This window comes from Schistocerca nitens, chromosome 5 (assembly GCF_023898315.1).
Source record: "Schistocerca nitens isolate TAMUIC-IGC-003100 chromosome 5, iqSchNite1.1, whole genome shotgun sequence".
Taxonomy (NCBI): Eukaryota; Metazoa; Arthropoda; class Insecta; order Orthoptera; family Acrididae; genus Schistocerca; species Schistocerca nitens.
Window position 1 is genome coordinate 383315049 of NC_064618.1, and position 72089 is coordinate 383387137.

The 72089-nt window shown below is 39.3% G+C and overlaps 1 protein-coding gene across 1 annotated transcript; it reads right to left on the minus strand.

Annotated features, from left to right (window-relative positions):
* Positions 1-11808: 11808 nt before the first annotated feature.
* LOC126259764 (uncharacterized) lies at positions 11809-24887 on the minus strand. Its single transcript, XM_049956765.1, has 3 exons — positions 24735-24887; positions 19762-19974; positions 11809-12072 (listed from the first exon to the last, which is right to left on the minus strand). Exons 2-3 carry the CDS (start codon positions 19949-19951, stop codon positions 11915-11917), a joined length of 348 nt encoding a protein of 115 aa, XP_049812722.1. The 5' UTR covers positions 19952-19974; positions 24735-24887; the 3' UTR covers positions 11809-11914.
* Positions 24888-72089: the final 47202 nt, after the last annotated feature.

Below are 72089 nucleotides of genomic sequence, written 5' to 3' on the forward strand. Positions count from 1 at the left end.
GCTGTTTAAATTGCTTAAACCAATGGCTAATACTTTTGTGAGTTGGTGGTTGAATAACGAATTTGGTACGAAATGTCCTCTGCACTGCAATTTGCGACTCACTTTTCGCAAGCTCAAGAATGCAGAAAACTTTGTGCTCCACAGTCGCCATCCCACAACAGACAGTGAAACAGAATGACAGCCTTATTGCCATGCGAACTCTACTGGCTGCCTCTGAAACCATCACTGCCCGCCTGCCGAAAACTTTGAAACTTCCTCTTTTCATTGGTACAAAGCTTGTTCATTCTGGATTCGAACTTGAATACATATTAATTTTTGAAAATGGGTCCATTATTTACACTACTGGCCATTAAAATTGCTACACCAAGAAGAAATGCAGATGATAAATGGGTATTCATTGGACAAATATATTATACTAGAACTGACATATGAATACATTTTCACGCAATTTGGGCGCATAGATCCTGAGAAATCAGTTCCCAGAACAACCACCTCTGGCCGTAATAACGGCCTTGATACGCCTGGGCACTGAGTCAAACAGAGCTTGGATGGTGTGTACAGGTACAGTTGCCCACGCAGCTTCAACACGACACCGCAGTTCGTAAAGAGTAGTGACTGGCATATTGTGGCGAGCCAGTTGCTCGGCCACCATTGACCAGACATTTTCAATTGGTGAGAGATTTGTAGAATGTGCTGACCAGGGCAGCAGTCAAACATTTTCTGTATCCAGAAAGGCCTGTACAGGACCTGCAACACGCGGTCATGAATTATCCTGCTGAAATGTAGGGTTTTGCAGGGACTGAATGAAGGGTAGAGCCATGGGTCGTAACACATCTGAAATGTAACGTCCACTGTTCAAAGTGCCGTCAATGCGAACAAGAGTTGACTGAGACGTGTAACGAATGACACCCCATACCATAACGCCAGATGATATGCCAGTATGGCAATGGCGAATACATGCTTCCAATGTGTGTTCACTGCAATGTCGCCAAACATGGATGCGACCATCATGATGCTGTAAACAGAACCTGGATTCATCCAAAAAAATGACGTTTTGCCATTCGTGCACCCAGGTTCGTCGTTGAGTACGCCATCGCAGGCACTCCTGTCAGTGATGTAGCATCAAGGGTAACCGCAGCCATGGTCTCCGAGCTGATAGTCCATGCTGCTGCAAACGTCATTGAACTGTTTGTGCAGATGGTTGTTGTCTTGCAAACGTAACCCATCTATTGACTCAGGGATCGAGACGTGGCTGCACGATCCGTTACAGCCATGCAGATAAGATGCCTGACGGCATTCCGTATTACCCTCCCGAACCCACCGATTCCATATTCTGCTAACAGTCATTGTATCTCAGCCAACATGAGCAGCAATGTCACAATACGATAAACCGCAATCGCAATAGGCTACAATCCGACCTTTATCAAAGTCGGAAATGTGATGGTACGCATTTCTCCTCCTTACACGAGGCATCACAACAACGTTTCACCTGGCAACACCGGTCAACTGCTGTTTGTGTGTGAGCAATCGGTTGGAAACTTTCCTCATGTCAGCACGTTGTAGGTGTCGCCAATCTTGTGTGAATGCTCTGAAAAGTTAATTATTTGCATATCACAGCATCTTCTTCCTGTCGGTTAAATTTTGCATCTGTAGCACGTCATCTTCATGGTGTAGCAATTTTAAGGGTCAGTAGTGTAGAATAACGCTGTATATCTCATGAAATGATGAGCAGTTGAAAACTGCATGTCATAGTGGTTCCAAAGTGAAACAGCCACTTTAAAACAATTTACTGTTTACTTTTTTCTCAAATTTCTTATCATATTTGTTGGTTATCATGATGATAAAAGTCAATTTTGTGATTTTTTTGTATATATATTGTTGGTTCTCAAAGGATTAAAGGGCGGATGTGTCTTGTATTCCCACAGCTCTGGATAGTGATATAAATGTGCAGTCTGTGGATGGCAAAATACGGTACAATAATAATAATTTCATGTTTCCAGAATAAGATTTTCATCTGCAGCGGAGTGTGTGCTTATATGAAACTTCCTGGCAGATTAAAACTGTGTGCCAGACCGAGACCCGAACTTGGGACCTTTGCCTTTTGCAGGCAAGAGCTTCTGTGAAGTTTTGAAGGTATGAGATGAGGTACTGGCAGAAGGAGAGCTGCAAGGACGGGTCATGAGTCATGCTTGGGTAGTTCAGCTGGTACAGCTCTTGCCCACAAAAGGCAAAGGACCCGAGTTCGAGTCTCGGTCCAGCACACAGTTTTAATATGCCAGGAAGTTTCAAAATTTCATGTAATAATAATAATTTCATGTGTCTAAACTGTCTGTTGCAAGTTTACTGTATGTCATTTTGCCTACTTGCGTGTCCCTAAGCACCCCAGGAATCCTGCTGGGGAAAGGAAAAATACAGTTTAATGTGAAATCTGAACCACATGTAGTTACTGGGGAATCTCCACTTCAGTGAGAATACAGGATAGGTTAAAGATGTACTGAGAAATTTTCGTGGACCAATCAGAATTCCGTCCTGTGACATTTCAGTTTCCAGGCAAGTGCTTTACCAATAGACCATCAGGTCAAGCCATATCATCGTAAACTAACACTAGTAGCAACCATTCCACCTACCAGAGTGATATTAATATGGGCTTGATAGTCATTCTATTCACTGATTAGATTAGATTAGATTAGTTTTTCGTTCCATAGATCCATGCTGAGGAGATCCTTGTGGATGTGGAACATGTATTTGTTTTGTTTGTTTTTTAAGCTGAAATATCAATACTAATAGTGTGAGTATATACAATACATTATTTTTTTAAAAGCTGAAATAATAATACTAATAGTATGAGTATATACAACACATCATTTGTTTCTATTAAAAAATTTGTCAATGGAGTAGAAGGATTTGGCCCCTAGTAAGTCTTTCAGGCTCCTTTTAAACTGATCTTAATTGTAACTAAATTTTTTATGTTTGCTGGCAAATTATTGAAGATGAGTGTTCCTGAGTAGTGGACCCGTTTTTGAACTAAAGTAAGTGCTTTTAAGTCCTTGTGCAGATCATTTTTGTTCCTGGTATTGTATGTATGAACTGAGCTGTTTGTTGGAACAGGATGTCCGTGAATTTACTCCACAAATAATACGTATTACATGCTTTTGGACTCTGAAAACTTTTGTTTGACTTGAAGAGTTACCCCAAAATATTATACCATATGACATTATCGAATGAAAGTAAGCAAAGTATGCAAGGTTTTTCATTTTTATGTCACCTATGTCTGCTAACACGAATTGCAAATACAGATTTGTTAAGGCGTTTCTGCAGTTATGTGGTGTGCTCCTCCCAACTGAATTTATTATCAAGTTGTAATCCCAGGAATTTAAGACTGTCAACCTCTTCTATCTGCTCTTCTTCATACTTTATGCATATGCTGGGTGGAAACCTCTTACAGGTTCTGAATTGCATATAGTGAGTCTTTTTGAAGTTTAATGTCAGTGAGATGGCTTTAAACAATTCATTAATATCCATGAAAATATCATTAGCAGATCTTTCTAGAACTACACTCAACATACTATTTATTGCAATACTTGTGTCATCTGCAAACAAAACGAACTCTGCTTCTGACAGTGTAACTGAGGAGAGATCATTAATGTACACAAGAAAAGGCCCTAAGATTGATCCTTGTGGGACACCACATGTAATTTCTTCCCATTCTGAAGATGACTTAATTCACTAGTCCCTTGCACTGACACCCTTTGTTTCCTGTTAGTGAGGTATGACTTGAACCATTTTGCAGCACTGCCTGTGACACCATCGAATTCTAATTTATTTAAAAGGATGTTGTGGTTCACACAACCAAATGCCTTTGACAAATCACAGAAAATACCTGCTGCTTGTAATTTGTTATTTAATGAATTAACTACATTTTCACTGTAGGTGTAAATAGCCTTCTCGATATCTGAACCCTTCAGAAATTCAAACTGTGTTCTTGATAGTATGTTATTTGTGATCAGATGGTTGAGAAGCTGCCTGTACATTACTTTTTCTAAAATTTTTGAGAATGCTAGCGAAGGTGAAATCGGTCTGCAGTTTGATGGTATCTCTTTATCCCCTTTCTTGAATAGAGGCTTAACATCTGCATATTTTAGCCAGTCAGGAAATGCCCCAGTAACACAAGTAACTTAGAATTGTACTAAACTCACAAGAACATGCCTTAATTAACTTTGTTGATATTTCATCGTAACCACTAGAATGCTTTGTTTTTAAAGATTTTATTATGGAAGTTATTTCTTTTGGTGAAGTGAGTGACATTTTCATGTACCTGAAGCTATTTGTAAAGGCTAGTTTCAGATATTCAAGGGCATTATTTACTGATTCTGTCAATGCTATTCTATCAGTAATGGATATAAAGCACTTGTTAAATAGATTTGCCACACTATACCCATCGGTTACTAATGTGTCATCTACCCTTAATGCTATTTGCTCCTGTTCCTTTCTGGTTCTACCAGTCTCATCTTTCACTATATCCCATATTGTTACTGAGACCACGGCAGACAAGTGACTGAGTGAAGTTACTACTGTTAAATACGTGAGCACTGAGCCGATCATGCCCCATTGCTGCCATTTATGAAGCCTAACTGTCTGCTGATAACAGTACTGTTGTGTATTTGTATTTTGCATTGGTTATTAATGGTGCATTTACATTAGCTCATGACAACCTTGGCATTCTCACACTTTCAAAGAAAGTTTGACTTCTGCTGCTCTGGGATCTGAGTGACCTGCCTCTCAATTTCTAACCTTCTTCAACTTTCTCTCCTCCTTGAGGAAAGAAGTGATAATTCTGAATGCTAATATTTGTTTTGACAACCTTTAAATTTTTCCATTCACAGTAATGGAATTTTGCCTCCTGAGGCTAAGTGATGGAGATATAGTGAAATCCCAGTTTTTTTCTCTTTGACACTAGGAAGGAGGGGTGTACTGGCATGGCGGCTCAGGTCACAAGTTGCGCCTGAGTAGTTCAGCCAGTAAGAATACTGTACACAAAAGGCAAGGCCTAGGTTCAAGTCCCAGTCCGGTACACTGGAAGCTTCAAAACAGCACTCAACCTGGTGTAGTGTGGAATGTTTATTCGTAGTCTCCTTGTGTTTGGTATAAAAATTGTAAATGTAATGCACTCGTATTTGCTTGTTAATTAGTGGATGCATTGTTTGATGAAACTGTTAGGAAATAATCATTCGATCCAATGCCAATATTTCTTACACAAATATTGTATAAGAAACCAGCTTCATTTGCTGCACTGGGTTTATGCTTTTTGCTCCCTTTTTTCACCTGGAGTGTTTTGCTTCTTGTGTATAGTATGTGTATTTCATATTTTTTTAAAAATATAGTAGTAGTTTATAGAATTTGACACATTACTCTCTTAGTCAACATACTTAAGACCTGAAAATAGCTCAAGGGAACTGAAACTGGTTTAACTGTAGAAATATGATACATTAGAGATGGACAATGAAATTTGTTGTACAACCATTGATTGCAGATTTTCTCCAAAAAAGACAATATCAAATTTGCATCTCAAAACATTTTCATATTCTCGGTTTCAGCCAAGACACCTTCAACTTTCCTAGAACACTATTTTTCTTTCTTTAAACTCCTAGTACATTCTATGTAGCCAGTAACACAATTTCCATACAAAGTTTTACTATCAAAAGTACTCTAAAGTATTCTGAGGCAACTGACTGATCTTGAGCTGTGGAAATCTTTTTTTCCAATGTTGAAGAGCAGGCACAATGGATTGGCTCCTTTCCTGATGACAGTAATACCATGGGTTGCTGCTTCCTACTCGGATTGCATTCAATGGGCTAAGGGCTGTCTTTATATTACAGGAAAATTAAAGAGAAATGCGGAAACCCAAATACTTATGACTACCAGTGGTTGTTTCCAAATTATAATCCTTCTAATTGTACCACATCCAAATTTGTTCAATATTTCTGTTCTAGAAGAAGAGATCTCATCAGTGCAGTTTCTATTGGTCTCTCTCTCTATGTATGATAAAGCAAGAGATCAGTGTCCCAGCAATTCTTTTGTGGTATAACAGTAATGTTTTTATCATATTCTCCTGCTGCAATGACATGTCAGTACAAGGCCTTTGTTATTGAGATTATTACACTGAATTTGGAAAATGTCTTTTTCAGATTTTTTCATCGAGTATCTCACTAAAATTTCATGGCCCACTCTATCATTGTGTACTTTAAAAATTGTATTTGAATTCAGCAAAAATGTAAAAGCTTGTCTATACCATTCAAGGGCCTTTCAAGTGCATCCTGTTGCACATAGTATCTTACTGCCAATGATTCATAGCACCCAGCAAGTATTTTGGTTTGCAGTCAGTTTTGTTTGTTGGTGCCAATTCAGCAATGTGACGAGCTATCAATACACACACACATTGATCTTCACGCCAGTTAAAGATTAAAATCACATTTCCTCTCTGTCACTACATAAAATTTTTGGCATTCACACAAAATATTCTTACTGCACTTGTGAGAGATCAGGTTGAAGACCTGAACGTGAGAACACTTTCGCATGGAGTGAAATGTTTGTTTAAGTATACTACATATGCCAACAACTGCTTCACAATGAATTTGCACCTTTCTGTCACTGTGCCACCATTACAGATGTAACATGGTACCTCAACGCTTCTTATACAATCACCTGGTATCCCTCCCCCAATAATGTCTAGACTGATTGCCACATACACTATGTGATCAAAAGTATCCGGACACCTGGCTGAAAATGGCTTACAAGTTAGTGGCATCCTCCACTGGTAATGCCCGTATCCAGTATGGTGTTGGCCCACCTTTGGCCTTGATGACAGCTTCCACTCTCGCAGACGTACGTTCAATCAGGTGCTGGAAGGTATCTTGGGGAATGGCAGCCCATTCTTCACGGAGTGCTGCACTGAGGAGAAGTATCGAAGTCAGTCTGTGAGGCCTGGCACAAAGTTGGTGTTCCAAAATATCCCAAAGGTGTTCTATAGGATTCAGGTCAGGACTCTGTTCAGGCGTCATTACAGGGATGTTATTGTCCTGTAACCACTCCGCCACAGGTCGTACATTATGAACAGGTGCTTGATCGTGTTGAAAGATACAATCACCATCCCCGAATTGCTCTTAAACAGTGGGAAGCAAGAAGGTGCTTAAAACACCAATGTAGGCCTGTGCTGTGATAGTGCCACAAGGTGTGTAAGTCCCCCTGCATGAAATACATGACCACAGCATAACATCACTGCCTCAAAATTTTACTGCTGGCACTACACACACTGGAAGATGACGTTCTCCGGGCATTTGCCATACTCACACCCTGCCATTGGATTGCCACATTGTGTACTGTGGTTCGTCACTCCACACAACATTTTTCCACTGTTCAATCATCCAATGTTTACGCTCCTTACATAAAGTGAAGTGTCGTTTGGCATTTACCAGCATGATGTGTGGCTTATGAGCAGCTGCTTGATCATGAAATCAAAATTTTCTCATATTACTTGCAGTGGATCCTGATGCAGTTTGGATTCCTGCCTGAGGGTCTGGATACATGTCTGCTTATTACAAATTATGACCCTCTTCAACTGTCGGCAGTCTCCGTCAGTCAACAGACGAGGTGGTCAGCCTGTACGCTTTTGTGCTGTATGTGTCCCTTCATTATCACATCGGAAACAGTGGACCTAGGGATGGTTAAGTGTGTGGAAATCTCATGTACAGACATATGACACAAGTGACCCCAATCACTTGACCACGTTCGAAGTCCATGAGCTCCGCGGAGTGCCCCTATTCTGCTCTCTCATGATGTCTAATGACTACTGAGGTCGCTGATATGTAGTACCTGGCAGTAGGTGGCAGCACAATGCACCTAATATAAAAAACGTATATTTTTGGAGGTGTCCAGATACTTTCGATCACATAGTGTAGTAAACAAAAGTAATAAATTTTTAAAATGATTCTATGTTTATTACCTGCAAATGAACAACCCAAAAACAGTGTAACAAATTTGTCAAAATTCTAATTGAAGGTGAAGATGAAATTCATTTACTAGACAGCATATATCATCATATACATGATTTCTATTATGACTTCAGATACATTACAGATTTTTAAAAAGTGTGTTCTCCTGCCACCGTTTGGCGAGTAGATTTTTTTACTTTTTTGTATTAAGGTGGCAGTTTGTTAATAAATTACTCTTATTTTAAATGCTTGTAAAGTCTTTGTGATTCTTCTTTTATTATCTATTATACTTCCATATGACCTGCTACTGCACGTACCTAGTAACAAATTTGCTTGCATTATCATTTTAATTTCTACCACAATTTTTTCCCTGATTTGAATGTCTGATTTATTTCGGTCTTTTTGGTATTTATTTTCAGTTTGTGGTTATCCAAGTTTTTTTATCCATTTCTGTCCTTTTCAGATTCTGCTAAAATTACATCACCACCAACTTGAATACAATGTACATTTTTACTCTTTTAATGTTGAATCTGTTGGTGCTGGTTTCCATTGTTTGTGTTCTACTTTCTATAAATAAATTACTTGAGGCAAAGAGGGAGGCGAGAGGGAGGGATGGGAAGAGAGATTGGGGGGGGGGGGGGGGGAGAGCAGTATTAACAGACATCCCCCTATTTTACTCTTTCTTAGTGCCACCTATTTCTGTATAGCCTCAGAATCAATCTTTACTCTCTCCAATCTATTATAATTATATTCCGTTTTCCAAACAGTATCTTCCAGTCCACTCTATCAACCAACTTCTCTAGACAAATGGTTGGTTGGTTGGTTTGGGGAAGGAGACCAGACAGCGAGGTCATCGGTCTCATCGGATTAGGGAAGGATGGGGAAGTAAGTCGGCCGTGCCCTTTGAAAGGAACCATCCCGGCATTTGCCTGGAGCGATTTAGGGAAATCACGGAAAACCTAAATCAGGATGGCCGGACGCGGGATTGAACCGTCGTCCTCCCGAATGCGAGTCTAGTGTCTAGACAAATGAATTTGGCATATAATTTCTTGTTTCTTTTTCTTTCCTAAATCCAAATTGGTCTTCTCCTATATGTTGCTTAATTTCGGATTTTAATCTTTCCTTTACAATAGTGAGTACGATTTTTGAGGCACGGCTTACTGACATTAAGGTTCTATAATTGTAACAGTCATTGGACTTCCCTTTCTTACACTGATAACTGTTTTACTTTTTATATATTTCAATGGTAGCATTTCCTCCACAAAACAAATACAAATTTGTACAATTGTTCTTTCACCTCTGCAACATTCTTAATAATTCAAGAGCTATGTTACACATTCCAGTCACTTGGTTGTTGTTCAAGTTGTTTGAAGTGTTTAATTTTGACCTGGTAATTGGTGGCCCTACAAATTCATTTTCCACTTATATAATCTGAATTATCTCCAACATCTTATCCATCATGTATTTCTTCACTGCATTCTTTCCATCTTCCTGCCACTATTCACATTCATATAGAATGTATACTTTCTCGTATGGTCTGTAAATATAATGGAAAAATAGGTATCTTAAATTCAGCTTTTGATGTAGGAGTTGGGAGCGCATCAGCACAGTAGTAACAACAGTAATTATTTACAAGAAGTACAAACATCTAGGTATATTTCTTGTTTAAAGAAAGATACAAAAACTTTCATATAAATGTATAAAATGGACGGAATTGTTACATAACCTTGTACATAAAAGCTTTACTAGTTCAGCAGCTATTACACAATAACAACATTACAAAATACCTTAATTTTCCATTAGGAACAGGATTATTAAATACATCAATTTTCAGAAAAGTAACATCTTCCAGAGAATTTTAACCAATATATTTCAGCATCCTGAAGGCACATCTTATAACTTTTTAAAATAAATGAAATTTAGCTGACACACACTTAAAGGAGAAACGAAAGAACCAATATTTACTCGAATTTCATTTCATGGTTCTTCCTTATCCTGCACTTTCCAAATGACAAACAATTCTTGTTGCAACTATTCATCCCTGGGAATAAGATTCATTTGTTTTTCCTTTATTTCAAATATCTGATTAGAATTGTGCATCCAAAAGCAGGATCATATAAAAAAATCTCTGGTGCTTTCCCTAATATACAGAAAATTGTCAATATTACTTTCATACTTGGCACTGTGGCCCCAAGTACAAAAATTTGATTTACCATTAAAGGTAAGAAGAGTACAATAATACTGCAAAAGAATATACTGTACTGACACAGGAATTTTCAATAAACATGTAAATCAAGAATATAATTATTTTAATGATGATAAAGATATCTAAAGTTTCTCAGATATCAATATCAAATATATGTATGAAATCTGTAATCTATAACACAACAGTAGAAACAAAATAAGTTACTTTTTGTTCCATGTAATGATTTCGTATCTGTTGGACAGACAGAACCAACAATTTGTGGTAATATTAAACAAACATGAGCAGAACCCTTTGTAGTTTTGCATCATGTGATGATTCCTATCCAGTTTGTTGAAACATGTCGTCATTTCATTATCAGCATAAGTGAAGTGACGGTTTGGCACTATTATCACAAAGCAGAATGAGAATGTTGTAGTGATTATTTCTTGGCCAGTTAATCTCAATAGTGGTTCTTTCTTTTTAAGATGTAACTTCTATTTATAAAACAGAATAATAAAAATTACAAGTAAGTGAAAACATATGAAAAAATATAGCTTTTACACTTTATTATTCTGTGAACCCTGTTCAACTTAGGCTGAGATTCTGTGTGGGAAAAAAAAAATTGTGTATCAAATAACATAATGAAACATAACATTTTCAAAAAAATGGTGTGGTCCTTCTAAAATATAGAAATTGTAGTGTACATTCCTGCCATTTGAATTTTACTACTGCGAGTTGATTACATATTTTTCTGAACACTACACCTACTGTATTAGAGGCACTTGCATTTCTTCTTTAAAGAATGTTAGTAATGGCAGTATCTCTGTGCAATAGATACCAGAATGAAACTATCACTCTGCAGAGGAGTGTGCGGCAGGAAGTTCCAATAGATACCAGTTTCACTACAGCGATACTTAACAATACGCTGTTTCAGATCAATTGTCAATACAAAATTAACTATGCCAAGCATATTTGCTTCTTGAGTTTGTGTTAACTCTACTGTAAGAAAAAATGTAATGAATGGCAAGACAATACCAAGTATGTTAAAGTAATAAGAACAAAGAGTTGCCGCTGTCATGCGTAAGAAATGTAAAAATGAATATATTGAAAATTACCAAGTAATTCTTCCTATATCAGGAATTTCTCAGTTTGGTCACCAGAGCTGAACTGTTCCTACATTGACACTACTGTCTACTTATGAACCATAAATGATAACTTCTGAAATCTCATTTATCACTGTAGTAAGCACATCAATTATTATCCTGTAACTGAAATATATGTTTTCTACTGTAACTGGATCACGTCAAAAGTCTCCAAATTCAGTTAATATTATGGTGAATTAATCACTATTTTCGTAGTCAAAGAATCAAAATTTATTTTCTTCAAGTACTTAATTCAAATACTATGAAAATATGACACTAGACATATTAAGTTTTCATGAGCAATGAGGGTAAAAGAAAGCTGAATTCAACCCACCAATTACCTTTCTTCTACACGAGAAATTATCAAGAAAAATACACAACTTTGATAAAATTCTACCTGAAATGAATTATTCTCAAAACTATGCATACGATACTTTCTGTTCATATGTTTTGTCTTCCCATTCATACTCTGTTGGTTTTGCTGTGTGTCGTGTTTTGCATATTCTGGGACCATATTTAAGCATGACAATAATAATCCCCAGAATAAACAAGGTAAATACTGTCAGAGCTGGCCAGTAGATATGGAAAGCCATTGCAGATTAGAGATCACTCTCGCGCTTTTGAAGTTCCAAATACTCCTGAGGATATTCAGCAGCAATCGGTTTTGAGGGTATATAACACTCCTCAAGTTCTGTAAGGTCAAGTGGTGGCTGATGATGTGGAGTTTTCGTCCAAATTGACACAAGCCAACGATTGCCTGGAACAACAGCAAACAGTACGTTAGAATTTCACGTACAATGCAACTGTAATTATTAATGCTACACGAAAGTGGACTGAAAGTGGTGAATTACTTAAGACATAAAAAAGTTGCAAATTAACAAAACTGCTACATAGAATACTGTGAAGAGATATCTGGTTATCCATTCCCTCCAATTTGACACCACGGAAGTAAATAAAAGAATGAGCAATGATAACCACTCACTGTCAAATCATTTACTTTAACTACCATGTCCAGGAAGAAATCACACTTTTCTTCTTCTGAACTGCACAACTTTTATGCCCTTCGCGAAACAGGATTTGTCTGTAATTTCACTTACTAGTAGGTGATTCGTGTCTGGACTGCTCTGCAGGTGCACATACTATCCTCCTCATACCCTCTTGTGACCAAATTATTCTGCACCTTGGGACTCGTGTTCTTAATCTATTACAGGTTCTTCAATTAGTGTAACTGCAGCTAATTTCTTCCCCTTGGACTGAAGCCTTCTTGCTTTCTAGCACTTTCTTATGACAATAAAATGCGTGCAACATCTGGGTTGACATGTAATGGTAGCATTCGCTACAAAAGACCTTTTTTATACATCAAGTGTCTTGAATTCTCAATCTAGTTGTTCAGCTCCATTTCTCCCAACACTCTGCATGGTTTTAGTGGGGGTGCACTGCCAGTCAAAGGGCAAATCTTTGGGACTGTAACTAAGTGGACTAACTCATTTAAGGTCACATCCACATGCATGGGGGTGAACCAACGGTCCCTAAACTGGTGCCCCATTTTCTCTTATAGAAAAACAGGATCCTAAGATGAATGACTTTGAAGCTGGGGATTTTCTCCCCAAGTAGAACTTGTCAGCTTTCTCAAGATGTTTCTAGTGCAGATTTTTCCTTTCAAACCCATTCAAGTATGCTCTAAACCACAGGGCTTGGTCCAGAGTAATTCTCAGATATTTCGGGATGTTACAATGCTGAATTTCCAATTCTCTCCACTTGATATTAAGTTTTCTTTTGTTGTCTCCGTTTCTTATGCAGAAAGCACTTACTTGAATCTTTCCTGACTTGACCTTAAGAAGGTTTAGGTCATAATATTCTCCCAAACATTCAAGTCTATTGCTTATTTTGGTTTCAATTTCCTCGAATGTCCTCCCTTGGGCAATCGTGCAGCTCTGTCATTCTCACAGGTAAAACACCTTGGATCTGGAAGAAATGTCTGACTACTCACACAAATATTGTAAAGAACTGGGGGAAACACATTGCCTTGAGATAATCCATTCTTCTGGTTTCTTCAGTGACACCTCTTATCTTGCAGTGTTACGCAGAATCTGTTGCTATGGAGCGAACATCTGACTACATTTGTTAGCCTGAAACCTAGTTACCTCATACAGCTTTTGGATATTTTTTTGATTCACACTGTCATATGCAGCACTGAGGACTACAAAAGCTGCACCAGTGACTAGTTTTTTCTCATATCCACCTCGATGTGTTGGATAAGGAGAGTGATTTCATCTCAAATCATATAAGTCATGTCAACTCGTGGTCATGAATTTCTTCAGAAAAAAATATATATTAGATCTCTATATCACAAGTGTTAAGAAATAAAGTTTTTTCATTTTATCTTAATTTTTGTAAATGGTACAGCCCTTTGAAAAATGTATATCTTATAAATAGCTCTTAAAAAAATCCTAATAAAATAAAAGTACTGGAGACCTGGTATATGTTTTGCGTTAAAGCTCCCTCTTAGTGTGCTGAAATTTAGTTGACACCCACACACCAATGGGGCTCGTTTAACTTACAAATTTAAGACAAAAATACAAAATTTAAGATAATTTTTCCACTTAATTGTTTTTCTTTTTAGTTTTGAAAGTCACGGAATGCAATCTTTTCTGTCATATTACCAGATACTACTGATGTAATTATAAACAATATTTTCTCTGCTCCAGATATCTATATTATGTAAATACTTATTACTAAAAATGAATAAAATTGCATTTTTCTGAATTTACTCAAAAACCCCCATCTGAAAACTTTTGAGAATTACACAAAATACTGTTCGATTAATATGTTAGTAGTCAGTGCAAACACAGTGTGCAATATTTTTCTGTGTAAAATATACATGTTGGCAAAACTGTTTTCAGTACTCTTCTGTTTATAACAAACGAGTGAGCAATTGCACATAAACCATTCTGAATCAAGTTTTGTATTTGGTTTGAACTTTTTGTTAGATACGATGTCAGTTAGGAAGTACAGTAGTGACAGAGTGAGGTGTGTGGACTATTAAAAGAAGACACAGTAGGTGGTGTTTAAGAAAAGAGAAAAATACTTCACAGTTGTTGAAAATCTGTCACAGGGTATTTCAGAAATATCTTGGACCTCAAGTAATGGTATTAGCATCACATCCATTGTGCAGGAATTGCTACACTCACTACAAGAATTAATTTAATGACACCCCTCCCCGAAAGATCACCATCACCCAAATGTGAAACTGAAGAAGACAGTTCAGGTGTTTATATTCCTGGGTGTGAAATTGTTGATGTGTTGAATGTTAGCATTTCTGATAAAGCCCCTACTATATCCTCACTTAAACAACCAGCAAAGTTAAGAAGCACTAGAAGAAAACAGTATGTAAAAGAAAAGTAGAAGAAATTGAAACAAGTTTTACACAAGCAACATCTCCAAAACCTTATGAAGTGTATAATGTAGATGTATTTGGCACACAACCTGAAGATAGTGATATGAGCATGAAATGAGATGTATGGTTTCAAAACCTAAATACTGCAGCCTCAGCAGCCACCTATACAGTAGTTACTGAAACTGATACCAGGTAGCTACTCTAAGCAGCAGATACAGAAATACATACCCACTTCCTAAAATTATTTGATTTCAAAAGCTCATAAAATAAAGAATAAGAAAGGTATTTGGGCATGTCCAGATTCTTACTGTGGGCATTTGTTGGAAGATGATAAGCATACTGTTGCTCTGGAAGACTACCTAAGTGATGACAAACATTGCAGCAGGCAAAGTCCTAAACGGGCTGATGTTATCTCTGTTAGTGAAAATGGTGAAAAAGTTCAAAAGATACATGACAAGATCAATAAGAGAAGCATGTCTCCTAATGGAAAAGGAGTGCCTGAATTTAAAATTTGGTCTCTCAAAATTCTACTCCTTACCAACAAAATGGGTAAAATGTCAGCCAGTGAAGTAAGTATGCACACGTATTTAATTTGAAAGTTTCTGCATAAGTAGTGTCACAGGAAAGAAGTACACAGAGATGGACCTGATGCTTTTGTGTGTATTTCAAGAGCAGCAAGATAAACGTTGGTTGCAGGAGTGTGCAATGTGTATTGGTGCTGACGTGATGACTGTTGAAGCATTACACCGTCAGGATACTGACAATGACATAACCTGCCTATTGTGGGAGGGTGTAGAGGTGGTGAAGAAGCCAGTAAAGGCAAAGAAGTTTGTTACAGAGGTTACACATTGGGACATGAAAGGAATAGCTCACCATCATAGTCAGAGACAGCCCATAGCAGAAGTATTATTGGGCACATCCCAGAATACTGATACATTAGTCCTTCATTTCAACATTGCTGCGAACTAGTCGGTTGCTTTGCAGAACAAAATTGAAAGTTACTACTGGCATATATGATAGGTATCAATATTCACATGTGTTGCTCACTTCCATGGAAGATCACACTGTTTTGCTGTTGTCAGCAATGATCTCATTCATGACAGTGCACATGCATGCTATGCTGTTAGCATGATAATTGATGACATATCATCCAGATGCCATGAATTTCCTAAATGTGCATGTGACTGATGGTGCAGCATCTCCTTTTAAAATCTGCTTTAAGCTTTATGAGCTTGGTCAACTCTGTAGTACAGAAATTAAGGCAAAAAATGGATATTTTCAGCAATAGGTAATGGAAAAAGTGCATGTGGTGGGGTAGGAGGTCTCTGTAAACATATTGCAACAAGATTTAATATCCAGCATTAAGCTCTTGATGCTACAAGAGATGCTACTGTATTTGTACACACCATATCAGCATTAGTAACAAACACGACACTCTTTAATTCTAAATGAAAGTACATTAAGGGAATTCTATTAAGAAAGAGAGAAGAGTGGTCTACTATGAAACCAGTGGCAGGAATACAATCAAGCCACTACTGGGTTGCATCCCAGAGAGGCACACATGCTGCAGGAATGGTTCTCCAAGAAATGCAGCCTGTTGTTGTTGTGGTCCTCAGTCCAGCGACTAGTTTGATGCAGCTCTCCATGCTACTCTAACCTGGGCAAGCCTCTTCATCTTCGAGTAACTACTGCAACCTACATCCTTCTGAATCTGCTGACTGCATTCATCTCTTGGTCTCCCTCTATGATTTTTACCCTCCACATTTCCCTCCAATACTAAATTGGTGATCCCTTGATGCCTCAGAACACGTCCTACCACCCGATCCCTTCTTCTAGTCAAGTTGTGCCACAAATTCCTCTTCTCCCCAATTCTATTCAGTACCTCCTCATCAGTAATGTGATCTACCCATTTAATCTTCAACATTCTTCTGTAGCTCCATGTTTTGAAAGCTTCAATTCTCTTCTTGTCTAAACTATTCATTGTCCATTTTTCACTTCCATACATGGCTACACTCCATGAAACTCTTTCAGAAAGGACTTCCTTATAATTAAATCTATATTCCACGTTAACAAATTTCTCTTCTTAAGAAACACTTTCCTTGGCATAGCCAGTCTACATTTTATATCCCCTGTACTTCGACCATAATCAGTTATTTTGCTTCCCAGACAGCAGAACTTAGCTACTACTTTAAGTGTCTTATTTACTAATCTAATTCCCTCGGCATCACCTCATTTAAATCAATTACATTCCATTATCCTTATTTTGCTTTTATTGATGTCCATTGTTACTGTGTGTGAAATGCAGAGACCACAGGATATATTAGAAGACTTTGTAATGAGCCACTTCATTTTTTGTATGTATAACAATCAGTGGTGGTTGGGACAGTTAATGTGTGTCTCCCATGAGCTGCAAGATATAACCGCGTGCAAATTCAGATCGGCTATACAAGTTCAATGAGAAGCAGAGGAAAAAAACAAATGAACTCTTTTCAACGGTGCAGTGTTGCTTGTTACATTGTAGGCAATTTTAATTCATGGAGAGTGAGAAAGAAGTACAGTCATGACAGAAGACAATAATAATTTGTGAATAATATCTTAAAAAGAAAAATTGGTATAAATATTCCATATCTCATTTTTTATAAAATGCTTTCACACAAAATTATGAATTGTTTTCCCACTCATAATGTTGTAAAGTAATTATTTTGATTCAGAAATACCAGTTCTGCATAACATATACTTAAAACCAGTGATCAATTCAAAATATTTAAATGTCCATGATTTTTTGACTTTGAGAGTAAAGCTAGGTCTACCTAAAAAAAAATTTCACACTTTGTACAGACAAGTATTAACCACTTTGATTCTACATTCCCTAAGTACACTGACCCACTAATGTACCACGAACTTTTTAGAAGATTTAGGAAGGGGTTTTTGGAGAAAATAATTTGTAAATAACCAAAAAATATTTCAGATTCTTTCATGTTTATGTACAAATATTTTGGCAGTTTAAGAATTTCTTTCATTAATGTCATAAATGACAGTTAGCAGTCCTTCCACTTTATCGTTTCTCAAGACAGTTAATATCCTGTGACTATTTATATTTTCAAAACATAATTTTTAAATTCACAAAAAGTTACAAATTTTCATAGTTTATTAAAAGAAAAAGAAGCTCAGAAGTGTGTATGTATTAATCATGTCTCATAGTATTGGGAACAAAGTATTTATTGAGAATAAATTCAGACCTCTAACGCTTTCGGTTTTTTTATTACAATTTTTAAGTTTTCCCTTTCGTTACGACATTTTCACAAATATTTGGAGGTCTATAGCGTTTTAACAAATCATCAGAAAATCAAAATATTGTAATTTTGGATGGGTATCATGTGGAACATATTTTTTTTTTCAGCAAACTATGAAATAGTGGTGTGGCACATTCACTCTTGACCTGTATGATTTGAGATGAAATCACCCAGGACCTAGCCAGAGCATGACTTCCCTGGCCTAAAACCAACTTGTTCTGAAACAATATTTTCATCTCCATTCGATCAATTCCTGCACTACCTGACAAAAAAAAAAATGAAGCACCTAGAATGGGAGGAGGAAACGAAATGAGTTTATGGGGTGAGAGAGGGGGTGGGTGAGAGAGGGGGTATGTGATGATATTTAAGTGATTACAAAATTATGTCAAATTTACAAAAAACTTGGCAGTATGAGCTCACTTAGCAGTATGACTTTACTTCCCCTACGGACTGGATACATGCACTGATTTGATTGAAAAGGGTGTCGTAAGGCCAGCTTCACACATGTTAGCTTGTCCTTGATACTTGCATACTGGCACCGGGATAGTGTGAGACTGAGTTGGTCCCACACAAGTTCTATCAGATCTGGAGGTCTTGCTATACATACAAGTATCTGAACGGCAAGCAGCAGTTCACAGGTGTGCATGTCGTGTGGGCGAGCACTGTCCTGTTGAACAATGGCACCACGATTCTGTCATGAGAGGTAACACATGGATACAGATAGTCTGATGTACCATTGTGCTGTCAGAGTTCCTTTTATCAATACCAGTCATTACCTGATGGCTCCCCACACCATGAAGTCAGGAGTGATACTGCTGCATCTCTCCAAAACATTAGAAGAAGGGATCTTCTCTGCAGAGTGCCACAATAGTTACCAAAAGTAGTCACCTGGGGTAGAGCAGAACTGCAATTCATTGCTGAACACCATGTGACACCATTCATCTGCAGCCCTTGCTTCCCAGTCATTGCACCACTCCACACACAGATGTTTCTGTTGTGACATTAGCAACATTCTATGCATGGGACAGAAAATCCATAGTCTGGCTGCTGCTAGTCTTCTACACACAACGTAGCAGGTAGTCCACTTCTTGTTCTGAGACGGCAGTCACAGACATGAAAGGGTTAAGATGTGTTTGGTGCATAATAAGGTGATCCAGCCTCGTTGTGATCAGACAGGGTCGACGGGAATCTTGTCGACCAGTACGCATTTCAATACTGGGCCACTGTCATGTCACATCCAAATGCCCCACAATTCTGGACATTGCAACTCAAGCCCTATGAGAGGCCACTTTCAAACTCTTTCAGGTGCTGATAACACTGTCTCATACAAGTATGTGGCACCTCGATGCCCTTCAGAGTGTTCAGTCAAAATCTGACACTGTTCATGCCACTTATTATGTGCCATGCCTGGAGCAACACATATGCACCCTGGTGGCCATTGTAGTTATCACAGATAATTGCAGCTTTAACAATTAACAAGCCCAGTAATTGAGTGTAAGTGTACAAAATTATGCTGACATTTGAACATGTCTACTGGTTGCTTCACTCTTTGTCAGGCAGTGTAATCAGTATCATTCAAAACAGGCACACAAGGAAGTCTTGCCAGTTTCTCACCTTTCAGACAATGTCTTCCTTTAAAACTAACTAACAAAATGGATGCAGTGACAAGCTATCTTTACTCATTCCCCTGTTTGTATTCCAGCACCATACTATTTTGAAATAAACAATATCAACAAAAAAAAAAGTGTACTCTTACCTGTATTACTGTCCTTCCAATATTCTTTGTACTTTGAACAGCAGCAAAACACTATATTCAGCAAGAAGAGGAATGCCCCAAAAACAGTGCAAATACCTATTGCAATATAAAATGCCGTGTAATCACCAAACTCTTTCTTGAAAACCACTGGTTCTTTCATGTAATCCTTTGGCTCTTCTAAAATGGACATTTTTCAAACCACTGTTGCATATTCTAAAACAAAAACAAAGCCATTAATGGAGCACAAGAACAATCCTCTGAAGCAACGATAGTTATGTCTCTTAATAGGGTTCTGATTCTGATTTTAAAGAAAAGTGTGAATATAGTGTTTCAGGAAATTAATTATACTCATCTAAATTAAGTATAATACATAGTATCCCATAATATAAGTAGGACAATAATTACTATATTTATCTTACTCATTATGAGATTATTTCTTGCCTCTCAGCTTGTAGTAAAATGAATGGCTTTACTTCATTTCACACTGCCACACTATTCTCGTTACAGGACTGCAGGTCTCATTTTAATAAGAGTTATGTTCCAAGTTTTTCTAACTAATGCATCATCTTGACTGTGAAATTTATACATTCTGCTATGACATGGTTTAGACGAATATTAGGTAGAGAAATTAATCAATAATCTGCAATGGTCAACTTTTACAATATGCCTACTATTATTGAAAACTGGTCTCTCAGCAAAGCAATGGGTCAAATCAGACAGGGACAACTGTCATTTGTGAATTTGGAGCAAAATGTCATTAACACTTTTACTACAATTGCCAACATACAGTTAAACTCCCACTGACACACTAGAGATTTTTTTATCCACAAATTTAATTTTATCACACATAAAACTGGAGACACGACTTCTTCTAAAAACTGCTGTCTAACCACACAGATTAACATAGTGAAGGATAAGTATTCAGGGAAGTGTGGTTGGCTGATTATTTATGAAAGATATGTGTATGCTAGTCACCCAATCAACACATTCAAATCTTCTCCCTAATAATACAGGAAGCTAATTTAAATCGTACCACATTTAATTTAAATCATACCACATTAATGTCCATTGTGGTGCTCAAACACACCCTCTGATTGACAGCTTTACCATTTATTTTACTTGTTATACATCCACAAGGGAAGGTGTTCTCACCAGAGAAAGATTCCATGTGTCTGGATATTGTGTCCAATAGAGAAGCACAGTAATATCACTCCAAAATTATGAGTTGCTGACAGGAACTGACCTTCAGGAGGTGAAATAACAGTAAAGCCAATATACATATCTAAAAGGATATACAATATCCCAGCTTTAAGAAGTAATAGTTCCATCATCAGGGAGGAGAGCGGGAGAGATTGTGGGTGGATAAGAGGTATCCATCTATTGTGAGGCTGAGGGCAGATGGAGCTACCTCATTCACAGCTTTTATGCCATCAGAGCCACTGCTGTTGCTTCATTGTTCTTCCTTTGCTGCTTAACTAGTCTGAAATAAGGAGATTCTGGCTGCAGTCTTCAAGTACAGGAAGTAAAGTTCTGGTGTCACAGCCATACACTAATTATTCCGTTTTCATGCTGTAAGTGATGGAAAAAGCCTTACCACCTGCAGTGCTGCAGTCATCTGCAACGGGCAATCTGTTTGATTCAGGTGTGCATATCAGGATACACAACAAGGGTTAGGTCATATTATTACTGAGTAGCCTTTTACCCACAGGTTCACCCACATACGCGTATGTCATTTGTATATTGCCCTCCCCCCCCCCTCCCCCCAAACACCAATGGCAGCGCTGCTTTAAGGCCAATAAGCATTATGTGTAGCAAGTTTTGTTGAAATTGATCCAGTGGTGTAAGTGAAGATGTGGAACACACATACTTTTTATGACACAGATTTCTCACTCAATCTCATCCCCCCCCCCCCCCCCCCCGAATCAATTGGCACCATCGCTTTGACTTCAATTGGGCACTTACTTATCGATGTAGTACACTTCTTTTGCCCAGATGCCAATGACAAAGGTAGCCTAATGTGATTCTTCACCACTAGGTCTTGGCTGGTGCTTGTGCCCTCAATGCTTTGCCAACTCGAAAAAAGGTTCTTGTGCCTTCCACCAACAGTGAACACTATCACTTGAATACAGTATGGAGCACTATGATCAAACATGTCTCCCCCCCCTCCCCCCGACTATCCAATACAATCTCCTGGAGCCTCAGCAAGAGGCAAATACATGTTGAAACACACATCAACACCTGCTTCGATTCTGTCACAATGATGAGAATGTAGTAATAAGGAATGGGAGATGAATTTATAACTCAGATAGGAATATGTTCATTTATGGCTAACAAGCTGCAAAAACATTAGGGAAAAAGCAACATACATTCTATAAATGAAAACAACTGAAGACAAAAACAACTATCGCTGGAAGATCAGAACCAAGAACAGGTTACACCAATGAGAAACTCATGAAAATTACATAATCGTCAGTCTGAATGAAAATGATGTGAAACTGTTCAACATAATCTTTATTCTTGTTTTGTCTCTTTTGTTTCAAATGGAAATAAATGATGTTCTCCTCTCACTGTATTCTGCTTAGCTTCCATTTTAAAAGGTGTATGCACAAGGTTAAACACCAAAGAATGAAACAATCTGAAACTATGGTTGTGATGACAGTCATCTGTGATGTAACCTGAGTTATAGGTTTGACTGGATGGTCACAATTTGACTGGGAACTGATGAACTCAATATGAAATAAAGGTTGTGGTAACCAGTTGGTTTGTAGTATAACCATTATCATACTTTCATTGGTGGCAACAATCACTCCATATTTAATACACAGTTATAATAAAATGTGAACTTTACTTAGTGATTGGTTCAGCCATTAACCCTCGCAGTACCATTGGGGAGAGGGTGGGGGGTAGCTTATGCCCACCTTTAGAAAAAAGTATTGTAATTCTATCAGTTTTCTCATTATTTTAAAATTCTGAAAAAAAAAAGTTTGTTCTTTTAATGAATTCTTCTGCCAGATTCCATGTGTGTTTTAAATTTTTCAATTAAATGTAACCCAAAAATTTAAGTCTCAGTAGCAGATTCACTTTCCGCAATGAAAGTCGTATTCATTATTTCCAGTTTCAGGGTCTTACTTTCACATCAGTATCTCTCTAAAAAGTATGTTGAGAGTAAAAGTAAACAACAATGAAAATATACATTTTTTTATGGTGGTCAAAGTTGGTTGTACACATTATTGAAAATCTGTTGATATTGCTATGAGTGTGTTAAACGGTATTTTCAGGTTCTGGACCCTGATTACAAATCAGTAACTCTTTAAAAATTATTTTGTTAATGTAATTCAACAATAATTAATGAATTTTGTTTGTTTTAGGGTTGGCACAAAGTACTCCTCCTGGGTAATGCAGGTTATGGAAGTCTTGGCATTGCTAGGGTTAATAATTACAGAACAAATCTGTTACTGTCATCAGTCCCAGATAAACTGAGGAACATTGTATTACGTAAGAGAGAAATGCTAGAGTTTTGACCTATGTTTTATACATGTACAAATCTGCCTCAGAGAGAGAGAGAGAGAGAGAGAGAGAGAGTGAGTGTTTTCTCTACTTCAGAACAAGGCATACTGGCCAAAAGCTAAACTTGTATGGCACTCTTTTCATGGTGTCTGCTGGCAACTCAACATCTCCTCTATATGGTGAGTAGCACTATTTCTTTTTCATAATATTATCTACATAAATTATGATAAATACAAAGTAGGGCTTATTCAAGTAATGTGACAGAAAGAAAGCAAAATATGAGTATCGTTGTGTGGAATTCCATATGGCATTAATTAAGAAAGGAAATAGTGTCACTGACAATAAAGTTGTTAATTGCAACAACTCACATATGCGAATTACAGTGTCTGGTAAGCGTCACTGTATCATTGGTCTACAAATGTTCAGTGCCTCCCATTCTATTAATACTCTTTAATAATAATAATAAAAAATAATAATAATTTACTGTAGTAAAAGTGCACTAAGGATAACTCGTGCTGTTTATCCTACAGACTCTTTCCGGTGACAGTTTTATCTAATACACACTCACTGATAAAATCTCATTAATTTTATTGAATAAGAGCTAATAAAAATCAACAGTCATGCATAATGTAATTCCTTACAAATTAATAACAATTATCAGTACAGAGTTTCAAATACTTAGTATTTCACAAACTTTCTGTGCCTGTCACTTATAGTTGGATAAAACAGAAGATGCTATATAATGTGAGGAAACAAAACTTTGTGCTCAAAACTTTTATTGTCTTGCTACAAATTCCAGCTTATGATACCATACTGTGCTACCAAACTAGTGAAACTGGAGTTTAATTAATAAACTTAAATTACCAATCTGCCATCAATATTTTGCAATATGTGCTACTACTACTGTACTTTCGAAACAGCCACGTCACGGAGACTGTTTTCTAATGAAATTGATTTAAACTATAGAATGTCATGTGTCTGCATGAAATCTACTCAACAATTTGGAAGTATTTCAGGGATCTATGAAGTTGTAACTGCGGTGGAGTGGCGGGATTGGTGTGTTCGCATGTGTGTATATTATTGTGCTTACAGCGCTTGAGGGTTATACAGCATAATCATATTATATTCCAACAACTGTAAATTTGTTGGAGACATCTATAGTGTATTAACGATGCACTATGCTTAAAATTGTAATTAATCCTCGACTATAAAATTCATTAAATTAATTTATTTAACAGTCCAGTTTTCGTATATTAAATGGCGGTAGATTCCACATCACTAATATAGAAAATTTAAAAAATTAAAGAGTTCGACGCACAGTCATCCGTCCACTTTCTTTCATGTTACGTGTTATTTACATTTTGATGGCATACGAATGAGTAAACGTCTTACCAGCTATTAGCAAACAATATCTATTCATAGAGTAAATTGCTAGCGTGACGAAAATAAATTCATGTAAAACTTACAAAACATTTCCACCAAAATTCGTAATACCAAACACCACCACGACCTACATTTCAGTACGCATCAACCACCGCCCTAACAAGTAACAACGCCCAACTGTAGAGTGACCAACCTACGGAAAAAAGACATTAGCCATTAATATATATATAAACATACTAATGGGAAACACCGGAATCTGAGTCTCTTAGTTTTAAAAATTGCAATCCTTCCGCATTTCTATTTGTTTATTTTCTATCAGAATTACTATGTAATCTAGTTCGACTCAGACTAGACGTCAGAAAGGAACGTTAAAACTGGCGGCATTCAACGAAACGGAACGTTAACGCTACTGGAAAAAAAGATTGACGCTGACGAGGGAGAGGGTAGCGGCGTCTACAAATATCCAATGTTAACCCATTTTTGTGTTCTCGCTCACTCATATCATAATATGGACCACAGTCTAACATAAACAGTCCCGACAGTACCTATTGTGAAAATTGTTGCCATCTGACAGTTGGTGCGACCAGGGGCGCCGACTTATAATAAATATTAGGTTAGGGGGTCCATACTGGGGGGTCTTGTCCCGGGAAATTTTCTAAACTTTAGGTGAAAAATAGTGAGTTTTAAAGCTTAAGCATTTTAGAGTCATACGACCAACGTTAGAACCCTGCAAACTGGACTCTCGATAACTCGACAAGCCGACACATTTTTTGACTTTGAAAGAAGAAACAAAATATAAAAACACGGAATTTTCGTAAAAAGCTAATTTAATTTACAGTAATAATCATGTTTATAGACTTTTACAGAACAGTGACCATATAGCTCGCGAAAGACTGAAATTATATTTAAATAAATCCTAAACTATCATTAAAAGAATAAAATATAAAATATTGCTGTCACACAGTAATAGCACTTTGATTAATGAGCGAAACAGCTGAGTTAAGCTTCCTTTGAATAAGGCTCAGGGTTCATTAAATAGAGACAATACTCAAAGTTAATGCTTTAACACAATTAATAAAGTTAATACAGTATGCCTAATACTTTAAGTCAAAAAGTATGTAAACAGCAGGTTTTAATTGGGTCTTACACCCTAAAAATATTTAAGTCTTTGAAAATAACTAATACAGTACTATAGCATTCCAGTACTAAACTAGTAATAATATTTCGAAAATGAAAATTTAACATTATGTATGTATTTTATTCTCTATTTTATAAAGATTTTTAATATTGCTCTAAATGCCATTATTAGGGCTAGTGTGTCTTTGGAAAGATGCAAATGTCGACCGTCTGACTGGATTACTGAATAGGAAGTCGTTGATTACTGGTCAGCTATCCAATTCATCCAAAACATCTCGGTGGGCATTAAGAACAGCCAAGTTGTTCGATCACTTCTGTACCATTGTTGATCGGAGATATGAATTCAGATGTCTAAGGGCGCTAAATGACCTTTCTGCTTTTGCTGTAGTGATTGGAACTACTTGGAGAAGCTTAATGCACTTCACAACTTCAAATAACATTTCACCAACTACAGGCACTTGTGTTATGTCCTTTCTTACGTCACACATGTTTTTTATGATCAGTTGTTTTTTATTAGCGATATCGGGTAACATATTCATGTGTAAGCGCAGTCTCTCAATCTATTCCTACTCATAACATGTGCAACTGGAGGAAAGCAACACTGTTGTGACCAGTACATTTTATATTGTGGCATTGGAACTGCACCCATAAATAGTAAAATACCAATATATTGTTTTATTTCATTGCAAGAAACATCAATGACAACCTCATCTTTGATGTGTACGTAATGATTTGTTGCAAGGGCAATGGATTCACATATTTCATCATCAATAAACATCTGAAAATAATTCATTGGAGTCAGGTCTTCATTAGATGGTGGTGGAGGTACGTTGTCTTTCCATTTACTATTTGGCGAAACGAAATCACCTTTCTTCAATGAACAGTTTTTCTTCTTCTTTTTTGAGGGTTGACCTGCTTCCTGCAGCATAATGTATGCATAAACAATCAGTTATGTGCATTTTGAGGTAACACTATGTAATAATTTTTCATCCTGAAAAGATATAATACTTACCTTACTGGTGGTAGGTTATACACCATTACTCTCTATGTTTGTTGCTTGAGGTTTAGAGATGTCCTCACGATCAATACTATAATCCCTCCCTTGCATGTGTATTTCAGTATGATTACTTTGTGGATATTCTGCTATCTGGAATATGGAGCAGCTCTAATATTTCCTTATCAGTTAGACTTTTCTGGGGGAATGACATTCTCAGAAAACTGTGAAACAGGAAGCAGTTTCTGAGATTATGTAAACGCAAGACATGAATTCCCACAGTGTTCTGAGTATGTTGTTGTTGTGGTCTTCAGTCCTGAGACTGGTTTGATGCAGCTCTCCATGCTACTCTATCCTGTGCAAGCTTCTTCATCTCCCAGTACCTACTGCAACCTACATCCTTCTGAATCTGCTTAGTGTATGCATCTCTTGGTCTCCCCCTACGATTTTTACCCTCCACGCTGCCCTCCAATACTAAATTGGTGATCCCTTGATGCCTCAGAACATGTCCTACCAACCGATCCCTTCTTCTGGTCAAGTTGTGCCACAAACTCCTCCTCTCCCCAATCCTGTTCAGTACCTCCTCATTAGTTATGTGATCTACCCATGAGTATAAATCATTACAAATGTGTTATTATTTTACACTTAGTGATACAATGCAGTTTTAACAATATTATGGAGAGAGGAGTACTAAAGCGCAACAACTAATAGCACACAACAGCTGATTGAAACATCAGAATGGTAGCTCATACCAAAGATTACTTTTAAGACCCATATGTGGGCATTCTGCTACCATCTGTTGCTGATTTCTCAAAACACATATGTGTGGCCACATGGCAACTGCAGGATAAAGACTTGAGGTGGAAACATCCAAGAATGGCCCATAAGAAAGTAGTGTGGCCACATGGCTACACTGGGGATGAAAGGGTTCATGGAAAACATAAATCAGGATGCCCGGATGCGGGATTGAACCGTCGTCTTCCCAATTGTGAGTCCCGTGTGCTAACCACTGCACCACCTCACTCGGTATTCAAATTCAAGACTACATCATTATTTGTTACAGTCTTCTAATAATATGTTCAGACTGCATTAACACGAGGGTGAGTCAAATGAAAACCTTAAATATTTTTAAAAATATTATTTATTGTGCATAAGTGGTACAAAGCTGTATCACTTTTCAACATAATCTCCCCCACGCTCAATGCAAGTCCTCCAGTGCTTACAAAGTGCATAAATTCCTTTAGAAAAAATTCTTTTGGTAGTCCACACAACCACTCATTCACCGAGTGGTGTAGCTCCTCATCAGAATGGAACTTCTTTCCTCCCATTGCGTCTTTGAGTGGTCCAAACATATGGAAATCACTTGGAGCAAGGTCCTGTGAGTAGGGTGGATGAGGAAGACACTCAAAATGCAGGTCTGTGATTGTTGGAACTGTTGTACGTGCAGTGTGGGGGGCCTTGCATTGTCATGTTGCAAAAGGACACCTGCTGACAGCAATCCACGTCGCTTTGATTTGATTGCAGGCCACAGATGATTTTTTAGGAGATCTGTGTATGATGCACTGGTGACAGTGGTCCCTCTAGGCATTTAATGCTCCATAATGACACCTTTTTCGTCCCAAAAAAGAGTCAGCATAACCTTCCCTGCTGATGGTTCTGTTCGAAACTTCTTTGGTTTTGGTGATGAGGAATGGCACCATTCCGTGGTCGCTCTCTTTGTTTCCGGTTGGTGGAAGTTAACCCAGGTTTCGTCCCCAGTAACGATTTGATTCTTGCAAGGAAGTCATCGCCTTCTCGTTCAAAGCACTGAAGAATTTCTTCACAAGCATCAACACATCATTCTCTCATTTCAGGGGTCAGCTGCCATGGCACATATCTTGCAGACACTTTGTGAAACTGGAGCGCATCATGAACAATGTGGTGTGCTGACCCATGAATAATCTGTAAACATGCTGCAATGTCATTCAGTGTCACTCGGCAGTTTGCCTTGACTATGGCTTCAGCTGCTGCAATGTTCTGTGGAGTCACAACTTGTTGTGCCTGACCTGGACAAGGAGCATCTTCCACTGAAGTCACACCATTTGCAAACTTCCTACTCCATTCATAGACTTGCTGCTGCAGAGACATGCATCACCATACTGAACCTTCATTTGTCGATGAATTTCAATAGGTGTCACACCTTCACTATGCAAAAACCAAATAACAGAACACTGTTCTTCTCTGGTGCAAGTCGCAAGTGGGGCAGCCATCTTTATACAGATACTGCGACGGTATGTGCGCATCTGCACTATTCTGCCACCTACAGGCCATTCTGTTTGTAGCATGCTTCCCAACTTACAGGATAATGGCACGAAATTTCGATTTGTTATTACAAATTTAAGGTTTTCATTTGACTCGCCCTCATATTTGAACACCATATCCTCTACACTTGCACAGAAATTTCAATTTTCCTGTGCCATGAATAATGACAACAGTAGGTTTATTATTGTGACATCATATTGCTACATAACACTGTAAGGCCTTCATCATTTAGTGTTACAAATAACGATTCAGTACCTCTTATTTGTGTCCAAACACTTTCATTTAACGCTATGTACTTTTGGGTACAATCTTTAGGTATAGGCTGTAACATCCCAGCTTCAAGCATTTCATGGTCATAGATAGGTAAAAGGGCAAACGTCTGATTACATATTCTATGACTCTGATCTACTTTTTTACATAACAACCAATCATGACTTAACTTCACAGTCTTTTTGCTTCATCATCTGGCCCTAAAAATGTAAACAACTGTTTCTTTACATCTACCTCAACACGAAGTGGCCAGATTTTATACATGTTAAAGACACTATGTCTACAAGGGACTTAAAACATTGCCAGCTATGAACACATCAAGTTTTATTACTTTGAGCAACCGATAATGATTGTCCTCTGCAAATGCTATTGGGAATCTTTTATCATATTCCCATTCTAACTCACTAAAGATAGACGTCTGCTGAATTAGCTGCTAATAAATGGTTATCAGTATAACACCTCTCTGCAACCTGCTATTAGCGCTATTTTCAAACTGTATTATGTACTGAATAAGCCTCTTCATTCCCTGTATGACAATCTGCTCATTTCTTGCTAAGGAGCTTACTGTTTGGTTAAAACTCATTAGTATTGCTTTTACTATGGTAACTTGCACTCTTATTAACTTGTTAACTGTAACAGCTCTTTCAGTTCTCCTTCAATACATCAATTTTTGCCTTAACATATGATGCACCATCTTCATCCAGAGTTCCAAATAATATTTTTCTTATTTCCCCAATAAAATTTAGAAGTTCACATTTTTTAAAATTAGTCTTTCATGGTGCTAACTGTTTGAATAGGCTTTGTGATTCCTCTATTTTACTTAAATGAAACTGTAATGCCTGCTTTGCACTGGCACTTTTTGAAGCACTCATGTTAAGCAAAGTGAGTCTTCCCCAATAGAATTCCACAGCTCTAGTAGCTAATACTTCAGTGTTTTCAAACTCATTCTTTAATTCTACTGAATTGAAATAACTTACAATTTTCCACATGACACTATAAAGACTGACTTCCCCCATGTTGTCATAGTACAATCCTGAGGATGAGTGGAACTTTGTAAGTTTAGATCTGGATGATGTGCCATCATTTGAACCACAGTAATTCTGAAGGACAGTATGGCAGTTGCCACTCCCAAACATGTTGTGGCCATACTGTATTAATTACAGTACTCTGTGAGATGATTGGTATGTACTGTTAGATACTTATTACCTCTTAAATGTGTTTCCAAATTTGGTCCTTTAACTTTATTTACCACATGGGGTTCGCCATTGACTATCTAATTTCCTCGATTTTCCTTTATGAACACTTTCGTCATATAGCAAAACTTTATCTCCTGGTTGAAATTCTTTTGGGTATTGTCATAGTATTCCTTATTCTTTAACTTAGAAAGAGCATTAAAATCATGTGCGCACTGGTGCATAACTCTCATTTGTTCTTTTAATTCAAGCACATAATCATCATAATTATTAATTACCTCCACTGGGTTCTTTTGCAAAATTCCTGGTATGTTACACACTCTCCCAAAGAACAACTCATGAGGCAGGAATCCGACTGCACTATGAGGTGTTATGTTAAAGATGAATACTGTATAAGGAATCCAAGAAACCTAGTTTGTCTGTGCTCTGTCTATAAAGTGTCTGACCATTTCAGTTAAGGTTCTGCATGCTCTTTCTAGTGTGCCATTACTCTGTAGATGGTAACATGCCATCTGAATCATCTCCACACATAATAGTCTGCATACTCTTCGCTTTGTTTCACTAATAAAGTTACTACTCATATCAGTCAGTAGTACGGATGGTACGCCAAGTTTTAAAAGAATATTTATGCTAAATCACTTGCTGCCTTTTTGATATCTTGCCTTTCAACAGGTTCAGCAACTAGGAACTTTGTTAGTGAATCCTGAAAGGTTAGGATGTACTTATTACGTTTATCAGCATGTAGAAGGGGCCAACAAGGTCGACATCACATCTTTCAAAAACACACTCAAGAGTTGTCATTATTTTCATAGGCATTTTAGTTTTATTTTCGGTAATCTTATTCTTTTGGCAGCTTTCACACTGGCGAATATACTGATTTATATCTGCTTTCACACATTACCAAGTACAATATTTCTTTATCCTTTCATAAGTTGTTTTTTTTATTGTATTTTTTTGCATGGAGACACCAACTGGTGTCTTTTGCAAACGTCATAGCATTTTTTTACAAGTTTAGTACAGTCATATATACATATGTGATTACATATACATGATACAAATGTACCATTGTACCTAATAAGGCACAATATTGGGTGTTACATCATACCGATTACAAATATTCAGATTTTACACCACTCACTCTCTCTCTCTGCTTGTGTGTGTATATGTGTGGATGGATATGTGTGTGTGTGCGAGTGTATACCCGTCCTTTTTTCCCCCTAAGGTAAGTCTTTCCACTCCCGGGATTGGAATGACTCCTTACCCTCTCCCTTAAAACCCACATCCTTTCGTCTTTCCCTCTTTCCTGATGAGGCAACAGTTTGTTGCGAAAGCTTGAATTTTGTGTGTATGTTTGTGTTTGTTTGTGTGTCTTTCGACCTGCCAGCGCTTTCGTTTGGTAAGTCACATCATCTTTGTTTTTTGATAAATTTTTCCCACGTGGATTGTTTCCTTCTATTTTATATATATGGAAACATTCCACGTGGGAAAAATATATCTAAAAACAAAAATGATGTGACTTACCAAACAAAAGCGCTGGCAGGTCGATAGACACAAAAACAAACACAAACACACACACAAAATTCAAGTTTTCGTAACCAATGGTTGCTTCGTCAGGAAAGAGGGAAGGAGAGGGAAAGACGAAAGGATGTGGGTTTTAAGGGAGAGGGTAAGGAGTCATTCCAATCCCGGGAGCGGAAACTTACCTTAGGGGGAAAAAAGGACGGGTATACACTCGCACACACACACATATCCATCCACACATATACAGACACAAGCAGACATATTTGAAGACAAAGAGTTTGGGCAGAGATGTCAGTCGAGGTGGAAGTGCAGAGGCAAAGATGTTGTTGAATGACAGGTGAGGTATGAGTGGCGGCAACTTAAAATTAGCGGAGATTGAGGCCTGGTGGGTAACGGGAAGAGAGGATATATTGAAGAGCAAGTTCCCATCTCCGGAGTTTGGATAGGTTGGTGTTAGTGGGAAGTATCCAGATAACCCGGACGGTGTAACACTGTGCCAAGATGTGCTGGCCGTGCACCAAGGCATGTTTAGCCACAGGGTGATCCTCATTACCAACAAACACTGTCTGCCTGTGTCCATTAATGCGAATGGACTGTTTGTTGCTGGTCATTCCCACATAGAATGCGTCACAGTGTAGGCAGGTCAGTTGGTAAATCACGTGGGTGCTTTCACACGTGGCTCTGCCTTTGATCGTGTACACCTTCCGGGTTACAGGACTGGAGTAGGTGGTGGTGGGAGGGTGCATGGGACAGGTTTTACACCGGGGGCGGTTACAAGGGTAGGAGCCAGCGGGTAGGGAATGTGGTTTGGGGATTTCATAGGGATGAACTAACAGGTTACGAAGGTTAGGTGGACGGCGGAAAGACACTCTTGGTGGAGTGGGGAGGATTTCATGAAGGACGGATCTCATTTCAGGGCAGGATTTGAGGAAGTCGTATCCCTGCTGGAGAGCCACATTCAGAGTCTGGTGCAGTCCCGGAAAGCATCCTGTCACAAGTGGGGCACTTTTGTGGTTCTTCTGTGGGAGGTTCTGGGTTTGAGGGTATGAGGCAGTGGCTCTGGTTATTTGCTTCTGTACCAGGTCGGGTGGGTAGTTGCGGGATGCAAAAGCTGTTGTCAGGTTGTTGGTGTAATGGTTCAGGGATTCCGGACTGGAGCAGATTCGTTTGCCACAAAGACCTAGGCTGTAGGGAAGGGACCGTTTGATGTGGAATGGGTGGCAGCTGTCATAATGGAGGTACTGTTGCTTGTTGGTGGGTTTGATGTGGACGGATGTGTGAAGCTGGCCATTGCACAGATGGAGGTCAACGTCAAGGAAAGTGACATGGGATTTGGAGTAGGACCAGGTGAATCTGATGGAACCAAAGGAGTTGAGGTTGGAGAGGAAATTCTGGAGTTGTTCTTCACTGTGAGTCCAGATCATGAAGGTGTCATCAATAAATCTGTACCAAACTTTGGGTTGGCAGGCCTGGGTAACCAAGAAGGCTTTGAATATGTCTGCTTGTGTCTGTATATGTGTGGATGGATATGTGTGTGTGTGCGAGTGTATACCCATCCTTTTTTCCCCCTAAGGTAAGTCTTTCTGCTCCCGGGATTGGAATGACTCCTTACCCTCTCCCTTAAAACCCATATCCTTTCGTCTTTCCCTCTCCTTCCCTCTTTCCTGACGAAGCAACCGTTGGTTGCGAAAGCTAGAATTTTGTGTGTCTATCGACCTGCCAGCGCTTTCGTTTGGTAAGTCACATCATCTTTGTTTTTAGATATACAGGAATATATTCAGCTACTTATGTTATGAATATGTAGCACATTGCTATAAAGACTTAAAAGATACTGTTGACAAGCTGTTTATCATAAAAGGAGACAAAACACTGGTCTAATGAAATACTGGTCCATCTTGTAGTGGCTTGGAAAGCAGCCCAGAACTGTAACCAGGCTGCTGCCACAGCATGCCAGTCACTTATTACTCCTTCAAATATAGCAATTCAGCAGACACCACCACTTCAGTACAGCCACTCCTGTGTACCAATGACCTGGGAACTGAACTGACCTCGTAAAACTTCTGCAGTCTGACTAACTGCTGCATGACAACACCCATTCCCAGGTCACTGAGCTCTGTGCCAAAGTTTTCCAAGTGATACAGGAACATGTCCCTCCTGCAAACACAGCCCTGAGCAGTGGTGTTTAAGCCCCATGTCCAACTTGTCACGAATGGCACTGCTGGACCCTACTATGGGGTACAGCCTGTGCCAGTCGTCTCAGACTTATAACTCAGCTACCTTTGCCGTCTCTGGGCTATGAAGCAGCGACCGCTGTCTACCTGAGCCTGGGCTGCCAGCCAGCTGTTGCCACCTCCACAGTCCAGTGGTCCGGGCCACGCAGTGAGTTTCATGCTGGCCACCGCACCTCTCCAGGCTGCAGTTCCGTGTTCATAGCATAGGTAGTCCTGCTGGGCTCCTATGACTAGCCCTGGTTATACCTCAATTGATGCTGGCAACTGTCTATGGTCTGCTTACTGCATGTACCCTGTTCTACATTCCTGAATGATAGTTAATACAGTGTCTTGACAACAGACTGTCTGCCTACATCGTCTGTATTTCTACCCACCTACAGCAGGCAACTGCTCGCCCACACCATCCTGAAGCAACAGCCCATTGCACTTGGTATCAGGACAACTGTTGGAGGCTTAATGGTGAACCAACGGATCGCAGAAATGATGAAGATTCGGCTGCAGTGGCAACCAGTACAGGTCCATGTCAAGTCGTGTTCCTTCCTTTTCTTTTCTATTAGTGGGAAAGTGATAACCCAGAAAGTGAGTCAGCATTTTCCGGATGAGGTAGGTCTGGGGAAGATGTTTTTGTCTTTTTTATAGTTTGCATAAAGCTACGAAGTTGGGGAACTGAAGTAGCGAGTGGTTAAGTGTGGTTTATTTAAAATTAGTAGGGGCATTAGAACATATGTAATGTGCAATTAGAAATTGCAGGATGCTCAGTCCTTTGTGGGCTTTGAGGAAGGGTTAGTAGATAATTGCAGAAGAAAGAATGCCTCTGTGTTTTACCGTGAATGACTCAATGGTATAGCGTAAAAACCAGGGGAATCAGTCGAAAGATTTGTAAACCATATCAAGAAAATCAATACTAATGCTTATAAACTGACAGATGAGATTATGCCAATAAGTCATTCTGCAGGGAGCAAAGCAACAAGCACTTGAAGCGTTTTTATGGGACCTACCAGCTGCCATCTAAAAAGTACACACCGAATGCTCCAGAACCTTGGACGAAACAGTAGCAACTGTAGGAGCTTTGTCTGAAATTGACTCAGTAACTAGGACAAGGGAAAAGCAAGTAGTTTTTAACACAGAGGTCATATGTTATAGACTTGGCTCACTGGGCAGCATTCAGTGATTTTGTACGAAGCCACAGTGTCAAAGGTGCAAACAGGTGGGACATCCTGCTCAGAAATATCCGCAGACAGATGGAAGGTGGAATTGGGGTAGCACTCACAACCCTCCATTAAGGGGGACAGGGCAGTGTGGCCACTGACATCCCTGTGTGAAATCAGTAGGATATTTTTGCCTATCCAGCTGTGTAAAAGGAAGATTGCATAAGATTTTGTTGGATACATGATCACAGGTATCTATTGCTAGCCAGAGTGTATTTGGTGCAGTGAATCTGAACCCAACACATTGGAGACTAAGTGGTGCAAGTGGTAATAGTGTACACTTGCTCAGTTCGGCATTGTTAGGTTTCAAAGTGGGGAGGAGAGACTTCCAGGTGCGTGTGGAAGTTCTCCCTAACATAGGCATATGCTATCACACCATTCTTGGGATAGACTTCCTAGTGAAACATCACACCAAAGTCAATCTCCAATAGCACGTAGTAGAGCTGGATGGGCCATTGTTCCACTGTTGAAAGAACTGAACTGTCACAAGGAACACCCGAGATGGTAGATCAACCAATTAAACTGCGGCCACAGCCTCTTAGGCTCAACCTGCAGGATACAATAATGAAAACTACAGGAAGGCTGCTCTGAATGAGTGTGGGAGACAATCTTACAATTAACACTTAGTGCGTAGTAGAGCCCTTGCCAGAGAAAGAGGAACTGGATCAGGCACAATGTTTCACATGATGTAGTTTATCTTCTGTACAGGAAATTGACAGAATTTGGATACTGCCCTTCAGCATAGAAAATTTTGGTTAGGAAGGGGTGAGGCTACAGAAAGGTGCACCAGTAGCTTGCTTACAAGGGAAACTCCCCACGGCACCCCTCACAGATTTGTTAGTAAGATGGCCCAGTGGATAGTCCGCCAAACACTGAAGAGAGATCAAGCATGAAAACAGGAAGGAGGTGTAATGAACTGTGGAAAAAAGCAAAATAGAAACAGTGAACAATCCATGCTCAAGCTGTGCAAATTGGTACAGCCATGGCATCAGGATTATGTGGTCACTGCACTGGACTGAACAGTCAGAGGCGTGTGTTCAAATCTCACTCATGCCCACTCCCCCCTTTTTTTCACAAAATTATGAACTGTCCATCCAGTCATTGATGTGTCTCTTACTTGTACTCAAATTTGGATCTGTGTTGTGGTGTAATGTCTTAATAGCAAGGTGCAAGGAAGGTACCTATACTGAAAGCTGATTCAGTAGAACTACTCCGTTAGCAGCTGGAGGGAAGTGGCTCTCAAATGGGAACTGCAAACATTTAATGACAGGGTGACAAATCAACCATATTTTCCACCAGAAAACACATCTGGCATGTCATACATGACATTAATGCTTCTTTGACTGTCTTAAGTGTTCACATGAATGTGAAGGTGACACTCCCAAAGAAATGATGAAAACATAATAGTTTGTCACATAAGCTGGAACAAATGGATGCAACAGGTTCCCTATCACACAGTTTCCCTGTGCTCTATTAAAACTTATGTTTTTAACGTTTTTGAAGTTTTCCACATGTACACCATCAAATCCTGCATATGTCCAAGCAAATCTGAACACATCTTGGAATTTCAGAGAGTGAAGTTGATTATGTGTCACTGCTTGGACTTTGATAATACAGTGTAGATACATGATCACTTAAACAATATTGCTCAGTGCATTTGTGCAGCTTTGAAAAACTGTAGAATTTTTTCACATATTATTTCACTTCTCTACAGCCAAACACATATAACAGTTGCACAATAAAGTGTACAACCTGGAGGAACGGTAATGAAATCTACTCCAACACCAAAATTGTACAATGCCTCATCCTTCTGTCCTGTATAGCTGTCAAGGAATAGAGTAAAATCTTTGTTCGAGTACGGAGCAATCACATGTTCATTAGAATCTTTCACTAGTCTTTTCTCCAATTTGCCTGATGCACAACAACTCATAATGACACTGTGGGTTTATGCAAGCACCCTATTCACCTGTTGCTGAGCTTGTGGTCCAAATACATAATTTTATTCTTGCAAACATAAGTAAAATGTAGATAAAAGAAATCCTGCTTTGTTAAGGGCATATCATATGGTGTAACTGTGGGAAGTGGTATGCAGCTGGTCTACATTGCATATAGTGTTATCTTTTCCAACTAATGATAACGTGTCAGTTTTATTTCATAGTTAAAACTGGACTGATCCTTGTCTAGTATATTATGCATCTTCATACTGTTGGAATATCATGTTAGTTGCTGTAACCAACTTCTTGGAACAGTTTACAAGGTCTTCCTGTTCACTGACATAGTTTTTGATCACATATTTTGTAATCTTTCTGGTCACAATTTTGTGTTTCCTTTTGAAAGTTAATAGCCAGTGAGGTGAGCTTTAAAATCCAGACCAATTTGCTTAGCATAATGCAGTCCCCAAATCTGTAAGTCTGTATCATGCACTGCACTTATTCCGTTTCTGGCTTGAATAAATTGTTGGTTGACATAATCTCCTAATTCACTGAAATTCTACCTTCAGGCTCCAGGTCATTCCATGACTCCTTAACAGTATTTAACTGGGCCTTTTCCCTCCATTTGTTTGTCCCTTAATAATCTATGTTTGTGCCTTTTTATTGGTTTGGACACTACTCTGTATTGGAGCATTTCCATCATGTGACCCAACAAAATGCCATCAGTTCTTTGTACAGATCATCAACATTCTCATCATATGGTATACACACTCCTGCAGCAATCAGCACTGTATCTTCATCAGCACACTTACTATATACCAACAAATGCAGGTAATAAACATACAAATACTGTCAATCATCCAATCCCTTAAGGACAGACCTCGTTATGCAATTCATGAGCTAAATTTGCTGGATTCATGTTGTCCACAGAATATAGCTCATGTATTTAACACGCTCACATCCAAAGGCACAAACAATCTGCTGCCAGCCAGGCAGTTATGTCAACAGGAGTCCTATGCTTACAGTGGGGTCTGAACCACTAGCAGATTTATATATGAGATCTTGTGTTTTTTCACCAGCACTCAACACTGGGATCCCATGATTAAAGGCGATGTGCAGATGTAAGTACCTCCTATTTGTTCTACAAAAGTACCAAATGTTATTACTCTTGCATTCTGTTTTGACACTTCAATCACTTTGTTGTAACATAGTTCACACCGGTTTATTTGTTATTTTCATTTCTGTGAGAGATGACTATGTGGCATCTTGCTTGCTCTCACTTCATTATATTTACTTGCGACGGTAAATTCTTACCACATGACTAATATTCTGGGACCAATGTACGGTAGGACAGCTGCCAAGACTACAGAAAGAGAACAAACACATCAATGACCAAATGGACAGTTCATAATTTTGTAGAGGGGGAAAAAAAGGATGAAGAAATGAGGCACAAGTGAGATTTGAACATGGCTCACCCACTTCGCAGTTGAACACCATGCGCACACAACCATGATGCCGTGGCTCTTCCAACTCGCTCGATGTTGCACATCTTGAGCTTAGACTGTTCACTGTTTCTATTTTGCTTCTTTTTTCTCAGTTCAGTACACTTTCTACCTGTTTTTATGGTTGATCTGTGTTCAGTTTTTGATGCACTATCTACTAGGTCACCTTACCACTAAATCTGAGGGGAGTGCAATAGTGAGTTTCCCTTGTTAGAAGTGTTAGAGGAAGACAAGTTGAATACACATTTTGGTGTAGAATACACAATTCTAGGACAGTCTGTCGATTTAACCGCACTGGAGGGAAAGGTGTTGCATCTGATAGGATGCAATGGAGTGTATACGGAGAGATTATTAGAGGAATACAAAGATATATTTAACCCGTCTGGAAATTGTTGGCTATGCCACTAGTGCAGCACAGAGTTCCCACTGGGAATGATCCACCTGTATAGGAAAAAACATTATTGGGTCCCACACCATCTACGACCAGTGATGGAGGAGTTTATTGGTCAACAACTGCAGGACAGAATTATAGAAGAAAGCAGCAGTCCCTGTAATCATCATTCTAAAGAAGTGCTCAGATGGTAAGAATGCTTATAGATTATGCTGCAGCTATAGATATCTAAACTAACAGACAACAACTGACGTACCCCCATCCCGAACATTACAGAGACTTTAGACAATCTGGAGCAACTCCATTATTTTACCACCATGGCTTTACAAATAGGGTACCACCAATTACAAGCAGCACTGGATGATCGACCTTAAATGGTGTTTTCAGTTCCATTTGGTCATTACCAGTATTGTCGGATCCAATTCGATCTGAGAAAGGCACCGGCAACCTTTGGGATTTCAAAAAGGTCTGCCAACTTCATAGGCCATATTTACCTCAAGAGGTGATGTACTAGAATAAATAAGTCAGCACGTACTACCACTGGGAATATTTTGTGACCTGGCTATGGCTTTTGATTTTGTGAACCACAATATTTTTCCCTATAAAAGCTAAAATCTTAGTGAATAGTAGACACAGGAGGTTCATGGTTTTTTTTTCTTCTTATGCGTATGGCAAAAAGCAGTGTTAACAGTTCCGTGTCTATCAAAGTTTTGTCATTTTTGCAGATGATACAAGTATAGGAATAAACAGTTGCACCTGTCCCTTAGTGAAAAGCATCTAATGAAATATTTTTAAACATCAATGGATGGTTCAAAGCAAATCGATTATCACTGAATTTTGCTAAGACTAAACAAGGAAATTACGCCCATTTTTGTCATTTTGGATTTTTTTCCAGTTTTAAGTACTATTTATGAAGCTGCTTTCAGAGCATAAAAGATGTATGTCCAAATATTGTAAATAACTGTTACTGGATGGGTGACACTGATGAACATGAAGGAAGTAGTCTCCTGTTAGGAGCAAAATGGGAATGTATCCATTGTCACAGTTTGCATGGTCGGTTTTGTCAATGTGTGAACTCTAAGTAATGTTGACTGATGATTATGAGTGACCTGTCTGAAGATATGGAAGCTAACACATTGAAATATCAATGTTCTAGCTCAGGTAAGCTAATAATTCTGATGTGAATTTGATGAGTAAGAATAAACTAATGAGTTAATAATTGGACTGGGCTACTGAGCTTAAATGTATGATGATAGTATTTTTATATTTTACAATGTTTTGGGCCTAAAATGTAAGACATATATAGTATTAGAAGGTCCTTTCACAGTCATTGTATGTTATATTAGCACCTTTTTCTTTTAATGCAGGAGAGGAAAAAGCTGCTGAGCAAGCAGCAGCTGACAATGTCTGCAATCAAGATGGAGCAGAGAACGAAAATGTTTTCTACATCCTGAGAAGAGGAGGTAGCAAAACTGTGGGCAAGACTGTACTGTAAATGAGGGCATAAGAGTTGCAGCTACAAGCCTTCCTGCTTACATTCCTGATGGCACTAGCAAACTAAAGAAGAAGAAGAAGAAGAAGAAGAAGAAGAAGAAGAAGAAGATTATGGCATCAACTGACTAACCATTATAATATTAAAGGGGCAATCAAAACCTTTCTGTTTGAAAACCACACAATTCAGAATCAGTATGCCAATCAAGCAAAATCACCGTGAGTACTGAGGCAATAATCCCACCAAAGCACCAGGTTGAAAATACTTATTTGGTAAAACACTGTGTTCTGCTGCATGGAGTCTTAACTGCCTGTTGCACATCCTGCAGACCTTCTGAGTTATGAAATTTGAGATATGGGGATGGATGTTATCATGAAGCAGCAGAATCCATTGTTACAGTTGGTTTTTGACAGATGTACTGTCCCATACACATTCTTCATCCTCTGATGAATGTCCCCTGGTGTTTGTCCTTCAGCAGAAAGAAAATAACAACAACATGCTGGTCCTGTTTGGACGTATTTGGTGACAATGTCACCATAGTTCATGTTTCTGCATTTACTGCTCGCACGTTGGAAAGACACAAATGCCATACTAATCCCTTGCCTACATGTCGGTGGTTATATACCCACATTGGAGTTGCACTACAATGCATATCTGCTGAGGCAACACCCTTAAATTGATACTTTTCAACTGCCCCTTATAAATAGAATCTCCTTCTACCTTGATATTTAAGCAAACTCTGATGAACCCTGGTGTACAATTTGATGAAACTGACTTACAAAAGAAGCACGGCCATCCCATGACATACCTTGGTGACATCCAGCAGGACCCTCTTTATACCTAATGTTGACCAATACCATAAGTGAAGAAGAGGGACACCGAAGATTTTCTGCTATATATTTAGGTTGTGCGTCACCATTTTTTCAAGAGTCTACCATGTGACTATGCTACCAGAGCTTCCTCAGCTTTGCAAGAGCAAGCAGACAAAAGTGAATACATTTTTCTTTGTGTAATTTCTAGTTTGGAAGTATTTGTTGCAAACAGACACAGGGAATAAAATCATAATTACATATTACAGAAATGTCTTTTCTTTATAGTTTCCTTAATAAAACCTGAAGACTAGAAGAAAGAGGAAGAAACAAGTAAAAATACATTAACTGCACAAAAGAATCAAGTCCAGAATTTTACCTTTCAATGTAGCATTTTTTTTTTTTTTTTTTTTTTTTTTTAATACCCAATTTGATTCATTGCCACCTCACTTGTTCTGCAGCCTACCCATCTAATCGTCAGCACTCTTCAGTAGCACCACATTTCAAAAGTTTCTATTTTCTTCTTGTCTAAACGGTGTATCATCCACGTTTCACTTCCATACATGGCTACACACTGTACAAATGCCTTCAGGAAATACTTCCTAACAATTAAATTGGTATTAGACATTACCTATTCGCTATTCCAAGCCTGAGTTTTATATCCTACTTCAGCCTTCATCAGTTATTTTGCTGCCAAAACAACACACCTATTACTTTTAGTGTCTCATTTCCTGACCTAATTCCCTCAGCATCACCTGATTTGATACAACTACATTCTATTACAATAGTTTTACTTTCGATGATGATCATTTTATAATTTCTTTTCAATACACTATCCATTCCATCCAATTGCTCTTCCAAGTCCTTTTCATGTCTCTGACACAATTACAATTTCATCGGCAAACCTTAAATTTTATATTTTTTGTCCAAGAACTTCAATTCCCTTTCTGAATTTCTCCTTGGTTTGCTTAACAGCTTGCTTAATGTACCGATTGAGTAACATCAGGGATAGGCTCATTCCCTTCTCAACCATAGCTTCCCTTTCATGTTGTTTGACTCTTAAAGCTGTAGTCTGGTTTTGGTACAAGTTGCAAATAACATTTTGCTCCCTGCATTTTATCCCTATTACTTTCAAAATTTCAAGTTGTATAGTCTAATTAACACTGTCAGAAACTTCATCTAAGCCCACAAACACTATACATGTAGGTCTGCTTTTCTCCAACAACCTTCTAGGTTAAGTTGTAAGGTGCCGTGCCTTGCCTTACATGATTCTACATTTCTCCAGAACCAGGACTGATCTTACAGAATTCAGCTTCTACCAGTTTCTCCAATCTTCTGTAAATAATTTGAGCCAATAATCTGCAACTGATGGTCCAATATTATTCATACCAGTGGAGTGTTATAGGTGGATGGTTTTGGTAAGTTCAACTTGTAATCTAACCCTCCCTACTTTGTCATTGCTACTGTCTTTATGGTTAAGTCTCTTCATAAGATTCGAGAGGAGTAACATTTACAATAAACTTTTTACTTATTTTCTGTTCTCACACAGTTAGCTCCAGTTCTTCATGTCTAGGGGCGTGATTCCTGGAGCTGAAATTTTTACATTTTTGGTTCTCATGTTCCAATTGATGTAAATAAATTTGAAGAATGCCTATGCTGACTTTTTGTTTTTATGATGTTTATTTGCATCACATTTTACTATATCACACTGCATTTACATTATTCATCTTTTTTTCATGTCAGTTAAGATAAAAGCCTCTCATGTCCAAATTTAGTTCTGCACTTCATGCAGTAACATTTCAGTATTTGATTAAATAATGATCTTGAGTGTAGCTGTCATTAGTATGAACTTGGTGTAAATTTGCTTCCTATAATTCACTGGTGTGTGTGTGTGTATTGGTAACTGCTGCCATATAAAGTTGAGTGCACTGTGTCAGTTCGTATTCTGTGTGCTATTCAAAGGGAAATATCAATGAAAGTAACTTCAATAACCAATATTCAGTTTTCTTTAACATATATTTCCAAATTAATGTGCCTAATTGAGCTGGTGACTGTTCTTTTTTTTTTCATTCACTTATGATTTTACCACTTTCATTGACTCCCAAGGTTAAAGTCCGTTTAGTTTTTCTGTTAATTTCACCATATTCAGAATTACAGTCTGGCAACTTTGTCCATTAAATACACGAGCGGCCAAAATTCAAACTCCTCTTTGAGGGTAACATTAGTGTGTTTCACGGCACATTAGTGTTATAACTGTTCTTGAAGTTAAATGCTGTAGTGGACCTACTATATTGTGAGACTTCACCTCGTGCAGTTAGGACAAGTGCTGAAAGAGAGTTCTGATCTATTCAAGCTACTGAATGATAAACTATTTTGTGAAAACTCTTCTCTATTGTAATTGCAAAGTCTCCATTGCACAGTCACTTTTAAAAATACAAGTGATACAGATCTCATAAATTTGTAGGTGTACTGCCCTAGCATTTGAGAGACGCCAAGAGAATGGCAGTTCTCATTTATTCTTCATTTGTTCTCACATTTGCATTATCATCAGCATCCTTTACTATATGACTGCCAAGGCACCACCAAACTCCACAACAGCTCTAGATATGCATCTGCCACCATGCCTTGTCGATACGCTGAGGTGCCTTCTTTTGCATCAAACTGCACATACAGCAAACCAAAGTGTGCATCGTACGATGTCCCACACTTAACAACAACCTAAACAACGTTTTTGGTTTCCAGGAACATCTTTCGTCAATCTAAGTGGGACATGCTATTCCATAGAATTGCCATATTATAACACAAATGCCCTCACTGAGACAAAGATGTCATGTAAGCAAACTTATTTAACTAATTACATCATCAAATAACATTAAAAAGCACTCACTAAATACAACAGGTTTCACTTTCATTCAATTATTATTACAATGTGCACGTAATATCCCTTAAGACAAAATTAATTTTTATTTTTGAAAAATATCCATCAATTAATTCAGCTTGCTTTGGATAAAACATACATGTTACATTTAATATACTTCATTCAAAATACTAGTACACGTGTACATTCTATAATCCAGTAAATTACTTTCCAAATTCATATTTTACTACTCTATTTGTATGAGATTTCCTTTTATACTACCATCCGACAATTTTACAAGGACATTGTTTCCTTTTTCACAGACACGAAAATGGGAGATACCTGCACTCTTCGATCGAGCTATATGACTACTATTTTACTTTTATTCAAGGGTAACTATTTACTTTGTTTTCAAGTCAATGATCACAAAAGTATAAATTTTTCAAATTTATTGAAAAAACTGCTTAGTTCATCTTTACCATGAGATGTGTAATAAGTCCAACGTGAGCAGAAACGTAGATGCAAACAATCATAAATGTCCAGATAAGTCTATTATCAGGATATGTATGTGGACAGGCGAAATCAGCCCAAATTTGACGCAAAGCATGTTCTTCCACAACAGCAAGTGCCTCAAAGGCAGTGCAGAGCATACGCCTGATGTCCCAGAACTGACTGCCAAATTAGCGGACATGCCCCCACAGGTGTGACTGCTCGACACAGTGCCTGTCACCCACTTGATGTGTCCGACCTCCGATACTCGCGGAGGGCGAATCTTGTTCCCATTGTCTGCTGGAGGGATTACACATGGCTGAGCAGTGTACGACCTAGATGCTGTCTGGGAGAGGTGACAGTCTCGTGCTCGAAAGCGCCACTGTTGACAGTGTAAGCTTCCTCACCTCATGCACACCACACAGCACACTTCAACATATTTGCGTAATTTATGATTTCCAGTAACTCTTTCACACCTATATCCTCCCTTCCCGTTCCGTCCCAACTTTTCATGGCACAAAAAGAGTCGAAGTCCCAGAAATACGGGTTTTCTTTAGTGAAAATACACAACAGCCCCGTTGAAAGTACATTATGTGAATGTCTGAAAGAATGGACACCACACAGAATCTGCAGCTGTGATGCATTAAAAGTAAGTTGAAGGTGGAGGGGGGAGAAAGGAAAGGAAAGGGACCATTGATGTCAGCTGCACCAGGACTTGGTGCAGTATCAGTGATGACGAGTGAGAAGTATGCTGGACTGGGATTCAAAACTGGGATCTCCAGCTTACTACGCAGTTGCATTAATCACTGTATCACCTGGACACAGAGTTTATTGCAACTGCATGGACTATCTCAGCACGCCTCCCAGCTGACACACACTCCCACCAAGTGCCACCCATCCGCAGTCCTTGTCCATGTCCTCCACACTCGTTACTTGGAGATCCCACAGGATGTCACACATAATCGTGTATCCACACTGAAGAAGGTGGATTCATTGACCATTGAGGCGAATAAATTATATGAATGTCTTTTGGACATTAACTTCGAAAGTAACACTTCTCTAACTGTCATTTGCAATATTTTTCCACAACCTGTTAGAAATGTAAACAGTTGTGACATCACGCTCATTGAAAGCAGTTTATTATTATGAAGTATTGCACATTTCGGTGGTTGGGCCTTTGCACATTTTGCTGCTGGCGGACACTTCTGTGTGCACAGTGTTATGGTGTTCTGTGTGCACAGTGTTATGGTGTTGCATACAGCGCATTTTCTTTCCAACTAGTTTTATTTTGGTGTTATTCTCTCATTTGAGTTCTATTCCTGCAGTTTTAATCTGCATTAGATGGTCAAAGTAAAATTCTTTGTTATGATGTCATTTCTTACAAGTCAAAATTACAAAAATTTAACTGAAAACTAAAACAATGAAAAATTCTGAGAATTCTAAAAAATTTCCCACATTTCTCCTACGGCTCATCCACCATGATTATCTTTTAACTACTCATTTCATCAGAAAAGTTCCAGGACAGGGTTTTCAAAAATAGAAAACTGCACTTACCAGGTAATGATCCTAGCTCCTATCAAAGTAATCCCCTTGTATATATACACACAGTTATCAATGTTTCTGGAGGTCTTCGAAGCAAGCAGGGAAATTTTCAACTGCGATGCTTGTATGCTCATTTGTCACAGCCTGTTGGATGTCTGCAATATCCTGATGAAGCTTTCCTTTCAGTTGCCTTTTCACTTGCGAAAACTAAAAAATCACAAGGGGAGAGGTTGGGCAAATACAGCAGATGTGGAATGGCAACAAGAGCGTGTCTGGCCAGATACCTTGTAACATATAAAGTAGTATGGGGCCTTACATTTGTCATACAGTAAGAACTGGTCTTGAGAATGCCGCAATGTCAGATCGCCTGTCGTAAATGTTTCAAGAATTCAATGTAAAGAGTTTGGTTCACTGTTTGACCTGGAGGAACATATACTCATGGTTAACTAATTCTCGAAATTCTCCACATTGTTTAAATTGAACTTTGAAAAGGCATTTCCAAAAGTATGCATGCCTGTATCAACATCTCAAAAAAACAGACAGATAACAACAGGTATTAAGAAATCCTCCCAAACACTTAAACACCTCAGTTCCATGAAAAAGATGTACAATGATCCAGAATTCCTAAATTTCTATCATAGATACAAAAAGATCTATAGGAAGGTGCTGATTGCTGCAAAAAAGTCATTTATGACAAAATAATATATCGTGCAGAGAATAAAAGCAAAGCAGTCTGGGATGTTATAAAAAAGGAAACGGGGAGAGGCAAACAACCGTAGAATAACATACTGCTAAGGGAGGGGGATAAGGTAATAACTGATCCACAACACTTAGCAACCTATGTAAACGAGCATTTTTTAAGTATTGCAGAGAAGTTACAGCAAAAATTCCCAAAACAAATATAATACCCGTAAATAACGTTGCGCTAAATACAACGATGTTACTTCCAACCACAGAGAATAAAGTCAATAAAACTGTTCAAAAACTAAAAAATAAAAAGTCAGTAGGCTTAGATGAAGTACCAATGTGTGTACTGAAACAATGCATAGGAATTATACAAGGCCCCTTAACAAATATAATAAATGAATCTACACATCAGGGATATTTCCAGAGCAGTTAATACAGGAAAGAGTTGTACTTTTGCTTAAGAAAGGTAGTGCAGAAGACATAGAAAATTACTGACCCATTTCCCTGCTAATAGAAGCAATTATGAAAGACAGATTAATGAATTACCTGAATAGATACAATCTTTTAAGCGAATCACAGTTTAGTTTCCGAAGTGGGAAAAAATACGGAGTCAGCCATAACAGAATTCACAAAAGTTGTACTTGACGCTCTTGATAAAGATGAGTGTGTGACAGGCATATTTTTGGATCTTTCTAAGGCGTTTCATACAGTCGACCACAAGATTCTATTAAATAAATTAGAAGCATTAGGAATAAGAGGGGTAGCTAATGACTGGTTTCGATCATACCTAACAGATAGGGTACAAAGAGTAGGGATAACACATACTACAAATAGATCCAAACATTTAGTAAAACACTTATCAGAATCAAAATACATTAATATAGGGGTTCTGCAAGGTAGCATATTACGACCAATACTATTCCTGATCAATGACTTTCCCAGTAGTGTTACTCATGGTGAAAAAATTCTCTTTGTTGATGACAGCAATATTATAGTCACTGAGAAAACAAGAGAACTCCCTGCTGAGAAAGCAAATGAAACTCTCAAGGAAGTTCATGATTGGTCAATAAGCAATGAAGTGACACTGAATGTAAAGAAAACTAATGCCACGAATTTCAGTTTGAAGAGGAAAAATGACAATGTTAAATTAAATGTATATGGCATCTCTATAGACTGTGTAACAAATGCAAAATTTCTAGGAATGAATATTGATTCTCAGTTGAAGTGGTGTGAACAAACAAAGGTACTTGCAAACAGAATGTCATCAGCATGTTATGCCCCTAGAATCCTATCATCAGTGTGTAACATGCAGTGTCTTCTAGTTACATATTATTCATATGTACACTCAATTCTTAGCTATGGGCATTCTTTTTTGGGGAACAAATGCACAAAATATGAACACAATTTTCAAACTCCAGAAAAGAGCCATAAGAATAATACTTAAAAATAGTAGTCGAGTTCATTGTAAAGATCTGTTCAAAACACTGGAGATTTTAACTGCTCCATGTGAATACATTTACCAGTCAGTTGCACACATCAAAAATAGCATTGGTAATTACTGCACAAACATCTCTGTCCATGACCATACAACAAGAGATAGACTCAACTTACATTTACCAAGAAAAAATAAACATAAAATTCAAAACAACATTTTCTACCAAGGAATAAAATTGTACAATAAATTACCAAAAGAGATTAAAAAAATTGCAGAAATACACTTATTTAAAAAGGTAGATAAAAAGTACCTGTTATGCAATACATTTTACACATTGAAGGATTACTTAGATAAAACAGAGTAGGGGTTTGATAAAAAAATGTTATACAAATAAATAATAATAATAATAATAATAATAAAACATCCAGCATTCCACATAACACCTTCACTTTATGTTTTTTTTTCCTTCTAGAAATACTTACCCCCAAGCTATGCATCGTACAATAGCAACACCTCTTCCTCTTTCTGAGCTCAACATCTCACTCATTATGGAGGCATGCTGACTCAGTTTTTTAGGATAGCAAATGGGAACTTGTGGTACAGAAAATGGCCCAGAGATCGCCAGTGTGTGAGTGTGTGTGTGTGTGTGTGTGTGTGTGTGTGAAGTGTTATGAAACACTGTGTGTATAGTGTGTGTGCAGTGACTGTTAGTGAGGTACGAGTGAACGGTGTGGCATTACATTATTTAATAAGTAATTTGTAAAAAAAGTATTGTATACCAGGAGTAAATCTAATGATTTTGTCTAACTAGAAGTCTGTAAATATATGTGTATACGAATTGGTCTAAACTTGTAAATACTTTGACATGTCCTATATCCTTGTAAAAAGAGATCTACGGATGAATAAAGCTGCTGCTGCTGCTGCTGCTGCTACTACTACTACTACTACTACTACTACTACTACTTATCCCTTACCATCAAAGAATGTGATCAACATTGTCTTTGTTCTTGATGGTGATTGATTGTCATTTTTGAAGGTGGTGATTCAGGACTCTGCCATTCAGCACTTTGACACCTAATATGAGGGTCATACTGGTAGCAACACAGATCATCCGTAGCAATAATCTGTCAAAAATGTGCGATCATGTCTGGTGCTATCTAGTAGTTCAGCAGAAATTCTTTGTCTTTCCTCTTTCTGTTTATCTATTAGTGTGTGAGGATGCGTTTTGTATTAAGTTTTCGTTTTCCTAAATCTTCACCCAAAATCTTATAACACACATCACGATTCAGATTAAGCTGTTCTGATATTGGCCACACAGTTACATTACAGTCTCGTTGCAATAACTGCCTTACATGCTCCACATCTCCATTGGTATGTGCTGTAGAGGAGCGATCAGCTCTGGTATCGTCTTGCACTAAATCTCTGCCTTCATGAAACCATCTGGGCCACTCAAAATCATGACTTCTTTAAAGTCTGCTTAATCATTGTCCATGTTTCACTAAGTGTTTTCCCAAGCTTAATGCATGACTTAATGTTCACCCTTTGTGCTCCAGCATAACGACAAGCGCCGGCACGACGACGAATGGAAGAGGAGAGAGGGCTGTGAGACGACGTCGGCCAATAGCACGCTGACTAGGACGACACCAAGACAGGAGCGGCATCTATACCAAGAGAATAAAAGTGCCACTCCGCCTAGTCGTGGGCAGTGCAAGACGAGTCATCACACAACACAACAGCAGTGTCTTATGAACTCTTTTGTTTAGCTTGCATTGAAACTGTATATACCAAAAGACATTAATTACTGACACTGATTATTTGCATGTCGCTATTTGCTTGCGATTCACCTTTGTGAGTACACAAAGTTAAGTATTACTGTAATAAACTCCATTAATATGATTTGCTTGAATTGTTGCCTAGCGAACCGAGAAAACAGCTTCCTAGGCACCCTATATTAGACAAATGGGTAGGATAACACATTGACGACGGGAATTCAGAGAAAAAACCCGTACCTTGCGGCCATTGAATTTTCTTTTGCGTTTTGCTGGTGCCTTAATTCTCTTGTTTTTGCTTTGCCAGGCTGTTTGCTTGCTTTAACAGTCTCTTATGTTTTTGTTAATCAGTGTAGTTAGGGTGTTGCAGAAATTTTCTTTGCTTGCTTTGCCTGTTTGTTGCATTTCTCTTTTCCAACATGCCCACCCCACCTATCCCACCCCTGCTCAGGCGCCACAGGTGCCAGCATCAGATGCAACACGGCTAATGCACATGTTTCAGTTCCAGACCCAGCAAATATCTACACTGCTCAACATGGTTCAGCAGCTACTGGCCAACACTGCGTGCCTGACAGAACAAGTACCACCTCCTGCAGCTTAAAGTGTTATACCGCCTTTTGTGCTAGTTTCATGAAGAACAAAGGAATGGCTCGAGGGGTTTCAACAGTTTGAAGCCCACATAGTTTCTCACAACATACCAGGTACTGTGAAAAGCCATTACTTTCTCTCAACAGTAAGAAGTGCAGTGTTTAGGCTAATACAAAAACTGTTCCCTAATGCCACTCTGAGTAAACTTTCTTATGATAAGGTTGTAGATTTGCTAACTACTATGACCAACAAGTGAATGTGGTAGCAGCTAGGTATCAGTTCTTTAATTGCAAAAAACAGTCAAACAAACTTATTGTGAGTGGGTTAACAAATTTGCAGGGTATGATAAGGAAATGCAAATTCAAATGTGCTTGTAGTGCTTTATATTCTAATGTTATGTTGCGTGATGCCACTGTGTACAATGCAACTGATGTCAGACTCGGAGAACAGATTCTGAAACAGTCCAATCCATCACTTCTGCAAGTAGTGCAAATCCTATACCAGTACGCTTCACATGCCCTGTTGGCTGGTAAATTTGAGTATCCAGCAATTTGTCGGGTTGAGTCCCTTGTTTGTGACCAGCCCATTCAGCAGCGGCAGCTTGTGCTCACCATACCATATAAACAACTCTCCACGCCGCATAAGCAGCTCACTACACAGGTGAACAGAATTAAGTCATGCCCTCAGTGTTATTCGTGGCACAAATACCAAGACTGTCCCTTCTGACAAGCACCGTGTTACACTTGTGGCAAGAAAGGACATGTACAATCCATGTTTACAACGGAACAAACATAAGAATTTGGCCCACTCACAAAAATCTAGTCACAAGGCCCGTGTCATTAATGCAGTATATTCGAAGTCTGCAACATGCATTAGCAAAACTAGCAAGTGAGCAGTTTCTTCATTGCTATGCCAGTCCAACAAACTTTTGTTCATTTGCTTCTTTGTGGATTACGTGTGAAATTTCAGTTGGACACATGTCAGGCTCCCCATGCCTGCCTAAAATTAGCACACACTTGACGACTTATAATTTCTCTTTCTATCAGAGATGAAGTAAACTACTGCATTTCCGTCACTATCACACTGATAATGTTTAACTGGCTTATTGTTACAGCTGATCTGTAACAGTTGAATGCATGACTCATTTTGTGAAACATCACCACCGCCATCTCTTAAGATTAAATAATTGCTTGTAGAAGGCGGCTGGGTTACCTCAGGGAAGTAAATAAAACCGAACAAATATAAATAAAATGCTTCTATAGAACTCATAAAATAAATAAACTACACACATCAGTATACCCGGTTGAAATTGCATCCGTAATGATCAATGGTGTCTCTTAGAATAATTTCTACAACCTCCCTCCGATGGTGAGAGATTCAATACACCTTAGGTTTTTATATTCTACCTTTCTGTCAAATGGTACATTTTTTTCTAGTAAATACAATGCATCTCCATAATGTAAGCTGCCTTACAAAGCACAGAGTCCACTACTAACAAACTTCGCTCTCTCAACTGACAGTAAACGATATGACAACTTACATAACATGTATTCATACTCCAAATCATGTATTCGTTCATATTCACATGCTTTCTACAATAAAACTTAAAATGAGTACTTACTTTGGTATCTCTGCTTGTCGTCCAACTTTCCTGACACACTGCAGTCAAAACTGTAATATTTTTATGAATACTTATTATAGATTAAATATTTTTCATAGCTATGATTACAATAGGACACAGAAATTCTTTTTGGTTTTCTGCTCTGTTGCCCACAACATTAGGTGTAGCACTGGCAGACTCAACTTTCTCTTCTACTTCTTGTTCAAATAAGTCCTGTAGATGCTCCTCCAACCCAGTCAAAGTTTTTGATGCATGAATTACTTCACCAAATTGTTTGATTTGCTCTAACACCTCTAATCAGTCGTGCATTCCTGAGATTTGATTAGGTATATCCTTGAATTAGTGATTTGACAATTCCTCTATTGTTTATCTCATCATTTACCTATTTAAACTGTTCTCTAACCTCATTCTTGACTAACTCACATTCTTTAATTGTTCCTGTTTGTTGTTGTTGTTGTTGTGGTCTTCAGTCCTGAGACTGGTTTGATGCAGCTCTCCATGCTACTCTATCCTGTGCAAGCTTCTTCATCTCCCAGTACCTACTGCAACCTACATCCTTCTGAATCTGCTTAGTGTATTCATCTCTTGGTCTCCCTCTACGATTTTTACCCTCCACGCTGCCCTCCAATGCTAAATTTGTGATCCCTTGATGCCTCAAAACATGTCCTACCAACCGATCCCTTCTTCTAGTCAAGTTGTGCCACCAACTTCTCTTCTCCCCAATCCTATTCAATACCTCCTCATTAGTTACATGATCTACCCACCTTATCTTCAGCATTCTTCTGTAGCACCACATTTCGAAAGCTTCTATTCTCTTCTTGTCCAAACTGGTTATCGTCCATGTTTCACTTCCATACATGGCTACACTCCATACAAATACTTTCAGAAACGACTTCCTGACACTTAAATCTATACTCGATGTTAACAAATTTCTCTTCTTCAGAAACGATTTCCTTGCCATTGCCAGTCTACATTTTATATCCTCTCTACTTCGACCATCATCAGTTATTTTACTCCCTAAATAGCAAAACTCCTTTACTACTTTAAGTGTCTCGTTTCCTAATCTAATCCCCTCAGCATCACCCGATTTAATTTGACTACATTCCATTATCCTCGTTTTGCTTTTGTTGATGTTCATCTTATATCCTCATTTCAAGACACTGTCCATTCCGTTCAACTGCTCTTCCAAGTCCTTTGCTGTCTCTGACAGAATTACAATGTCATCGGCGAACCTCAAAGTTTTTACTTCTTCTCCATGAATTTTAATACCTACTCCGAATTTTTCTTTTGTTTCCTTTACTGCTTGCTCAATATACAGATTGAATAACGACGGGGAGAGGCTACAACCCTGTCTCACTCCTTTCCCAACCACTGCTTCCCTTTCATGCCCCTCGACTCTTATAACTGCCATCTGGTTTCTGTACAAATTGTAAATAGCCTTTCGCTCCCTGTATTTTACCCCTGCCACCTTCAGAATTTGAAAGAGAGTATTCCAGTTAACGTTGTCAAAAGCTTTCTCTAAGTCTACAAATGCTAGAAACGTAGGTTTGCCTTTTCTTAATCTTTCTTCTAAGATACGTCTTAAGGTTAGTATTGCCTCACGTGTTCCAACATTTCTACGGAATCCAAACTGATCTTCCCCGAGGTCTGCTTCTACCAGTTTTTCCATTCGTCTGTAAAGAATTCGCGTTAGTATTTTGCAGCTGTGGCTTATTAAACTGATAGTTCGGTAATTTTCACATCTGTCAACACCTGCTTTCTTTGGTATTGGAATTATTATATTCTTCTTGAAATCTGTGGGTATTTCGCCTGTCTCATACATCTTGCTCACCAGATGGTAGAGTTTTGTCATGACTGGCTCTCCCAAGGCCATCCGTAGTTCTAATGGAATGTTGTCTACTCCCGGGGCCTTGTTTCGACTCAGATCTTTCAGTGCTCTGTCAAACTCTTCACGCAGTATCTTATCTCCCATTTCATCTTCATCTACATCCTCTTCCATTTCCATAATACTGTCCTCAAGTACATCGCCCTTGTATAAACCCTCTATATACTGCTTCCACCTTTCTGCCTTCCCTTCTTTGCTTAGAACTGGGTTTCCATCTGAGCTCTTGATATTCATACAAGTGGTTCTCTTCTCTCCAAAGGTCTCTTTAATTTTCCTGTAGGCAGTATCTATCTTACCCCTAGTGAGACAAGCCTCTACATCCTTAAATTTGTCCTCTAGCCATCCCTGCTTAGCCATTTTGCACTTTCTGTCGATCTAATTTTTGAGACGTTTGTATTCCCTTTTGCCTGCTTCATTTACTGCATTTTTATATTTTCTCCTTTCATCAATTAAATTCAATATTTCTTCTGTTACCCAAGGATTTCTATTAGCCCTCGTCTTTTTACCTACTTGATCCTCTGCTGCCTTCACTACTTCATCCCTCAAAGCTACCCATTCTTCTTCTACTGTATTTCTTTCCCCCATTCCTGTCAATTGTTCCCTTATGCTCTCCCTGAAACTCTCTACAACCTCTCATTCTTTCAGTTTATCCAGGTCCCATCTCCTTAAATTCCCACCTTTTTGCAGTTTCTTCAGTTTCAATCTGCAGTTCATAACCAATAGATTGTGGTCAGAATCCACATCTGCCCCTGGAAATGTCTTACAATTTAAAACCTGGTTCCTAAATCTCTGTCTTACCATTATATAATCTATCTGATACCTATTAGTATCTCCAGGATTCTTCCACGTATACAACCTTCTTTTATGATTCTTGAACCAAGTGTTAGCTATGATTAAGTTATGCTCTGTGCAAAATTCTACAAGGCGGCTTCCTCTTTCATTTCTTCCCCCCAATCCATATTCACCTACTATGTTTCCTTCTCTCCCTTTTCCTACTGACGAATTCCAGTCACCCATGACTATTAAATTTTCGTCTCCCTTCACTACCTGAATAATTTCTTTTATCTCATCATACATTTCATCAATTTCTTCATCATTTGCAGAGCTAGTTGGCATATAAACTTGTACTACTGTAGTAGGCATGGGCTTTGTGTCTATCTTGGCCACAATAATGCGTTCACTATGCTGTTTGTAGTAGCTAACTCGCACTCCTATTTTTTTAATTCATTATTAAACCTACTCCAGCATTACCCCTATTTGATTTTGTATTTATAACCCTGTAATCACCTGACCAAAAGACTTGTTCCTCCTGCCACCGAACGTCACTAATTCCCACTATATCTAACTTTAACCTATCCATTTCCCTTTTTAAATTTTCTAACCTACCTGCCCGATTAAGGGATCTGACATTCCATGCTCCGATCCGTAGAATTAACAATAGCCACTTGTTCTTCCACCTTCCAACTCAATTGGTATACCCTTGTTCGTACTTAAACATCATTTGATTCTGTGCTCACTACTCAAAGCCATCGTAATGTGTCTTCACCATCTATGTGACGATGCTATGCTGATTATATTTATATGTTTTGACGATGCCATTATGGCCATATCACTTTAGGACATGGTGTAAAAAAGATCTGAAGATGGTCATTACAGACTGAAACCGGTCATCGTCTAAAGAATTCATTTGTGATCAGAGACTGGAATAAAAAAGCATTTTAGCATTAGTGGAATAAGTTACTAATTGCAAAAAACTCAGATTGGTGCTGTATCTAATCAGGTGTACTGCTAGCTCCACAGTTCTGCCTATGAGCAAGTGACATAGCAAAGAGCCACCATGTAATCATTATGTTGTCAACTGGTCAGCCACTGCAATGCAAACCAATGCTGCGCTTCTGTTGTGCTGGTTGTCTGGTGGAGGGATGCTGTCTGAGATTGCTGCCGCAACGTTATTCTCGAAATCACCAGGTGGAATTCTTCCGTATCATCCATGAATTTCTTCTCAACAATATTCTAAAGGTTACTTCAGCAAGCAGATCTTTCACTGTTGACCTCACTGCTAAGGTCAACTAGTATTCTTTTCTAAACTCTGGGTGGATATCAATTAGCAACGTCATATCCTCTTCCTTCATTTTTGTTGAAATTCTTGAAAATTCTTCTTCTTCTTCTTCTTCTTCTTATTATTATTATTATATCATCATCAAAGCTCTCTTCTTTCAGCATCTATAATTCATCTTGGGTTGTCGTGTGTTCTGCCGGATATCAGCGTCGTACTTGCACGATATTTCGGTCACGTAGCTCGTAACCTTCATCAGGTGCGACTTGAGACTGCTCTTCGAGTGGACCTGGTCCAGTATTTATGCCTATGGCCTTCCCCCTCCACCAACGGCTGCAGGCACTTCCTCTGTGGTCCGCACCCATTCCCTGCGACCTGCTGGAGCGTTGCTGCTCCATTTTCCGTCCGCTGCGGTTCTAGGTGTTCCCTCTGCGGTCTGGGGTAGCAAGCGTTCGCCCTGCAGTCCGCGCCCGCTCACCACGACCTGTTGGAGCGTTGCCGCTCCGTTTTTCGTCCGCTGTGGCTCTGGATGTTCCCTCTGCGGTCTGTGCCCACCAGTCCCACTTCTGGGTGTTCCATCTTCAGTCTGGTGCGCCTGGCAGTCCGTCAGGGGCTCGTTTTCCATCTCCATGTCTCTGGTTCTTCTGTTTGTGTAGTGTTGCAGCTGCCCCGTTGCTCCTTTAACATTTCCAGAGCCGGATCCCAGGCTCTGCTTAGCTGGTACCCTGTGTCACGGTTCATAAGATCGTCAGCCATTTTAATTTCTATCGATTCTCTTATAACACTGTCCCAAAATGCCTCTGGAGGCACACTAGATTAAGACAGGTGACTAAGTCAGCCATTGCTGAACACTGTCTAGAACTAGATCATGCCATGAAGTATGAGGATACCAAGATTCTAGCACAAACACCCAGATTTTGGGACAGTGCTATAAGAGAATCGATAGAAATTAAAATGGCTGACGATCTTATGAACCGTGACACAGGGTACCAGCTAAAAAGAGCCTGGGATCCAGCTCTGGAATTGTTAAAGGAGCAACGGGGCCAGCTGCAACACTACACAAACAGAAGAACCAGAGACATGGAGATGGAAAACGAGCCCCTGATGGACTGCCAGGCGCACCAGACCGAAGATGGAACACCCAGAAGTGGGACTGGTGGGCGCGGACCGCAGAGGGAACATCCAGAGCCGCAGCGGACGAAAAACGGAGCGGCAACGCTCCAACAGGTCGTGGTGAGCAGGCGCGGACTGCAGGGGGAACGCTTGGTACCCCAGACCGTAGATGAAACCCCCAGGAGCGGGTTGGGTGGGCGCGGACTGCAGAGGGAACACCTAGAACCACAGCGGACGGAAAACGGAGCAGCAACGCTCCAGCAGGTTGCAGGGAATGGTCGCGGACCACAGAGGAAGCGCCTGCAGCCGTTGCTGGAGGGGGAAGGCCATAGGCATAAATACTGGACCAGGTCCACTCGAAGAGCAGTCTCAGGTCGCACCTGATGAAGGTTACGAGCTACGTGACCGAAATATCGTGCAAGTACGACGCTGATATCCGGCAGAACACCCGACAACCCAAGATGTCATTAGATCGCCGGGAAAGCCTGAAGAGTTACATCTATAATTCACTTCTTGCAGCAGGGCACCAAAATGGAGTGTTAAATGTGAATGGTTTTGGTGTGTTCCACTCCATGTACGATCTGTCACCTTGTTGATGTGTGCCAATTTTACTTTACAAATATTTTGTGGTCACCTTTCTCAAAGTTAACTGCTGTGATAGAACAGCTTTGCAGTACTACTAGACTGTGCTGTGCGACTTTTTCACCTTATGCAGTTGGAGTGGATGCTGAAAGAGAGCTCCAATCTATTCAAGCTACTAAATGGTGTAAACCATTTCACAAAAACTCTTTTATCGTAATCACAATGTCTTCACTGTAAAATCACTTTTACAAATATGGGTGGTGCAGATCTCTCATAAAGTGGTAGCTCACAATAGATCATAACAAGTGTTACTGTATAGCTTCGACATTCGAGACAGGCCAAGAGAGAATGACAGCTCTCATTTGTGCATTTGTTCTCACATCTACATTATCAGCAGTGCCCTTTTATCTGTGACTTCCAAGGCATTGCCAAGACACCACTGAGGTGTGGCACCAAAGCATAAGAGGGCCTCCACAGCAGGTGGAGACACACATTTACTGTTGCACGTTGCTGATATGCTGAAGTGACTTCTTTTTCATCAATCTGCACATACAGCAAACCAGAGTGTGCACTATGGGATCTCCCACACTTAATAACTACCTAAATGACATTTTCAGTTTCGATGAACATCTTTCATCAGCCTAAATGCTTTGAAGTAGAACAAGTTATTGTGCAAAATTGCCATGTTACACCATCCAGATTGCACCTGCCTTCTTTGGAATCAAAATTATCTTCTTTGTTAAGTCTGAGGGTATTTCGCTTGACTTGATTACCTTGCACACCAGGTGGAATAATTTTGCCACGGCTATCACAAGCATCTAAATAAGTCTGAAGTAATGTCATTTACTCGAGGGGCTTTGTTTCAATTTAAGTCTTCCAGTGCTCTGTTAAATTCTTCTCAAAGTATCATATCTCCCACCTCATATTTGTCTTCTCTTTCTATGTATCCTGAAGTATGTTGGGTCTCTATATATTCTTATCACTTTTCAGCTTTCCATACTTTGTTTAGTACTCGCTTCCCACCTGAGTTTTTGGTATTCATTCAGATGCTTTTCCTTTTCTCCAAAGGTCTCTGTCTTTTCCTTAGTCACGCATGCCTTTTTTTGTTAATCTCATTTTTTAGACATCTGTCTTCCAGGCCAAGACAAGTCTACTAGTATCAATGTAGGCCTTAATTTGAGGAAGAATTTTTTTTGAGAATGTACTTTTGGAGCACAGCACTTTAGGGTAGTGAAACATGGACTGTGGGAAAACCTGAACAGAAGAAACTTGAAGCATTTGAGATGTATGCTACTAAATAATGTTGAAAATTAGGTACATTGATAAGATAAGGTGGTTCTCCACAGAATTGGCAAGGAAATGAATATATGTAAAGCACTGACAAGAAGGGACAGGATGGTAGGATATGTGTTACGACATCTATTGTGACATCAGGGTATAACCTCCATGGTGCTCTAGGGAGCCGTAGAGCACAAATGCAGTAAAGAAAGGCACATATTGGAATACATCCGGTAAATAACTGAGGACGTATATTGCAACTGCTGCTCTAAGATGAAAAGTTTGGCACAGGAGAGGAATGTGTGGCAGGCTGCTTCAAACCAATTAGAAGACTGACGACTCCAGTGCCTGCTTCATTTTTATATTTTCTCCTTTCATCAATCAAATTCAATCTTTCTTGTGTTATTTGGGGATTTCTACTGAACTTTGCCATTTTACCTGTATGACCCTCAGCTGTGTTTGCTATTTCACCTCTCAAAGCTACCAATTTGTCTTCTATTGTATTACTTTGCCCCCATTGTAGTCCAACATTGTCTAATGCTCCCTCTGAAACTTTGAACAACATACATTTCTTTCAACTTGTTCAGATCCCATCTCCTTCAATATCTGTCTTTTTGTAGTTTTTTTCAGTTTTAACCTGCTTCTTAATCAATAAATTATGGGAGTCCACAACTGTTCTTGGTAATGTTATACTATTTAACATGCTTTTAAAAATCTACGTTTTACCATTATATATATATATATGGTTATAGTAGAGGGAAACATTCCACGTAGGAAAAATATATCTAAAAACAAAGATGATGTGACTTACCAAATGAAAGTCCTGGCAGGTCGACAGACACACAAACAAACACAAACATACACACAAAATTCAAGCTTTTGCAACAAACTGTTGCCTCATCAGGAAAGAGGGAAGGAGAGGGAAAGACGAAAGGATGTGGGTTTTAAGGGAGAGGGTAAGGAGTCATTCCAATCCCGGGAGCGGAAAGACTTACCTTAGGGGGAAAAAAGGACGGGTATACACTCGCACACACACACACACACACACACATATCCATCCAGATATATACAGACACAAGCAGACACATTTAAAGGTCTGCTTGTGTCTGTATATATGTGGATGGATATGTGTGTGTGTGCGAGTGTATACCCGTCCTTTTTTCCCCCTAAGGTAAGTCTTTCCGCTCCCGGGATTGGAATGACTCCTTACCCTCTCCCTTATAACCCACATCCTTTCGTCTTTCCCTCTCCTTCCCTCTTTCCTGATGAGGCAACAGTTTGTTGCGAAAGCTTGAATTTTGTGTGTATGTTTGTGTGTCTGTCGACCTGCCAGGACTTTCATTTGGTAAGTCACATCATCTTTGTTTTTATATATATATATATATATATATATATATATATATATATATATATATATATATATATATATATATATATATATACAGGGTGTTTCAAAAATGACCGGTATATTTGAAACGGCAATAAAAACTAAACGAGCAGCGATAGAAATACACCGTATGTTGCAATATGCTTGGGACAACAGTACATTTTCAGGCGGACAAACTTTCGAAATTACAGTAGTTACAATTTTCAACAACAGATGGCGCTGCAAGTGATGTGAAAGATATAGAAGACAACGCAGTCTGTGGGTGCGCCATTCTGTACGTCGTCTTTCTGCTGTAAGCATGTGCTGTTCACAACGTGCAAGTGTGCTGTAGACAACATGGTTTATTCCTTAGAACAGAGGATTTTTCTGGTGTTGGAATTCCACCGCCTAGAACACAGTGTTGTTGCAACAAGACGAAGTTTTCAACGGAGGTTTAATGTAACCAAAGGACCGAAAAGCGATACAATAAAGGATCTGTTTGAAAAATTTCAACGGACTGGGAACGTGACGGATGAACGTGCTGGAAAGGTAGGGCGACCGCGTCCGGCAACCACAGAGGGCAACGCGCAGCTAGTGCAGCAGGTGATCCAACAGCGGCCTCGGGTTTCCGTTCGCCGTGTTGCAGCTGCGGTTCAAATGACGCCAACGTCCACGTATCGTCTCATGCGCCAGAGTTTACACCTCTATCCATACAAAATTCAAACGCGGCAACCCCTCAGTGCCGCTACCATTGCTGCACGAGAGACATTCGCTAACGATATAGTGCACAGGATTGATGATGGCGAGATGCATGTGGGCAGCATTTGGTTTACTGACGAAGCTTATTTTTACCTGGACGGCTTCGTCAATAAACAGAACTGGCGCATATGGGGAACCGAAAAGCCCCATGTTGCAGTCCCATCGTCCCTGCATCCTCAAAAAGTACTGGTCTGGGCCACCATGTCTTCCAAAGGAATCATTGGCCCATTTTTCAGATCCAAAACGATTACTGCATCACGCTATCTGGACATTCTTCGTGAATTTGTGGCGGTACAAACTGCCTTAGATGACACTGCGAACACCTCGTGGTTTATGCAAGATGGTGCCCGGCCACATCGCACGGCCGACGTCTTTAATTTCCTGAGTGAATATTTCGATGATCGTGTGATTGCTTTGGGCTATCCGAAACATACAGGAGGCGGCGTGGATTGGCCTCCCTATTCGCCAGACATGAACCCCTGTGACTTCTTTCTGTGGGGACACTTGAAAGACCAGGTGTACCGCCAGAATCCAGAAACAATTGAACAGCTGAAGCAGTACATCTCATCTGCATGTGAAGCCATTCCGCCAGACACGCTGTCAAAGGTTTTGGGTAATTTCATTCAGAGACTACGCCATATTATTGCTACGCATGGTGGATATGTGGAAAATATCGTACTATAGAGTTTCCCAGACCGCAGCGCCATCTGTTGTTGAATATATATATATATATATATATATATATATATATATATATATATATATATATATATATAGAGGGAAACATTCCACGTAGGAAAAATATATCTAAAAACAAAGATGATGTGACTTACCAAAATATGTCTGTTTGTGTCTGTATATGTGTGGATGGATATGTGTGTGTGTGCGAGTGTATACCCGTCCTTTTTCCCCCTAAGGTAAGTCTTTCCGCTCCCGGGATTGGAATGACTCCTTACCCTCTCCCTTAAAACCCACATCCTTTCATCTTTCCCTCTCCTTCCCTCTTTCCTGATGAGGCAACAGTTTGTTGCGAAAGCTTGAATTTTGTGTGTATGTTTGTGTTTGTTTGTGTGTCTATCGACCTGCCAGCGCTTTCGTTCGGTAAGTCACATCATCTGAGAGATATATAATAGAAGATATATATAATAGAAGGAAACATTCCACGTGGGAAAAAATATATCTAAAAACAAAGATGATGTGACTTACCAAATGAAAGCGCTGGCACGTCGATAGACACACAAACAAACACAAACATACACACAAAATTCTGCTTTCGCAACCAACGGTTGCTTCGTCAGGAAAGAGGGGAGGAAAGGGAAAGACGAAAGGATGTGGGTTTTAAGGGAGAGGGTAAGGAGTCATTCCAATCCCGGGAGTGGAAAGACTTACCTTAGGGGGAAAAAAGAACGGGTATACACTCGCGCGCACACACGCACGCACACACACACACACACACACACACACACACACACACACACACACATATCCATCAACACATATACAGACACAAGCAGACATATTTGAAGACAAAGAGTTTGGGCAGAGATGTCAGTCGAGGCGGAAGTGCAGAGGCAAAGACGTTGTTGAATGGCAGGTGAGGTATGAGTGGCGGCAACTTGAAATTAGCGGAGATTGAGGCCTGGTGGGTAACGGGAAGAGAGGATATATTGAAGAGCAAGTTCCCATCTCTGGAGTTCGGATAGGTTGGTGTTGGTGGGAAGTATCCAGATAACCCGGATGGTGTAACACTGTGCCAAGATGTGCTGGCCGTGCACCAAGGCATGTTTAGCCACAGGGTGATCCTCATTACCAACAAACACTGTCTGCCTGTGTCCATTCATGCGAATGGACAGTTTTTTGCTGGTCATTCCCACATAGAATGCATCACAGTGTAGGCAGGTCAGTTGGTAAATCACGTGGGTGCTTTCACACATGACTCTGCCTTTGATCGTGTACACCTTCCGGGTTACAGGACTGGAGTAGGTGGTGGTGGGAGGGTGCGTGGGACAGGTTTTACACCAGGGGTGGTTACAAGGGTAGGAGCCAGAGGGTAGGGAAGGTGGTTTGGGGATTTCATAGGGATGAACTAAGAGGTTACGAAGGTTAGGTGGACGGCGGAAAGACACTCTTGGTGGAGTGGGGAGGATTTCATGAAGCATGGATCTCATTTCAGGGCAGGATTTGAGGAAGTCGTATCCCTGCTGGAGAGCCACATCCAGAGTCTGGTCCAGTCCCGGAAAGTATCCTGTCACAAGTGGGGCACTTTTGTGGTTCTTCTGTGGGAGGTTCTGGGTTTGAGGGTATGAGGAAGTGGCTCTGGTTATTTGCTTCTGTACCACGTTGGGAGGGTAGTTGCGGGATGCGAAAGCTGTTGTCAGGTTGTTGGTGTAATGGTTCAGGGATTCCGGACTGGAGAAGATTCGTTTGCTACGAAGACCTAGGCTGTAGGGAAGGGACCGTTTGATGTGGAATGGGTGGCAGCTGTCGTAATGGAGGTACTGTTGCTTGTTGGTGGGTTTGACGTGGACGGACGTGTGAAGCTGGCCATTGGACAGGTGGAGGTCAACGTCAAGGAAAGTGGCATGGGATTTGGGTAGGACCAGGTGAATCTGATGGAACCAAAGGAGTTGAGGTTGGAGAGGAAATTCTGGAGTTCTTCTTCACTGTGAGTCCAGTTCATGAAGATGTCATCAATAAATCTGTACCAACCTTTGGGTTGACAGGCCTGGGTAACCAAGAATGCTTCCTCTAAGCGACCCATAAATAGGTTGGCGTACGAGGGGGGGCATCCTGGTACCCATGGCTGTTCCCTTTAATTGTTGGTATGTCTGGTCTTCAAAAGTGAAGAAGTTGGCTAAGGTAATGAGGAAAGAGATTTTAGGTACGGTGGCAGGTGATCGGCGTGAAAGGAAGTGCTCCATCGCAGCGAGGCCCTGGACGTGCGGGATATTTGTGTATAAGGAAGTGGCATCAATGGTTACAAGGATGGTTTCTGGGGGTAACGGATTGGGCAAGGATTCCAGGCGTTCGAGAAAGTGGTTGGTGTCTTTGATGAAGGATGGGAGACTGCCTTTAATGGGTTGAAGGTGTTGATCTACGTAGGCAGAGATACGTTCTGTGGGGGCTTGGTAACCAGCTACAATGGGGCGGCCGGGATGATTGGGTTTGTGAATTTTAGGAAGAAGGTAGAAGGTAGGGGTGCGGGGTGTCGGTGGAGTCAGGAGGTTGATGGAGTCAGATGAAAGGTTTTGTAGGGGGCCTAAGGTTCTGAGGATTCCTTGAAGCTCCACCTGGACATCAGGAGTGGGATTACCTTGGCAAACTTTGTATGTGGTGTTCTCTGCAAGCTGACGCAGTCCCTCAGCCACATACTCCCGACAATCAAGTACCACGGTCGTGGACCCTTGTCCGCCGGAAGAATGACGATGGACTGCTGAAGCCCAGGCTATCCGTGATCTGAAGCGCTTTCGTTCGGTAAGTCACATCATCTTTGTTTTTAGATATATTTTTCCCACGTGGAATGTTTCCCTCTATTATATTGATATCAGTAATTTGAACCCAACAATTACGTTTGTTATTGTCACTGTTGCATTTCGAAATCTTTTCTGTCGTCTTATTTTCTCTTTCTGTTTAAGGTCTTTAAATACACACACACAAGCAGACATTTGTAAAGTGGCCTGTGTTTTTCCACGTGGGAAAAATATATCTAAAAACACAGATGATGTGACTTACCGAACGAAAGTGCTGGCAGGTCGATAGACACACAAACAAACACAAACATACACACAAAATTCAAGCTTTCGCAACAAAATGTTGCCTCATCAGGAAAGAGGGAAGGAGAGGGAAAGACGAAAGGATGTGGGTTTTAAGGGAGAGGGTAAGGAGTCATTCCAATCCCAGGAGCGGAAAGACTTACCTTAGGGGGAAAAAAAGGACAGGTATACACTCGCAGACACACACACACATATCCATCCGCACATACACAGACACAAACTGTTGCCTCATCAGGAAAGAGGGAAGGAGAGTGAAAGACGAAAGGATGTGGGTTTTAAGGGAGAGGGTAAGGAGTCATTCCAATCCCGGGAGCGGAAAGACTTACCTTAAGGGGAAAAAAGGACGGGTATACACTCGCGCACACACACACACATCCATCCACACATATACAGACACAAGCAGACATATTTAAAGACAAAGAGTTTGGGCAGAGATGTCAGTCGAGGCGGAAGTGCAGAGGCAAAGATGTTGTTGAATGACAGGTGAGGTATGAGTGGCGGCAACTTGAAATTACCCTCTGGCTCTTATCCTTGTAACCGCCCCAGGTGTAAAACCTGTCCCATGCACCCTCCCACCACCACCTACTCCAGTCCTGTAACCCGGAAGGTGTACACGATCAAAGGCAGAGCCACGTGTGAAAGCACCCACGTGATTTACCAACTGACCTGCCTACACTGTGATGCATTCTATGTGGGAATGACCAGCAAAAAACTGTCCATTCGCGTGAATGGACACAGGCAGACAGTGTTTGTTGGTAATGAGCATCACCCTGTGGCTAAACATGCCTTGGTGCACGGCCAGCACATCTTGGCACAGTGTTACACCATCCGGGTTATCTGGATACTTCCCACCAACACCAACCTATCCGAACTCCGGAGATGGGTACTTGCTCTTCAATATATCCTCTCTTCCCGTTACCCACCAGGCCTCCATCTCCGCTAATTTACAAATGTCTGCTTGTGTCTGTGTATGTGCGGATGGATATGTGTGTGTGCGCGCAAGTGTATACCTGTCCTTTTTTCCCCCCTAAGGTAAGTCTTTCCGCTCCCGGGATTGGAATGACTACTTACCCTCTCCCTTAAAACCCACATCCTTTCATCTTTCCCTCTCCTTCCCTCTTTCCTGACGAAGCAACTGTTGGTTGCGAAAGCTAGAATTTCGTGTGTATGTTTGTATTTGTTTGTGTGTGTATCGACCTGCCAGCACTTTCATTGGTAAGTCACATCATCTTTGTGTATATATGTATATAAAATCTTGTTTTATGGTTCTTAGAACAAGTGTTAGTAATGATTGAATTGTGTGCTGAACAAGGTTCTACCAGGTGGCTTCATCTTTCTTTCCTTTCCCCCATGCCAACTCAAATGAAAACAAGCCAAATGCAAAAAAAAGTAAACTGTTTGCAATTTCGAAAGTAATTGCCGTAACTGTTAATACTTTCCTCCAACTGAGACATGACAGTCAATTTATCCATAGAAAAAGGTTTGGTGTTGCCCACGGAACAATGATTGTACCCACGAGTGCACCTCTTTGTCCAAAGCAAATAGACAACCATGAATGTCTTCTTCAGGGCTCCAAACATACGGAAATCACATGGGGAGGGATCTGGACTGTATGGAGGGTGTGTAACGTCTTCCCAGCGAAACTTGGGCAGAGTAGCTGGAACAACCTGGGCAACATGTGGGCTGACACTTACCTTTTTCTATCAGTAGCAGATAATTTAGGTTTGAACACCTCATAAGTAGGTAGCCTCACAAAACTCATTTAATAAAGTTCTTCTTAAAAACAGAAGTTTAAGTGATCACATTGCATTTTTACATTCCATTGGTTGTATTCCATGAATGCCATGAAAAGTGGTATCTCGAATGTGAAAATAAGTTAAACATGTACAATTAAGTGCAGTACAGTGAAATGACTTGACTTTACACTGCTATTTGTAATTATAAACTAATTTAAAACATTAAATTTAAGAATTTATGTGAATATCTTCAAGGAGTAGTAGTTTCATAAGAAAATTCTTTAATTCAGTCTTAAACTTCATCACACTACCTACATTACAATAAATGCACTCTGGTAGGTTGTTGAAACATTGTAGTGCTTCGAGAACTTCGGCGTAAATTCTAGAACAACTCAGCCTTCTACCGCCTCGAACACACGATATTTTAAATATAAGTGAAAGAGAGCCTATTTACCGCACATCATCTGTCTGTGTGTGCAGGTTTGAAGTTTATTGAGAGACAACTATAGACGTAGCGGTCGAACGGCACCCACAAGTGTTTTTCGGTTGTGCCATGGAAGCCATAGTTCAAGAACAAGGTGTGTTTATGTATTCTGTGCTGTTTTATAACTTTGACGATTATAGTGGGAAAAAAAAGAAAGAACAGTTGAGATATTGTTAATTAACACTCATTTTAGACTTGGAAAAGATAAGAAACGTATTCAGATTCATATTGGAAAATGACATGATTATCAAGCCAACCTTACCTTATATGTAAATCTACTTTGTTTCTACACTTTGGAGATGAGAAGAGACTTACTTGATAGTATTTGTTTATGTGGAGACTGAAATTTGTAAAAGTTTGATGTTCAAATATACATCGTTAAGTGAAGAAAAAGAAACTGCATATGTCTGCTTCTTTGATACGTAGAAAGAGTCTTGAGAGGTTCCTGGTCCTAGCAAATATACTTCGGAGAAGAAGAGAAAAGTATGTTGCAGCAGCACGCTAACAAGCAAGGAAAGTCGGTTGGCAATCTCAAGTAAGTTGTATCGTTAAAGAAGTGGGAGTTTATACACATACTGCACCACTCTAAGTTGTCCAATGGGTTAGAATGTGGTGACCTGTGTGAAAGGACAGAAGACAACAGGAATTTTGAGACGAAAACGAGACAAGAAGATAGTATGTGATGCCATAGCAACCAAGCACAACAAGACAAAAGAACCAGTTCACAGAATTGGATTCTGCTTAATAATTCAAATGGTGAAAATTAGTATATGCAACAAAAGGGAAGACATAAGAAAGTCATAATGTTAAAAGAAAAGAGAGAAGATCTCGACATATTAGACTAAGAAGAGATATGCCGAGAACAATTCGACTAAGAAGATCTGGTGTGGGGAGTAGACAGCTCCCACACGCATCGTGAGGACGCAGACGCGGAAAACAACATCTGATGCTGCCGACACCAGTTGCTGTTCATCAGTGCTGACCTGCTTCCACATCTGCTCACCGAAGTCGATGCAGAAACCTACAGCCAGCGCAACCGGCACCAGTTGTTGCTCACCGGTGCTGATTCCACATCCGCTTGCCGACACAGCTTAAACTCTACACCAGGTGAGTGTAAAACAGTACTTTACTGTTTGAGTGTAAAGCTGAATAAACTGTTGAGCGAAGTGTACTCGTGTAGTTGTTATACTTAGAGTGAAGTTTTTAAATGTTTACTAGATCCGAAGTGCAAAAGAATATGGATAACGTGAAACAAGTAGAAGAAACTCAAGAACCAGCTATGGCTATGAGAATCAGTAGAGAAATGCCAGATTGGACTGTGTTAGTAAATTTAATTAAAGCCCACAGTCTGAAGTTAGATTCAGTAAATGCTCAGTTAAATTCTAAACTAGAAGCCCAGAGTTTACAATTAAATGAAATTTTAAATTATAGATTAAATGCTGAAAATGAAACTCTAAGGAAAGAAATAGGTTTGGTACATTTTAGTTTAAATGCTCAAAATGACCAGAGTGAAACCTTGAATAGTCAAGCAACCAATGTAGGTTTATTGAGTGCCAAGGTTGATACACAGAGCAGAGAATTTGGTAATCTATGCGAAGGCATGGATACTTTAAAGACTGAATGTGACACTCTAAATGGTAAAGTTGAAAATTTGAAGTTAGATTTAAAGAAGGAACTGAGTAACTCATTAAGCACTCAGGTAAATCAAATTTTTGCTGCATTCAACCAAAAACAGACTAATAATTTGCAGAATTTCACAATAAAGTTAGAATTGAATACTGAGGAAAAATATAATAGTGTAGAATTAGAGATTATTGAAAAGTTAGGATCATTGGAGGATGTATGTAATGCTCTGTTTAATGCTGTAAAGCAGGGATGGCATACTTGAAAGAGAACGTTGATAAGCATAGCAAATTAATGCCCATCATTCAATCACAAATTACAGGTGTAAGTACTCGAGTAGACAGTATAGAAAAAGCTTCAAAGAGAAGGTAGCAAGCTCTGATATCATAAATGTAAGTAGTCTGGAGGAACAGGCAGAAGAAATTATAGATCGGAAAGTCACTGAGAGAATAACATTCGGGAATGTATCGCCTATGGCTTCTTACTAATTTACTGATACCACCAGGAAGAGCATAGACGAACTCTGGAGAGAAGTCAAACTTATGCAGAAACAAGTAGAAAAAAGAGTATCTTCACCTAACGTTGTGTTAACTATTGAAGTGGTGACCGATTTGCAGAGGGGAGACTTTCAAAAGAAGTTTAAAGAAAAATACTGGTCTACCAGTGCACAAGAAAAGTTAATATCAGATCCATGGGACCTGGGTGGAGTCATATATCCCCCAGGGACGTTAACATTCTGAGTAAATGGGCCAAGTGACTACCATTGGACCCTGAGTTGTTTTTGGTGTTTCTTCCAAAATAGTTTTCCTGCACCGAATTCCCTTCAAATCTTAAACTATTCTGTCATCTATTTCTGAATTCTTAAACTATCCTATCATCTGGTTACCTAGGAAACTGGATATGACTATAACCTAAGAACTGGCTTAAGAGAATCACAGATAAAAGGTGATCTCTAGACGAAATAAACTGAATGGGATATTATGTTTCTGGAAAAATATAATATCAGGTGAATATCTGAACAACTGTTATACCATAGTATATAGATTTTCTATTTTGTATAGCATATTCTATACCTTTTATAAGATGTGATGTAGATGGGAGGGTTTGTATCAGTTTTGGAAAGGTGTGGGTATTGTGGATAACAGCATGGTTTACAAGGACACACAAATCATGACTAACACAAAACACACACACTTTTCAAACAACCCTCGCGAAAAGTGTGCCTGATTCTTCACCATTTGCCACTTCCATAGGGTTGCTAAGACTTCCTTCGAGGACCTCAAGGGTGAAGGTGGGGATGTCCTTTCTGTAGGAAACAGTTTAACACCAAACCTTCTCCGGCTTCTCACTCAAGAACCTGCGAGGTAGGGATCCTGGGGAAGGGGTGTGGGAAGGGTTTCCTGTATTTGGGGCTATCTCCTTTCTCTTCTTTGATCTTAGCAACCATTCCTATTTATTTCCTTTCTTACTTCTCATTTGAGGATCTATCTATTTTTTCCCTCTTTCCATATTCATCTACTTCTATCGCAGAAGTCATTCCTAGTTTCCAATAACCTACATCTTATCTTCAGATAAGAACTATTAATTATGATGATTCTATAATAAGTGTACATAAGAAGGAGGCATGAGCAATGAAAGAGAAAATAAGCGAAAGAGGAGTAAATTGTGATAGTCATTAAGGAATGTTAAGTCTAACAAATATGCTGATGAATTTTGGGACTCGTATAGCCTAAGTAAACATATTATCTACTGAATAGTACATCCAGACAGGGTATCTATTACAGGTATAGAAGTTGATGAAAGAGGGGGGCTCTAGGGAGTTGATGAGGTATTAAGAAGTGAATGTGAAGTGTAGAATAGATTTATAGCTTTACCTGAAAATACTTAACTTCAGTATACATAGGAATGTATATTGGGGGTAATGTACCATGAGGCCTACTCAGAAAGGATAAGGAGGGGGCGTACCTGGCATTTGCTAAATATATAGGACAGGCATTCGTACATGGATATAGGACGACCTGTAGCCTAATGAATAGGGAAGTTTTTTAAAGAGGCGTACCTACCAGAATGGAAAGAGGAAGTGAACTCATACGGTCAACCCGCAAGTAAGGTATAGGTACTGACCCGAGCAGGAGGGACGTGACAGAAGTCACGTGTTTTATAGGATTATTCTGGTAAGTTTGAATTCTATGTAACACTAACATTATCACATTTCAGGTAAGTTTAGGAGTGTCAAAAGGAACACTTATTTTGCCCAGAGTTCCTCCAAAATACAGTCTATAAATAATGAGACTATTCCGTACTAAAGAAGTAGTACAAAGAATTAGAATAAAGTACTCAAGTGTCATGAACACCTGAAGTTTGTGATTGGAGTCAAAGAAAGAGTCCTCACAATTCCTAAGGAATAATGAGGAGGAGTGAAATCATAAATAAATGCTTAAGTTCTAAAAAACAAGGTAGAGTACAGAATCAGTAAAAAGACAACAAGAGGAAGCTTGCTCTATAGAGTGCAAATATTTATGGGGGAGGGCGAAGAAGAAGAAGAAGAAAAACGTATATAAAACTATGTAATAAATGAATACTTTTAAAACATGAATTATTATTATTATTATTATTATTTATGATATTAATGTACATAATGATTATGTATAAAATATCGTGTGTTCGATCTGAGGAGGGGGATATGCAGCATTTCGAGAATTTCTGCGTAAATTCTAGAACCACTCGGCCTTCTACCGTCGTGAACAAATGATATTTTAAATATAAGTGAGAGAGGGTCTATTTACTGTGCATCAACTGTCTGTGTGTGCAGGTT

What these genes read in the sequence shown, in the direction of transcription:
- LOC126259764 (XM_049956765.1), bottom strand. Translation starts at nt 19,951, where the DNA reads ATGTCCATTTTAGAAGAGCCAAAGGATTACATGAAAGAACCAGTGGTT. An exon ending in TTGGAAGGACAGTAATACAG is followed by an intron (nt 12,073 to 19,761) that starts GTAAGAGTACAC and finishes CTGTTGTTCCAG; the next exon opens with GCAATCGTTGGCTTGTGTCA.